The sequence below is a fragment of the Pleuronectes platessa genome, chromosome 9, assembly GCF_947347685.1.
Source record: "Pleuronectes platessa chromosome 9, fPlePla1.1, whole genome shotgun sequence".
Classification (NCBI taxonomy): Eukaryota; Metazoa; Chordata; class Actinopteri; order Pleuronectiformes; family Pleuronectidae; genus Pleuronectes; species Pleuronectes platessa.
The window spans coordinates 25,554,734-25,625,211 of NC_070634.1; the positions used below are offsets into that span (position 1 = coordinate 25,554,734).

The 70,478-nt window shown below is 40.3% G+C and overlaps 7 protein-coding genes and 1 long non-coding RNA gene across 16 annotated transcripts in view; all 8 read right to left on the reverse strand.

Annotated features, from left to right (window-relative positions):
• LOC128448381 (B-cell receptor CD22) overlaps positions 1-15,104 on the reverse strand; it is a 22,345-nt gene extending 7,241 nt beyond the window's left edge. The window contains exons 1-11 of one of the 3 annotated variants that reach the window (XM_053430990.1): positions 15,018-15,103; positions 14,188-14,261; positions 14,052-14,093; positions 12,972-13,259; positions 11,976-12,251; positions 11,260-11,526; positions 9,253-9,540; positions 8,396-8,662; positions 6,333-6,620; positions 5,476-5,742; positions 3,332-3,619 (exon numbers count right to left, since the gene is read on the reverse strand). In XM_053430990.1, coding sequence (XP_053286965.1) covers positions 3,332-3,619; positions 5,476-5,742; positions 6,333-6,620; positions 8,396-8,662; positions 9,253-9,540; positions 11,260-11,526; positions 11,976-12,251; positions 12,972-13,259; positions 14,052-14,093; positions 14,188-14,236 — 2,320 coding nt within the window. In that variant the 5' untranslated portion in view covers positions 14,237-14,261; positions 15,018-15,103. Of the gene's footprint in view, positions 1-790; positions 1,058-1,507; positions 1,784-3,331; positions 3,620-5,475; positions 5,743-6,332; positions 6,621-8,395; positions 8,663-9,252; positions 9,541-11,259; positions 11,527-11,975; positions 12,252-12,971; positions 13,260-14,051; positions 14,094-14,187; positions 14,262-15,017 lie in introns of all 3 variants that reach the window. The other 2 variants (XM_053430991.1, XM_053430992.1) reach the window with 2 other exon arrangements.
• A 96-nt stretch (positions 15,105-15,200) lies between these two features.
• On the reverse strand, positions 15,201-15,791 carry LOC128448719 (interferon-inducible GTPase 1-like). Its single transcript, XM_053431493.1, is given in 4 exon segments — positions 15,201-15,256; positions 15,259-15,411; positions 15,414-15,581; positions 15,584-15,791. Coding segments are annotated over 4 exon segments (585 nt in total).
• Positions 15,792-26,114: 10,323 nt separating this feature from the next.
• LOC128448098 (E3 ubiquitin-protein ligase TRIM35-like) lies at positions 26,115-28,446 on the reverse strand. The gene is made up of 2 exons (XM_053430648.1): positions 28,123-28,446; positions 26,115-28,035 (listed from the first exon to the last, which is right to left on the reverse strand). The coding sequence occupies exon 2, from the start codon at positions 28,016-28,018 to the stop codon at positions 26,636-26,638; it is 1,383 nt and encodes a 460-aa protein (XP_053286623.1). The 5' UTR covers positions 28,019-28,035; positions 28,123-28,446; the 3' UTR covers positions 26,115-26,635.
• Positions 28,447-31,469: 3,023 nt separating this feature from the next.
• LOC128448099 (uncharacterized) lies at positions 31,470-32,273 on the reverse strand. The gene is made up of 2 exons (XR_008339705.1): positions 32,056-32,273; positions 31,470-31,968 (listed from the first exon to the last, which is right to left on the reverse strand). It is a non-coding gene; the product is annotated as an uncharacterized LOC128448099 (long non-coding RNA).
• A 4,387-nt stretch (positions 32,274-36,660) lies between these two features.
• LOC128448058 (zinc-binding protein A33-like) lies at positions 36,661-38,960 on the reverse strand. The gene is made up of 2 exons (XM_053430583.1): positions 38,669-38,960; positions 36,661-38,581 (listed from the first exon to the last, which is right to left on the reverse strand). The coding sequence occupies exon 2, from the start codon at positions 38,562-38,564 to the stop codon at positions 37,176-37,178; it is 1,389 nt and encodes a 462-aa protein (XP_053286558.1). The 5' UTR covers positions 38,565-38,581; positions 38,669-38,960; the 3' UTR covers positions 36,661-37,175.
• A 2,276-nt stretch (positions 38,961-41,236) lies between these two features.
• On the reverse strand, positions 41,237-43,525 carry LOC128448056 (zinc-binding protein A33-like). The gene is made up of 2 exons (XM_053430582.1): positions 43,252-43,525; positions 41,237-43,164 (listed from the first exon to the last, which is right to left on the reverse strand). The coding sequence occupies exon 2, from the start codon at positions 43,145-43,147 to the stop codon at positions 41,759-41,761; it is 1,389 nt and encodes a 462-aa protein (XP_053286557.1). The 5' UTR covers positions 43,148-43,164; positions 43,252-43,525; the 3' UTR covers positions 41,237-41,758.
• A 2,316-nt stretch (positions 43,526-45,841) lies between these two features.
• On the reverse strand, positions 45,842-48,656 carry LOC128447899 (nuclear factor 7, brain). Of its 4 annotated transcripts, none has more exons than XM_053430302.1 (3): positions 48,345-48,656; positions 47,860-48,051; positions 45,842-47,772 (listed from the first exon to the last, which is right to left on the reverse strand). In XM_053430302.1, the coding sequence occupies exon 3, from the start codon at positions 47,753-47,755 to the stop codon at positions 46,364-46,366; it is 1,392 nt and encodes a 463-aa protein (XP_053286277.1). In that variant the 5' UTR covers positions 47,756-47,772; positions 47,860-48,051; positions 48,345-48,656; the 3' UTR covers positions 45,842-46,363. The 4 variants fall into 4 exon arrangements, with proteins under 4 accessions (XP_053286277.1, XP_053286281.1, XP_053286278.1 ...); XM_053430306.1 differs by having other exon boundaries at positions 47,860-48,074; XM_053430303.1 differs by having other exon boundaries at positions 48,313-48,656.
• A 1,956-nt stretch (positions 48,657-50,612) lies between these two features.
• On the reverse strand, positions 50,613-53,420 carry LOC128447927 (E3 ubiquitin-protein ligase TRIM35-like). Of its 4 annotated transcripts, none has more exons than XM_053430364.1 (3): positions 53,110-53,420; positions 52,625-52,816; positions 50,613-52,537 (listed from the first exon to the last, which is right to left on the reverse strand). In XM_053430364.1, exon 3 carries the CDS (start codon positions 52,518-52,520, stop codon positions 51,138-51,140), a length of 1,383 nt encoding a protein of 460 aa, XP_053286339.1. In that variant the 5' UTR covers positions 52,521-52,537; positions 52,625-52,816; positions 53,110-53,420; the 3' UTR covers positions 50,613-51,137. The 4 variants fall into 4 exon arrangements, with proteins under 4 accessions (XP_053286339.1, XP_053286343.1, XP_053286340.1 ...); XM_053430368.1 differs by having other exon boundaries at positions 52,625-52,839; XM_053430365.1 differs by having other exon boundaries at positions 53,078-53,420.
• Between the last annotated feature and the right edge of the window lie 17,058 nt (positions 53,421-70,478).

Genomic DNA, 70,478 nt, shown 5'->3' on the forward strand with positions numbered 1-70,478 from the left:
CTCCAGAGCCGCGGGTTGCCGACCCCTGTGCGGAACCGAATTTGTATGATGTAGTGGACGTTTTAGTGTCTCCTGTGGCAGCGGTGTCCATCCCTTTTAGCTGTCCTCTGGAAACACTTCCGTTGTCGTTTCTTCACTATTTGCAGTGCGTCTGTCTATTTGCAGCGCGTTTGATTATTTGCTGCGCGTTTCTGTAATGTGTTGTGTTGTGTTGTGAACTTGATGAAGATGTTTTCTTACTTTGCTTGTGTTTTGTCCACTTGCATGTGTTTTCTTAAGTAGCTGTTAGTTGAGCTCTCAGGGCCACAGTAAAATAACAGCAAAAGTATGTGATACTATTAGCGCAGCGCGGCGCTTTCGCATCCGGTGTGAACCCGGCGTGATGAGGCCACTGTGACCTTTGACCACTGATATCTAATCACTTCACATCTTTGAGTTCTCATCGAAAGTTGAGTAATTTCTCTAAAAGGCCGTTTTGTAACATGACTTTCAAGAGGCCAAAAGACGTGTTTTATGAGGCCACTGTCAACTTGACCTTTGACCGTTGGCTACCAAACCAAATCAGTTACTAAAAGAGTTAATTATGTGTTTTTGCCAAATGTGAAAGGATTCCCTCAAGACGCTACGTGGACATTGCTTTTACAAGGCAAATATATGCTTTGTTTGAGTTCACAGCTTTGTGAGGACACAAGTCAAACTGAACATTTAACTAAGTTGAAAGAAATTCCCTCAAGACCTTATTATATTATTATTATTATTATATAGTTATAAGACCTTGAAATTCACTCACGTTCAAACAGACGGACGGGATCAGACAAACTGTGACCTGCTTCATTTTGTGCGATGCAGTAGTAAACTCCTGGCTGGTTTGAGTACACTGTGTGGTTTTGATGCTCGGACACATGTTCATCCTTTCCCTCGCCCTGACTCTTCCTGTACCATGAGTAGTGTTGGACTGGGGGAAAGCTGTGACTGAAGCAGCTCAGCATCACGGAGCTCCTCCCGTCAAGCTCCTGATTCTCTGCCGACTCCGTGATGTGTGTGTGTTTTGGAGAAACTAGCCCGGGAAATTCAGGAGAAAAGACAACGCAATTTTGTTAACATCATCAAAGATCAAACATGAATAACACAACAAGTGGAGTGACATTATTGATGCTCTTTAAAGCCAGACTGAAAAGAATGGGAAACTTGATCTCGCACCAGTCAATGGGCATTAAAACAAGATAAGATAAAATAGACTGGCTTTAGATTCACCTGGTGAAACTTTCAATGTTTTCTAAGCAATTTCTCTTTGAAACAAACTACAGCCACTGATTTTAGGTTACTGTTCCTTTTAAACTACAATATTTTTCATCAGCTTTGCTAAACGTTATTTTGAATGACATCACATCTGTCTTCTTTTTTTGGGAACCAGCACGTCTGATCAGTATTTTCTTTATACACAGTAATGTAGAATATATCCTCCTTGTTTATCCATTCACCATCACAAGTGCATCAGTCTACTCACATCTGACTTTAACCTCAGCTGGCTGTGACTTTCCACTTCCAATGTCATTGGTGGCTTCACAGCTGTACAGTCCACTGTCAGAGGGACCGGCTGAATTCACCGTGAAGGTCTGAGTCTGAGTCTGTTGGATGATTTCCTCTCTCCAATCAGTCGTCTTCCTCCAGGTGACAGAGCTCACTGGTGGGTTGGACTCAAAAGAACAGCTCAGGGTCAACGACATATTTTCAACCACATCAAGACTAGGATTGGCTTGAAATGTCACATGTTTGGGACTGTCTGCAGTAACCAACGATATAGAAAACAGAGAACTGTCAGATTTAATCACTGTACAATATACTGGTCTTTATAATATAGAGTGATCCTTAATAATACATGTTTTTTTATTTCATCATGGTCTAATTCATGGTTAATTTGTAGGAAGTGGAGTAATTTATTAGCCTGGATGCCAGACGAATTTAGCCCCGCCCACAACAGATTTGGTCGGGCAGTTCGGTCAGGAGTCGCTCCATTGGGAAAAAATTATGGCCCGACCGGGCCAATCAGATTGTCAGGGCGGGCTTTATACGATGATTGACAGATGATCAACGGTAACGTAATCAGCCACGTCATCACAGTGCCCTCGGGTTGAATTCGTTTTCAACAAACATGCCTGCCGCTGGCGAGCTGAGATGTGTAGATGCTGCCATTGAGTCTGTTTTAGAAGACATCGACAGCGCATTCATTTTGAAAGAGGAACACAGAACGTGGAGGCGACGCCAAAGCACCGTGCTAATCCCTATCGCCCCGGCGCTTGGCTGTTCACAACGGACACTGAAGCGACGCTGAACCGCCGGGCAGCGCTAATAATATCACCCGTTGATCCAGTAGATCGCTGCACGGCTTTGTGCCAGTCACACCGGAGGCTGAAGCACCGCGCTGCGCCAAGGCTGCCTCGCGGTGCTTCAGCCTCCGGTGTGACCGGCACAAAGTTTTAACATGGGAGTGGATGGGAGCCAGCTGTTATTTAAGGCTTGGCGCTGCGCTGAAGCGTCCGGTGTGAACCCAGTAAATAACTCACAATGCGTTGCTTAGCATACGTCACATACTACGTTGCTCTGATTGGTTGTAGGTCTATCCAGTTGAGCGAAGAGGAATTTTACTTCCTGGTCAGTTGAAACACGCCCCATAATTTTTTCCCAATGGAGCGACTCCAGACCGAACTGCCCGACCAAAAATGTTGTGGGCGGGGCTAAATTCGTCTGGCATCCAGGCTAGTAATTTATATAACAGAGAGCACAATAACATGCAAACCTGTGAAAATAATTCATTGCATTACACAATTACACCACAAATTATACTATAAGAAAACGTATAAGTGCTTAAAGACACAAAGCTATAATTTAACAGAATTATACTTTACTCTGGTGGAAGAATTACAAAGATTTAAGTAAAAGTAGAAATGTCGCATTACAAAAATACTCCATTACAAGTACAGGCCCTGAATACATAATGTAAATGAGCAGCACAGTAGTTTAGCAGGAGTATTCATTAAGTGGCAGAGTGGCACCACGTAATATAACTGGATCATTATTATTTATAATTCGTAGATTAAATGACTTTATATAGGGTCGTTTATTGATATTTTCTAAACCATACAGAACTTAATCAAACAGATACATTTACTTTAGGTCATTCATTTCTCAGGTGCTATTGTTTCAACTGTCAGAAGTAATAGTTAATAGAAAAATACATGAGAAAAGATACTTCTGCATCGATAGTTTTATTAAAGGAAGATTTGGTTTGATCTGTTTGGTTGAAAAAAAAAGCCGCAGCTGAAAGACTCTCATTTCACCACCAACTCCTTCTGCTTGCTGTCCTTTACGCCCTCAGTGTTCAGGGCACGGCAGACGTACCAGCCAGCGTCGGCTGAAGTCACAGTAAACTCGTGGGAGAGAGAGTTGATGGGTCGTGAATAATGATAAGTTTCAGTGATTATTAAAGTCTGATGATGTGTGTTGGTCCTGATCAAGATGAGAGTTGACTGTGGGAAACTTTCAGCAGTGCAGCTGACGGTGATGGTCTGACCTTCTGTGACCTCAGACCTCATAGACAGTATAGGTTCAGTTAGCCGGTCTGTAGAGAGGAAGCAGAATCTTCTTTAAAGAAGGCACATTATGATTTTATTGTTTTCTCCTCCCTCTAGTCTGTGTTACATGAGTTTATTGTAAATGTAAAAGTACTGCAAAGCTAAATATCCAACAATCAGTGGTAAAGGGAGCTCCTCTCCTGAAGCTCCTGAACTCCTCTTCATCAGTCCAGCAGATACGATTTATTTTACTAAGACAAAGCTTTTGAAACGAGAGCCCTGAGGCTCTGAAACAGCCTGAACGAGGACATACAGCAGACTGAGTCAAGAGCTGAAAACACACTTTTATCTTACTTCATTCACTGATTTTTACGTAGGTCTTGTTTTCATTCTTTTATAACAGATTTTTTATTTGTTTTAAAATGTATATTCATATTTTGATGTGTTTTTACTTTTTTTTGTTATTTGGGAAGCAGTTTGTAATGTTGTTTTGAGAAGTGATATCTAAATATATCAAGTTATGACAAAAGGCCACTTCAGTCATGTTGAATGAGACGTTCTCAGTTCAAAGAAATGTTGGATAAGTTTAATGAATGAATTAAAATTAAACTTATTACTTTGCTTACACAAGCAAAGTAAGAAAACATCTTCATCAATTTCACAATAATACAACACATTACAGAAACGCGCTGCAAATAGAGAAACGAGCTGCAAATAGAGAAACGCGCTGCAAATAGAGAAACGCGCTGCAAATAGAGAAACGCGCTGCAAATAGAGAAACGCGCTGCAAATAGAGAAACGCGCTGCAAATAGAAACATGCGCTGCAAATAGAGAAACGCGCTGCAAATAGAGAAACGCGCTGCAAATAGAGGGCGACAACACAACGGAAGTGTTTCCAGAGGACACACACATACCCCCCCCACGCCCGCTCCTGGTATTTCATGAGGGCCTGATACGATGATGATTTAAAAAATTAATGTGACGTTCACTCACGTTCATCGTTACGTTCACGTTAATAATATGAAAACTGATTCGCTAAGTTCAGCGATCGCGAAACATATGCACAGCACTGTACAAGGAGCCACTGCAGAGGGGCTGAAGAGCTGCGTTCGGCTCCAGAGCCGCGGGTTGTCGACCCCTGTGCGGAACCGAATTTGTATGATGTAGTGGACGTTTTAGTGTCTCCTGTGGCAGCGGTGTCCATCCCTTTTAGCTGTCCTCTGGAAACACTTCCGTTGTCGTTTCTTCACTATTTGCAGTGCGTCTGTCTATTTGCAGCGCGTTTGATTATTTGCTGCGCGTTTCTGTAATGTGTTGTGTTGTGTTGTGAACTTGATGAAGATGTTTTCTTACTTTGCTTGTGTTTTGTCCACTTGCATGTGTTTTCTTAAGTAGCTGTTAGTTGAGCTCTCAGGGCCACAGTAAAATAACAGCAAAAGTATGTGATACTATTAGCACGGCGCAGCGCTTTCGCGTCCGGTGTGAACCCGGCGTGATGAGGCCACTGTGACCTTTGACCACTGATATCTAATCACTTCACATCTTTGAGTTCTCATCGAAAGTTGAGTAATTTCTCTAAAGGCCGTTTTGTAACATGACTTTCAAGAGGCCAAAAGACGTCTTTTATGAGGCCACTGTGAACTTGACCTTTGACCGTTGGCTACCAAACCAAATCAGTTACTAAAAGAGTTAATTATGTGTTTGTGCCAAATGTGAAAGGATTCCCTCAAGACGCTACGTGGACATTGCTTTTACAAGGCAAATATATGCTTTGTTTGAGTTCACAGCTTTGTGAGGACACAAGTCAAACTGAACATTTAACTAAGTTGAAAGAAATTCCCTCAAGACCTTATTATATTATTATTATTATTGTATAGTTATAAGACCTTGAAATTCACTCACGTTCAAACAGACGGACGGGATCAGACAAACTGTGACCTGCTTCATTTTGTGCGGTGCAGTAGTAAACTCCTGGCTGGTTTGAGTACACTGTGTGGTTTTGATGCTTTGACACAATTTCCATCCTCTCCTCTCCCTGACTCTTCCTGTACCATGAGTAGTGTTGGACTGGGGGAAAGCTGTGACTGAAGCAGCTCAGCATCACGGAGCTCCTCCCGTCAAGCTCCTGATTCTCTGCTGACTCCGTGATGTGTGTGTGTTTTGGAGAAACTAGCCGGGAAATTCAGGAGAAAAGACAACGTCATTTTATTAACATCATCAAAGATCAAACATGAATAACACAACAAGTGGAGTGACATTATTGATGCTCTTTATAAGAAAACGTATAAGTGCTTAAAGACACAAAGCTATAATTTAACAGAATTATACTTTACTCTGGTGGAAGAATGCCAAAGATTTAAGTAAAAGTAGAAATGTCGCATTACAAAAATACTCCATTACTAGTACAGGCCCTGAATTCATAATTTATATAAGCAGCACAGTAGTTCAGCAGGAGTATTCATTAAGTGGCAGAGTGGCACCACGTAATATAACTGGATCATTATTATTTATAATTCGTAGATTAAATGACTTTATATAGGGTCGTTTATTGATATTTTCTAAACCCTACAGAACTTAATCAAACAGATACATTTACTTTAGGTCATTCATTTCTCAGGTGCTATTGTTTCAACTGTCAGAAGTAATAGTTAATAGAAAAATACATGAGAAAAGATACTTCTGCATCGATAGTTTTATTAAAGGAAGATTTGGTTTGATCTGTTTGGTTGAAAAAAAAAAGCTGCAGCTGAAAGACTCACATTTCACCACCAACTCCTTCGGCTTGCTGTCCTTTACGCCCTCAGTGTTCAGGGCACGGCAGACGTACCAGCCAGCGTCGACTGAAGTCACAGTAAACTCGTGGGAGAGAGAGTTGATGGGTCGTGAATAATGATAAGTTTCCTTGATTATTAAAGTCTCATGATGTGTGTTGGTCCTGATCAAGGTGAGAGTTGACTGTGGGAAACTTTCAGCAGTGCAGCTGACGGTGATGGTCTGACCTTCTGTGACCTCAGACCTCATAGACAGTATAGGTTCAGTTAGCCGGTCTGTAGAGAGGAAGCAGAATCTTCTTTAAAGAAGGCACAATATGATTTTATTGTTTTCTCCTCCCTCTAGTCTGTGTTACATGAGTTTATTGTAAATGTAAAAGTACTGCAAAGCTAAATATCCAACAATCAGTGGTAAAAGGAGCTCCTCTCCTGAAGCTCCTGAACTCCTCTTCATCAGTCCAGCAGATACAATTTATTTTACTAAGACAAAGTTTGGGGACAAAGCTTTTGAAACGAGAGCCCTGAGGCTCTGAAACAACCTGAACGAGGACATACAGCAGACTGAGTGAGGAGCTGAACACAGACTTTTATCTTACTTCATTCACTGATTTTTACGTAGGTCTTGTTTTCATTCTTTTATAACAGATTTTTTATTTGTTTTAAAATGTATATTCATATTTTGATGTGTTTTTACTTTTTTTTGTTATTTGGGAAGCAGTTTGTAATGTTGTTTTGAGAAGTGATATCTAAATATATCAAGTTATGACAAAAGGCCACTTCAGTCATGTTGAATGAGACGTTCTCAGTTCAAAGAAATGTTGGATAAGTTTAATGAATGAATTAAAATTAAACTTATTACTTTGCTTACACAAGCAAAGTAAGAAAACATCTTCATCAATTTCACAACACAATACAACACATTACAGAAACGCGCTGCAAATAGAGAAACGAGCTGCAAATAGAGAAACGCGCTGCAAATAGAAACACGCGCTGCAAATAGAGAAACGCGCTGCAAATAGAGGGCGACAACACAACGGAAGTGTTTCCAGAGGACACACACATACCCCCCCAAGCCTGCTCCTGGCATTTCATGAGGGCCTGATACGATGATGATTTAAAAAATTAATGTGACGTTCCCTCACGTTCATTGTTACGTTCACGTTAATAATATGAAAACTGATTCGCTAAGTTCAGCGATCGCGAAACATATGCACAGCACTGTACAAGGAGCCACTGCAGAGGGGCTGAAGATTTGCGTTTGGCTCCAGAGCCGCGGGTTGCCGACCCCTGTGCGGAACCGAATTTGTATGATGTAGTGGACGTTTTAGTGTCTCCTGTGGCAGCGGTGTCCATCCCTTTTAGCTGTCCTCTGGAAACACTTCCGTTGTCGTTTCTTCACTATTTGCAGTGCGTCTGTCTATTTGCAGCGCGTTTGACTATTTGCTACACGTTTCTGTAATGTGTTGTGTTGTGTTGTGAACTTGATGAAGATGTTTTCTTACTTTGCTTGTGTTTTGTCCACTTGCATGTGTTTTCTTAAGTAGCTGTTAGTTGAGCTCTCAGGGCCACAGTAAAATAACAGCAAAAGTATGTGATACTATTAGCGCAGCGCTGCGCTTTCGCGTCCGGTGTGAACCCGGCGTGATGAGGCCACTGTGACCTTTGACCACTGATATCTAATCACTTCACATCTTTGAGTTCTCATCGAAAGTTGAGTAATTTCTCTAAAGGCCGTTTTGTAACATGACTTTCAAGAGGCCAAAAGACGTGTTTTATGACGCCACTGTGAACTTGACCTTTGATCGTTGGCTACCAAACCAAATCAGTTACTAAAAGAGTTAATTATGTGTTTGTGCCAAATGTGAAAGGATTCCCTCAAGACGCTACGTGGACATTGCTTTTACAAGGCAAATATATGCTTTGTTTGAGTTCACAGCTTTGTGAGGACACAAGTCAAACTGAACATTTAACTAAGTTGAAAGAAATTCCCTCAAGACCTTATTATATTATTATTATTATTGTATAGTTATAAGACCTTGAAATTCACTCACGTTCAAACAGACGGACGGGATCAGACAAACTGTGACCTGCTTCATTTTGTGCGGTGCAGTAGTAAACTCCTGGCTGGTTTGAGTACACTGTGTGGTTTTGATGCTTTGACACAATTTCCATCCTCTCCTCTCCCTGACTCTTCCTGTACCATGAGTAGTGTTGGACTGGGGGAAAGCTGTGACTGAAGCAGCTCAGCATCACGGAGCTCCTCCCGTCAAGCTCCTGATTCTCTGCTGACTCCGTGATGTGTGTGTGTTTTGGAGAAACTAGCCGGGAAATTCAGGAGAAAAGACAACGTCATTTTATTAACATCATCAAAGATCAAACATGAATAACACAACAAGTGGAGTGACATTATTGATGCTCTTTATAAGAAAACGTATAAGTGCTTAAAGACACAAAGCTATAATTTAACAGAATTATACTTTACTCTGGTGGAAGAATGCCAAAGATTTAAGTAAAAGTAGAAATGTCGCATTACAAAAATACTCCATTACTAGTACAGGCCCTGAATTCATAATTTATATAAGCAGCACAGTAGTTCAGCAGGAGTATTCATTAAGTGGCAGAGTGGCACCACGTAATATAACTGGATCATTTTTATTTATAATTCATAGATTAAATGACTTTATATAGGGTCGTTTATTGATATTTTCTAAACCCTACAGAACTTAATCAAACAGATACATTTACTTTAGGTCATTCATTTCTCAGGTGCTATTGTTTCAACTGTCAGAAGTAATAGTTAATAGAAAAATACATGAGAAAAGATACTTCTGCATCGATAGTTTTATTAAAGGAAGATTTGGTTTGATCTGTTTGGTTGAAAAAAAAAAGCTGCAGCTGAAAGACTCACATTTCACCACCAACTCCTTCGGCTTGCTGTCCTTTACGCCCTCAGTGTTCAGGGCACGGCAGACGTACCAGCCAGCGTCGACTGAAGTCACAGTAAACTCGTGGGAGAGAGAGTTGATGGGTCGTGAATAATGATAAGTTTCCTTGATTATTAAAGTCTCATGATGTGTGTTGGTCCTGATCAAGGTGAGAGTTGACTGTGGGAAACTTTCAGCAGTGCAGCTGACGGTGATAGTCTGACCTTCTGTGACCTCAGACCTCATAGACAGTATAGGTTCAGTTAGCCGGTCTGTAGAGAGGAAGCAGAATCTTCTTTAAAGAAGGCACAATATGATTTTATTGTTTTCTCCTCCCTCTAGTCTGTGTTACATGAGTTTATTGTAAATGTAAAAGTACTGCAAAGCTAAATATCCAACAATCAGTGGTAAAGGGAGCTCCTCTCCTGAAGCTCCTGAACTCCTCTTCATCAGTCCAGCAGATACAATTTATTTTACTAAGACAAAGTTTGGGGACAAAGCTTTTGAAACGAGAGCCCTGAGGCTCTGAAACAGCCTGAACGAGGACATACAGCAGACTGAGTGAGGAGCTGAACACAGACTTTTATCTTACTTCATTCACTGATTTTTACGTAGGTCTTGTTTTTATTCTTTTATAACAGATTTTTTATTTGTTTTAAAATTTATATTCATATTTTGATGTGTTTTTACTTTTTTTGTTATTTGGGAAGCAGTTTGTAAAGTTGTTTTGAGAAGTGATATCTAAATATATCAAGTTATGACAAAAGGCCACTTCAGTCATGTTGAATGAGACGTTCTTAGTTCAAAGAAATGTTGGATAAGTTTAATGAATGAATTAAAATTAAACTTATTACTTTGCTTACACAAGCAAAGTAAGAAAACATCTTCATCAATTTCACAACACAATACAACACATTACAGAAACGCGCTGCAAATAGAAACACGCGCTGCAAAAAAAGAGAAACGCGCTGCAAATAGAGGGCGACAACACAACGTAAGTGTTTCCAGAGGACACACACATACCCCCCCACGCCCGCTCCTGGTATTTCATGAGGGCCTGATACGATGATGATTTAAAAAATTAATGTGAAGTTCACTCACGTTCATCGTTATGTTCACGTTAATAATATGAAAACTGATTCGCTAAGTTCAGCGATCGCGAAACATATGCACAGCACTGTACAAGGAGCCACTGCAGAGGGGCTGAAGAGCTGCGTTCGGCTCCAGAGCCGCGGGTTGCCGACCCCTGTGCGGAACCGAATTTGTATGATGTAGTGGACGTTTTAGTGTCTCCTGTGGCAGCGGTGTCCATCCCTTTTAGCTGTCCTCTGGAAACACTTCCGTTGTCGTTTCTTCACTATTTGCAGTGCGTCTGTCTATTTGCAGCGCGTTTCTGTAATGTGTTGTGTTGTATTGTGAACTTGATGAAGATGTTTTCTTACTTTGCTTGTGTTTTGTCCACTTGCATGTGTTTTCTTAAGTTGCTGTTATTTGAGCTCTCAGGGCCACAGTAAAATAACAGCAAAAGTATGTGATACTATTAGCGCAGCGCTGCGCTTTACCGTCCGGTGTGAACCCGGCGTGATGAGGCCACTGTGACCTTTGACCACTGATATCTAATCACTTCACATCTTTGAGTTCTCATCGAAAGTTGAGTAATTTCTCTAAAGGCCGTTTTGTAACATGACTTTCAAGAGGCCAAAAGACGTGTTTTATGAGGCCACTGTGAACTTGACCTTTGACCGTTGGCTTCCAAACCAAATCAGTTACTAAAAGAGTTAATTATGTGTTTGTGCCAAATGTGAAAGGATTCCCTCAAGACGCTACGTGGACATTGCTTTTACAAGGCAAATATATGCTTTGTTTGAGTTCACAGCTTTGTGAGGACACAAGTCAAACTGAACATTTAACTAAGTTGAAAGAAATTCCCTCAAGACCTTATTATATTATTATTATTATTATATAGTTATAAGACCTTGAAATTCACTCACGTTCAAACAGACGGACGGGATCAGACAAACTGTGACCTGCTTCATTTTGTGCGATGCAGTAGTAAACTCCTGGCTGGTTTGAGTACACTGTGTGGTTTTGATGCTCGGACACAAGTTCATCCTTTCCCTCGTCCTGACTCTTCCTGTACCATGAGTAGTGTTGGACTGGGGGAAAGCTGTGACTGAAGCAGCTCAGCATCACGGAGCTCCTCCCGTCAAGCTCCTGATTCTCTGCTGACTCCGTGATGTGTGTGTGTTTTGGAGAAACTAGCCCGGGAAATTCAGGAGAAAAGACAACGCAATTTTGTTAACATCATCAAAGATGAAACATGAATAACACAACAAGTGGAGTGACATTATTGATGCTCTTTAAAGCCAGACTGAAAAGAATGGGAAACTTGATCTCGCACCAGTCAATGGGCATTAAAACAATATAAGATAAAATAGACTGGCTTTAGATTCACCTGGTGAAACTTTCAATGTTTTCCAAGCAATTTCTCTTTGAAACAAACTACAGGCACTGATTTTAGGTTACTATTCCTTTTAAACTACTGTTTTTTCATCAGCTTTGCTTAACGTTATTTTGAATGACATCACATCTGTCCTCTTTTTTTGGGAACCAGCACGTCTGATCAGTATTTACTTTATACACAGTAATGTAGAATATATCCTCCTTGTTTATCCATTCACCATCACAAGTGCTTCAGTCTACTCACATCTGACTTTAACCTCAGCTGGCTGTGACTTTCCACTTCCAATGTCATTGGTGGCTTCACAGCTGTACAGTCCACTGTCAGAGGGACCGGCTGAATTCACCGTGAAGGTCTGAGTCTGAGTCTGTTGGATGATTTCCTCTCTCCCATCAGTCGTCTTCCTCCAGGTGACAGAGCTCACTGGTGGGTTGGACTCAACGGAACAGCTCAGGGTCAACGACACATTTTCAACCACATCAAGACCAGGATTGGCTTGAAATGTCACATGTTTGGGACTGTCTGCAGTAACCAAAGATATAGAAAACAGAGAACTGTCAGATTTAATCACTGTACAATATACTGGTCTTTATAATATAGAGTGATCCTTAATAATACATGTTTTTTTATTTCATCAGGGTCTATTTCATGGTTAATTTGTAGGAAGTGGAGTAATTTATATAAGAGAGCACAATAACTTGCAATTCTGTGAAAATAATTCATTGCATTACACAATTACACCACAAATGATACTATAAGAAAACGTATAAGTGCTTAAAGACACAAAGCTATAATTTAACAGAATTATACTTTACTCTGGTGGAAGAATTACAAAGATTTAAGTAAAAGTAGAAATGTCGCATTACAAAAATACTCCATTACTAGTACAGGCCCTGAATACATAATTTATATAAGCAGCACAGTAGTTCAGCAGGAGTATTCATTAAGTGGCAGAGTGGCACCACGTAATATAACTGGATCATTTTTATTTATAATTCATAGATTAAATGACTTTATATAGGGTCGTTTATTGATATTTTCTAAACTCTACAGAACTTAACCAAAAAGACACATTTACTTTAGGTCATTCATTTCACAGGTGCTATTGTTTCAACTGTCAGAAGTAATAGTTAATAGAAAAATTCATGAGAAATGATACTTCTACATCCAAAGTTTTATTAAAGGAAGATTTGGTTTGATCTGTTTGGTTGAAAAAAAAAAAGCTGCAGCTGAAAGACTCACATTTCACCACCAACTTCTTCTGCTTGCTGTCCTTTACGCCCTCAGTGTTCAGGGCACGGCAGACGTACCAGCCAGCGTCGACTGAAGTCACAGTAAACTCGTGGGAGAGAGAGTTGATTGGTCGTGAATAATGATAAGTTTCAGTGATTATTAAAGTCTGATCATATGGGTCGGTCCTGATCAAGGTGAGAGTTGACTGTGGGAAACTTTCAGCAGTGCAGCTGATGGTGATGGTCTGACCTTCTGTGACCTCAGAACTCATAGACAGTTTAGGTTCAGTTGGCGGGTCTGTAGAGAGGAAGCAGAATATTCTTTAAAGAATCATGATTTTATTGTTTTTCCTCCCTCTAGTCTGTGTTACATGAGTTTATTGTAAATGTAAAAGTACTACAAAGCTAAATATCCAACAATCAGTGGTAAAGGGAGCTCCTCTCCTGAAGCTCCTGAACTCCTCTTCATCAGTCCAGCAGATACAATTTATTTTACTAAGACAAAGCTTTTGAAACAAGAGCCCTGAGGCTCTGAAACAGCCTGAACGAGGACATACAGCAGACTGAGTCAAGAGCTGAAAACACACTTTTATCTTACTTCATTCACTGATTTTACGTAGGTCTAGTTTTTATTTGTTTATTTATTATTTTATGACAGGTTTTTGTAGCCAAATTGACTGAGAAACTATGCAGAGTTAAGCTTTTTGTGCCAAACTGCTCAGTCAGTTTGGCACAACTGATCTAGAATAGTTCAAACCATCGACTAAAAGTGAACCCAAATTGTCTAGATCGCCACCTGGTGTCTGACTGCAGCATAAATGTCACCTCATGAATTTTTGTGAACAGGACATGGACTGAACTAAGAAGTCAAAATACACATCAACTAAAATTAACTCAAAGATGGTTTCTGTAGTTTTTATCACTGTTTAATGTTCAAGTGTTCATTTTTCATGTACGTTTGGTTATTAATTATATTTCCACCCAGAGGAGCCTTGGTTGCTCGGGGCAGGAAGGACACATTTGTCCACTAATTGTAATTTTATGTATATTCTGAAATATATTGAAATATTCAGATTTTTAGTGTACATACATTTAACGGTAATTCCAGGGTCACTTGTAGAAACATTTGTTGCTGAAACACAAGTGGAGAAGTCAGTTAATCTTTAATGCAAATGTTGGAAAAAAACAACAACATTATTTTCAAAGTGGAGAAATAAAATCCTTACGTTTTATTAGGACCAGAAAAACCAACCACGTGACTGTCTGAGCCTCCATCTCATGTGGGACTACAACTGGATTTCTGAAACAAGTATAAACTGAAAAGTTGATAAAACATCTTAAGATCACAGAACTACCTCTTTTTACTGTAAAAAATGTGATCAATTTCTTTTTCAGCTTGAATCAGAATTTCCTTCTTCCTCTTTCCATTTATTGTACTGACAGAGTTGTCTTTGTTTGTTCCTCATGTCAAGATGGTTGTGAACTTGTGGTTTGAAAACACATGTCACCTCACCTCTATGCAGAATTTGTCATTTATTAAAGGAAATGAAATGTAATTATTTTAAAATGGAATATTTGGGCCACATGTTTTTGTTAATCCCAGAGTTTATTTTATTTTTTCCTTTAATAACAAAAATATTGTTTGTTTCTGGTTTATTTTATTTCAGATTAGCTACTTGTTCATATCCCTTTTATTCAAAGACACCCAAGAACACATAAAATATGTTGACTGGAATAATAACAGTGTATTTATTACATTTTAATTTGTGAACCTTTAGTCTGTTTAAAAAGTCATATCTGGTTCTTTGGGTTCATCTCAGTCTTCAGGGAACTACGACTTCTGAAAATGATGTTTGAATTTTCATTTGAAAAAAAGGTTTTCAACTGAATCGAAGAAAAAGGGTTTTAAATTATTATACATTTTATTAAGAAAAAATTCATCTTGTTTTTTTCACTGTATATACTGTAAATAAAACTTCTGAAACACTATATTTTACTCTAGTAGATTAAGATTAAGATCATGAGTAGATAAATAATCATAGAAGCTTGTTCTTACCTCAGAGGACCCACTTGTATCAGTCTGTCACACACAGCCTCCCTCCGAGAATGAGACTTTACAGAAGAAGAAAGTGTTCTCACTTTGAAAGGGGATGCAAAAGAAATTTCATCATCCCCTGTAATGCAAGCCAGGAAACAGCACTCACATGCACTTCCTCCCACTTCCTCATTTTCTGAGGAATCACTTCCTGATTTTCTCCAGGGTGGAGGGTCTGACCACGTAGACTTTAGTCTGATCACACCCTGTGACCTCAGTGTTTCCAGACAGGCTTTCCTCTTCTCTTCGAGGCTCTTCTCTGGATCTCCTACAGAAGCTAAGAGAACCCAGTACACCGTTTGTCTCTGCAGTGAGTGGGCTTCCAAGAACACCTGCACACTGTTGGGATGGGCGTATGTGTGAATGCCATGAAGACAGCGTTGTAGCGGACGAATTTAACTCTATCCATGTATCCCTCAGGTTCGAATGTGGAGGTGTCGGGCACAGGCAGCAGGTCCCACAGGTGGAAGTCAGGGTGTTTAGGGTCAGGGTAGCCTGCCACGTCCTCTGAGGCCACGGGGTTGAAGCAGGAGCTGCCCCCTCATCCCCAGGTCCGAGGCCACGGAGGGAGTTGATGAAGGAGTCTTTTCTATCACCGCGGTTTCCCACCACAGCCAAGTTGATCCTACTGATCAAGAGATCTTCCACCGCGTCCCTGACATCTGATAACTTAATGTTGTCTATGGATTCTTTCAGGGTCTCAAGGAAACTCAGGCCTTTGAAAACAACAGCCATTACTGCAAAGACACAGAATGAATTATTAGAAGATTCACAAAAGGTCCTTTGATAAAGAACAGATATGATGGATACTATCTATCATCTAACGACTAATTCCACTAATCTCTCTTTGTCTATTTAGTCTGTATGTTGTTCTGTGACTTTCATATCTCGAGAAGCGTTCATCTTCTCGGCTTCACACGTGACATGTGCATTGTTAAGGGCCCAAGGAAGTGCAGTGTGGAAGTTGTCGAGATTTGAAAACACAACCCGTTCAATAATAAGCTGATAAGCTTTGAAAAAACAGGTGACCAGTGCTCTGCAGCAGAGGCGACTGGGACCCATCAATGGTTCTGTGGACTGAGTCCCACAGTCTGCCTTTAGTTGCCGTGGCACGTTTACAACTGGCTCTGGGAACAATAGATAAAACACTCTACTGTCATTACTACTGTCTTTGCAGTAGTAATGATGAAGTGTTAACTTATTCCTACTGTATTATTCCTGCTGTATTATCCCACCTATAGTGTATTCATATTTTTATATATTTATCTTGCTCTTATTGTATTCATCATTCTTATATCATACCTTACCTCTTAATACTGTTCATATTCCATTTATATTCCATGTATATTTCTAACTGTACTTCATATTTATTTACATATTCCATCTCTGCACTTTAACTGCCATTTTTTTGGCACTTCTGGTTAGATGCAAAACCGCATTTCATTGTGTAAGTTCTACTACTGTGCAATGACAATAAAGTTGAATCTAATCTAATCTAATCTAGAGGAAACATGAATTAAAAAGTTAGATAATAATAATATGTTAATGTTATATTCTTAAGCAGCACTGTTAGTGGAGGAAAGTAAACAAGTAAATATTCTCCAGAATTGTGCTCCATGCAGGTCCGGACCTCTGTATTATTTAAAAATGCATGTATGTGTGCCGTGGGTGAGTGAATCATTGATTTTAGATACGTTTCAATATTTCATCCTTAATGAGCTAATGACATAAAACAAACCCTGTTTGAATGAAGAATGTCTTCTTTCCCGAAATTAAAACCAGGTTTATTTTGCTGGTCGAATTCCAGATTTGAATTACAAATGAATGAATCTATAATCATTCTTGAAATAATCACTCCTCTCTTTTCTCTCTCTCTCTCTCTCTCTCTCTCTCTCTCTCTCTCTCTCTCTCTCTCTCTCTCTCTCTCTCTCTCTCTAGCAAACACTCACACTTCCTCTAAGGACATTTCTTCAGAGAACAGTTGAAATGTATGCAGTGTTAAAGTGCTGGTAAAAGCACATCTACATACCCCCGAGCTCCGCAGCCCACCACATGAATATGGGGTCAGTTACGTCAACAGGGCTCCTCTGATCATCGCACCACCGACTCAAAGATTGGGCTGGAGCCACTGCAGTGACCTTCAGTGCTGAGAAAAAAGCTTTGAGTAGAAAAGTTTTAAATGTGCTTCTTTAAGCCAGAATAACAAAAGAAGACCTTACACTGTATATAAAGAAGAATTATGGGTGTGAAAATGTTAAGTAAATGAGTTAAAACAGAAAACTTACAACCAAGTTGCACTTGAGACGACATCTGGAGTCTTCACAGTAGAGATCGTTTTGTGGAGTCGTGGTTTTGAGATCCCGCCGAATCTGGCACGAGGCGGCTTCGGCTGTCAATCATGTCAATTGACCCCGTTTTCAAATATCTGATTTAAAACCAAATTTATCAGAAACGAGAAAAATGTACTTGTAAAGTGACTTTGTTTAAAGTTTGGCGGAGACCTGTAAAACAGCCAGCCACCAGGGGGCCATCTAGATGATTTGGCTTCAGGTTTGGAAGCCATCTTTGTCAACAGTCTACTTTTAGAGGAAGACAATACGATGGCCACTAGGAAAACCACAAGCTGGTTTTAAGCAGTGGTTAAAACAGTATTTCTGTATATGATAATAAATTTTAAACTGCACAGAGAAGGAGATTGTTCACCTTCTGAATAATTCACTAGGTCAGCTGAGCAGATGGTTTTGCCGTTAAGATGGCGTCATTACCGAGAAGGAGGAGATAACTGAGGCTTTTAAAAAAGTTGTCTCTACTAACAACCTTCGCTGGCATCAGAAAACACAAACAGCCCAATTTCTCCAGCCTCAGTTTCCTTGTGGCGTCGCGGCCACTGGGAAAACCGAGGTCTCGACACAAATTGGGCAGATGCCTCAATAAAAAGCAGGAGAATAAAACCCCAGTGAGGCGGAGGCAGGCGGACACAGGGACTGGTGTTGGTTGGGTCCAGTCGGCCCGGCTGCACGGCCCTGGGGACTTCTGGCTGGTTCTCATTCTCCCTCCACAGCCAACTACATTTGTTGTGGTGGGGTTGTGCAGCTCTGCAGGCCAGTTGTGCGTTTCTGTGGGAACACATCTCAACACGGTTGTTCCACAGAGGCAGCAGCAGACTGTTGCTGACTCACGTCACATTAATAACAATGTTAAACATCATAAACGTGCAGATTTTATTTAATTATCACTGTGAACCACATCCTCACACTTTTAAAGATTTGGATCAACCTCATCACAGCAGAGATTTAATGTCCTTGCATCTGTGCGTTGTGTTGGAGCTTTGTCTCTTTATCCAAATACAAGTGTGTTGTTTTCAGCTGTTTTCTGTTTATACTATGCTCATGTTCAAATGGTGACTCTGGGCTTAAATAACAAGTAATGCAATGGTATCATTTTATTGGTTCTTCCACTGAATGAGAAACTAACCTGTGTTATAAAGTCATTTATTCAGCCTTGCAAATTGAAGCCACTTGAGTTGAATCATAGTATTTACATCCTTGTCTCCATCAAGGAGGTTTGTGTTTTCACCGCTGCCTGTTTGTGTGTTTGTGATCAAAATGACACAAAAACAACCGAACAGATTTCCATGAAACTTGGTGGAAGGGATGTGCTCAGTGTCAGGGGTGTGTGTGTTAAATGTGGTGCATCTTGATTGAATGTATGAGCTCTGAGTGCAATTCTAGTGTAAGAAATATCCTTATTGTTATAAAATTATAATATTTTGTAGTTTATGTTCAATATTTGGGATTGGTGCGAGATAGACTATATCTATTTCTATTGTTCTTTATAATCAATTATGCTATTCTGTAACGTGTGTGCAAACCTGTGTAATAACACATATTATTGTGTGTTGTATTCTATTTCATCTTTATCACCAATTTGTTATCTATATCTATAGAATATATATCTATATAAGAGTATTTCTATTATTGACAGCACTGTATTATTTTCTTAATTGCTTTTTATTAAATGTTTAAAATAAAATAAAAAAATGGTATTTTTAATTTGTGACAAAACACTTTGGCTGTGAGAAATTAATATTTCCCCGACATGAACAGGACTCGACGTTTGCTCGTAGCGTTATGAATCAGCTGAAGTCGCGTCTCCCAGATTTAATCCTCTCTAAAAGGAACTAAATTGAGTTCCTCTTCTCCACCCGAACATTCTAATGCATCAGCGGACGATCTCAGATCAGTCAACTCTCTCACTTTTCAGGGGATGACAGGATTCATCTGTCTCGCTCGACTGGGCCGTTGGATTAAATTGCGGAGCGACTCAGCGGGGGAGTGAGGCTTCCAGATACCTGACAGGGCCTGACTTCAGATGTTATAAAGGACGAGTGAATCTCCTCGTGCCAGCTCCATCACAAAGGGCTGTTGTGCCGCGTTTACCCGAGGACGGTGGAGCTGACCATGTAAAGTCAAACTCTATTGTGTGGATGTTTATATTGTGCCGTGAAAGGTAAAGCAAACTTAGAGACCTTCCTCCTATAGAGTCTTTGTGAGGAAGAGGAGGCTCTTTGTGCTGGAAACCATTTGTGTAACAGCTCAGTGTGTGCGGCTTGTTGGGTTTTCAGGGCTTTTTTGAGTTTTTATAGATGTGAATACAATCTTTGAATTTAAAAGTTTTGTTGTTTTAAAACCCACTTTTCATTTTCCCAGGCAAAACTTATCTTACCCGTGCACCAGATTACAATAACAAATTAGATTTACACTGCTCTGCTTGGAGCGTTAATTCCCATTTGACCTCTCCTCCGAGGCTGTGGTGATGTATTTCCACTGATATTATTTCTTTGAGCTGAAGTTTTTTGCCATATGTCGGAGAAACTGTGGGGATTTTAAAATTGAACAGTTACTTCTGCCTCCTGCCGCCTCGTCTGATTAACGTGTTTACGAGCAATGAACAAACCGACAGATGTTTGGGAAACTTGAGAAAGCCGTGTTCATGTGCGAGTGGTTAAAGTGGCGCAGATGAATCTGTGATTAAGTCACGCTTTGTTGAAATTACACCTTTTGGCGGCGAAGGTAGAAAACACTTTTTAGTTTTGTAAAATGCATTTCTCTCTCTCTCTCTCTCTCTCTCTCTCTCTCTCTCTCTCTCTCTCTCTACCAAACAAACAAACGCTGGCCTCGGTTGTCATTTCCAATCTGATCCAGCGTCGGCTTCTCGTATCAAATTTTCCCCCGACCGATTGTAAACACAATTATTTCTGCTGCGAGGAGAAGACAATAGCCCCCCCCCACGCACCCCCCCCCCCCCCGTCCACTGTGGCTGTTCTGCGAGGCGATGGTAGGCGGTTGGAGTCTGAAGCCAACAGGGTCTGAAGACGTCCACCACAGTTCTTGGCGCTTTGATGCGTCTCCTCTTTCTGCACTGACATTTTTTTTCTTCTTGCTAACAAGGACCATTCCGGGGGTGGGGGTGTGGGGGGGGTGGGGGGGAGGGAGAGTGTTAAGTAAAGATAACTGAGAGGCTTATAGTATTTAACACAGTATTCACAGGGCGATTGTGCTTCACATGGTCGAAGCTTCGGGGGGCAGTGGATAATGTGCGAGCGTGTGATTACTACATGCGTGTTCATACGTCCAGTTCATACATGTAGAAATCAGTTTTGTTTGACACCCTGAGTAATGCGGCTTTAAACCCCCCCCCGACAACACGTCCATAAAAGTGCCTCACGTTCTCCGGCCCGTGATGATGGATATTCTTTCAGTATTAGTCCGTGTCGTCCATAAATCTGATTCTTTTTTCTTCTTCCAGCTCACACTCCAGTCGATAGAAGTTCTCAGCTCGGCTCAGTTGTGTTATTCGCTTCATTTAACGATGCGACATCTCACAAGTAATAAACAAGTGTTTTCTCGGGATATTTTCAGTCAACATATTAATTGAATTACAGCCTGATTATGCACGATGGCCCCCGCAGGTCCCGTGAATGTATCTTGACGAGGAAGTCGTGTTTTCTTTGTCTCTCCACCCGGCGGCTGTGTGTTTATCGGCCCCGTGCAGATCACAGCAGCTTAACCCCTTCACGTCTACTGGGCAAATTTCAAAGGAGTGAACTCACCTATGCAAATTGGCACCGCGGAGCCCCCCCCCCCCCCCCCCCCGGTTGTCATTCTAGACGCTCGTTAGATCAGAAACGACCCGAAGCAAAGGGAGGGACGACGGCGGCTCTTCAGGAGACAAGAGTGTAATTACACAGTGGCGCCTCCATTACCTGTGTTTACATTTCACGCTCTTTATTCTCTTCATGAGGAGGAGAGAGCTGCTGCGGGGGGGTCAGAGATACCGTTTGCTATTCTGGGATGGACGCGGCAGCTCTGCAGCTCGTGGAAATGTCATGCTACCTCTACGGCTCGGAGGAGATGTCAGTCGCTTCCATCGCTCTGGAGTTGAACCTTTATGAAATTGAACGTAATCGACCGCTGTGCTTGTTGGCCAGCTCCTTCTCTGCACTTATATGATGAGCTAAAAACATTACAAAGACTCACATCACCACAAAGGCTCATTTCTAATTTTAGAAACTATGTTAACCGGCTGCTGCATGAGCCGGTTCAACCTGTTGGAAGAGACCTGGGGTAGAAGGAGCTGTTGAAGGAAAGGTTGGATTTACTGCACCTTCCAATCATCATCAGTTAGAGTTTCGGTCATTAAATCAGTGAAAATGTCATATATAATTATAATGTTCTATTTGACAAATTAATTGCTGGAGTCTGGGGACGCTTGTCCAAGGTCAAACAGTGAGTGCCCACTTATCAAAAGTAGTTTATGTAGAGGTAACCAAATGTGATGGCTCCAGGATATTGGCTATTAGATAGAATAACTACAAACTAAAACAGTTTGCATACCTATGATATTCCAAAACATTAATCTTCTCATTTAACTGCAAGAAGGAGAATAAACGTGTCACTCCTCTAACTCCATGTCCCTCCTCCTCTCCGCTCACCTGTTACCATCTTGTGTATGAAGTTAAAACCATTGCAATCAACACAAACCAGTTGACTCACGTCGAAGCTCCCCTCTGGTGCCTGCTGTCGTGAAGTCAGTGTTGTTCTCAAGCTGCACACACAAGTGTCTCAGAACCGAATACGTGAGTTCAGACGGACTATCACACGAGTGGGTTAAGATTCCTCTCACTGACATCTTCTGTTCTTCCACGGTGGGATTCAGAAAGCCGTGTCCTTGCTGAACAATGGGAGTGGAATATTGAGTTTGGCCCCATTACAAATTCAACCCCCCCCCCCCACCTCTCTTCTTTTTTTTTTTACTACTATAGATAATGCTCATTGATCTGTGAAATTATGAGCTCCCATTAGAAAGGCACTGCCACATAACTCAGAGCGTCTGAACCCTCAATCACTCAGCTGAAAATCCTGAAGCCAAAACCGGTAATTTACATCACAATGCAGCACATTGATTTAGATGGAGAGGTGCGTTAAGAGATTCTTAACAACCGCAGACGCCCTCAGGTCTGTTATGGGTATTGTTATGATTAAAAAATGCCAAGGAAATCTGATCTCAGGAGGCCGGCACATACCGGCAATCGTCTCACGCCAATCAATCCGTGCCTCTCTGAGAATGAAATCTTAAATGTTTATTGACGGACGCGGTGGATCAAAGGAGGACCTCTTCCATTTATAATGTGACGCCGGTGCCGGGAATGTGAGCTGCATAGAGCGGCGGCTGAGTTGAATGGAAAATGTTCATCATCCACTCGTCTTTGAATACAGATGTTATCAAAGCAACTCAATACTCGCCTCTCGGCCGCAGCGTGCATGAGAGGAAGAAAAAATGATTCAATTAATCTCAGAATCTGAAAATATCAGAGAGAACTGACAGATCTGTGAGAGTCTATTGATGTTTGACATGTAGAGAAGTGAGCGGCATAATTGAACAGGGTCTGATTGGCAGAGCTGCACTGCGTCACGAGCAGAAACCCGGAGTCTCCTTGAACCTCGGCCGGCTCACTTACGTCCCGATAAGTGCCGCGATTGATCCAGAGTTCATTTCCTCGCCGTCGCCGCCTTCCAGCGAATCCTCGATAATTGCTGCAGGGGTTCAATGTTGTACTTGGACAACATCCAGTCAGTTTGCTCCAGATAATCCGCCGCGCCTTGCATTTTTAATTTGACCCCTGTAGCATTTTGTCGGTGCCTCGCATTAAACCCTGTTCGCTTTTATCGACGCACAAATTAAAAGCATTGATTAGTGGTGGAGGTCAAAGGGGGACGACAAATTGCTTTTTTCCGAAAACACCTCATCGCTCCGCACTAATAAGGTTTTTTATCCTCATCATTAGCAAAATGAAGATGGAAATCGATGGAATTTACATGCACAGCCTTTTGCTGACACACACACACACACACACACACACACACACACACACACACACAGCTGAAAAGAAACAACAATTTTATGAAATCAGGACACAGAAAATTCCCCCTCATAATAAAATCATCTCAAGGAAACATTGCCAGTCGGTTCCGGTGTAATAAAATGTTGTGCAGGCGAACGGGTGCTGCAGCGAGATGTGGGTCACACTGAGGAGTTTGTGCAGCCTGTGCAGACGGCCCTTTGATAAATGAAAGTCAACTGAGTCGTGGCAGACCGCCGGAATGAATAGGAGAGCAAACACCATTAGAGTCAGAAGAGGCAGAGCACGCCGGCCTCAATAAATACACAAAACATAGAGGTGTAGTGTTTGAGGCAGATTTTACTCAACACTTGTACTGGAAAGACAGAAAGACAGAAAGAAAGCAGGGTAGTTACATTTCTGATAACATTGGTTTTAAGAAGTAAATACAAATTACAGCTGCTGTTAATGTGCTGAGTTTTCTTGGTATTTGGTCGTAGAGGAATTAAGAGTTGAATTAAAGGTTTTCAGTCTGCAGCACATTCATTCCAGTCGTATCAACGTTTCAGTCAAAAACAGAAACGTCAGCTTCACGCTGGTGCTACAGAAACCGTTATATGATTTCTGGGGGCCATCGTTTGAAGATCTTTCAGTCGGGCGCTCGTGATAACAACAAACCAGTTGTCGTGCAGTTTGTGTCTGCACCACATTTCATCGGGATTCGATCAACAGCTGCTGAGTCATTTTGATAACGAGGGAAAAACATCAACATCATTGTCCTCGGTCCTTTTCCAGTGGAAATCAAGATTTTAAAATGTTCACATGATGCATTTGTGCCTTTTTATACGATAGAAGTCAGTAACAAGCCAGTTTAAATGAAACTGATTAAGACAGGTAAGATTTGTGATGTCACAAAACAAACTAACCAATCCTATCAACTTGTGGGTGGGACTCCTCACCTGCAGGTGATGCTGTGGGGGTGGGTCAGGAAATAAGGAGGGAAGGTAAAGAGTAAGATTTGGGTAAATTTAAGGCCACATGACCAACCTGTCGATATGTTTCATGTTTTATCCTCTGGTGACCATGAACAATTGAAACCAGTGGAGATATTTGACTCAGACTAAAGTGGTGGAGACAACTCATTCCCCTCAGTTAAAGAAAAGAGAAAAAGGTGAATAATAAATTATACAAGCATCATAATATATTGATTATCGTTACAATATTGTTGTCAACGGTCTTTACAAGTTAGTAAAGAATCATTCTGTTAAACTACATCTGTGTTTTCTGGTAGATTTTGTGAGAAAGTTCTTTGCTCGACAAAAGTTGAGTTTCACACATTACAGATGTGTCTGTCTTCCCTCATATTTCATGGATTTTCTTGGATTCATGCCATCGTGCAGAAAAGACAACATCTGTCGCTGGATCTGCTTCTGGTCAAACACGCACACATGCACACAGACACACACACACACACACACACACACAAACACACACACACTCACACAGTTTGTGCCGGGGTGTACTAATGAATCTTCAAGCTGAATTAGACGCTGGAGCTGTTCACAAATCCCCCTCAAGTCTGGGAAATTTGCTGATTTAAGCTTTTGGGGGAAAATAAATAAATAAAAACTGACACAGAGATAACTCTAAATTGGTTTCCTCTTCTTAGATCTGCAAGGAATTCCAAATATCTCCTCTGCTTGCTTTGCAGTAATGTCATGCAATTGATTTCTCCTCCATCTTGTTAGATTAGATAGATAATTGAACTGGTTTTAAAACAGACGTTCCTCAATATCTCTGTCTGGATCTAATCTGAATTACATAAGAGTTTCAAACTGCAGCCAATATAGGTTTGGATGTGTAGTTATCCAGTTGTAATAAGTTTTAAGAAAAGGTCTAAACATGTAAGTGTCCCCATGCCTTGAGATTTGTATGCACCTCCTCAAATTACATTTTTTATATATATCATATATTTTTGTCACATTATTTTTTATCTGTTTACTAGTTGGCATGCAGCAGGGTCTAGGAGTTTACAGTGACCTGTATGTGGCAGTGCAAACATTGTGTTTCTCGGGAGAGTAGTAGGTACAAATTACTAAAACATTATAAACTAAATCATCATCATAGACGAGGCCAACATTATTCTGTAACTTTTAAATGTGAGTTATGTGAATGCAGTGGACTCTCCACAGAGAGATTGTTTTGTTCATATTGGAACACATCTTCGAAGTAACGAAGTAAGTTGTGTGTTTCTTGGTTGCCCTTTTAAGACAAATATTTACAGCACATTTTTTACACACAAAAATAGAACGCAAGTGTCAGATACCTCTGATAATGTGAGAACTGGCTGTTCTACTGATGGATCATATAGTGATGTTGAGACTGAGTCAGTGACAGAAAGTGATGATGGTGTTTTTGAAAATGTGCTCGAACTGATTGAGCGAAAAATAGCCCTAAAATTATTAAAATTTAAGAAAATATTTCCTATTCCAGCAAAAGGCGTAGATGAGTTATTGGAAGAGTTGCATTTTTTTCTTAAGTTCAGCTAGTATATATATCTCTCAATTTAAAAACCTGAAACTATCTGAGTGTTAAATCCTACTTAATGATAGATAATATTATATTTACATTACAACTTAAAAAAGGTCAGAACTCTGTTTCTGTTTCATAGTTTTTAGTATTTTGATCACAATATTAAATCACATCACTAGGCTGCTGTTGAATAAATACTTTTACAAACAGGATAATTTTGGCTTCATCACATCAAACAGACAAATGTTCATATATGTTAGATTATTTCACATGTGAACAGACTTTATGTGATTAAACATGAATTATGTCTCATGTGTGAGTTTTAATAAAGTTTGTTGAATGTGAACAATGATCAGCTGTTATTGATGAACGTGTTTTTATGTGGATCTTCATCAGTTTGCTCGACTTCATGGATCCACACAAAATCTAAATGATAGAAAACATTTTCCATGGAAATGAAAAACAAACCAAAGATAAAGATCAGAAAATAATGAAATATTTTACACACGTGGAGAAGTTCACAGTAGAAATAAAAGGACAGAGAAGTAAAAGGAGAAATAAACAAAGCTTTAGGATAACGAGTTTAACTTTTAAATTCAGTAGATTTCTCTCCAAGAAATAAAAATAATGAATAAAATCTTTATCTCTAACGGCTCTGATCCAGCGTCACAGAGACATTCACAGGTAACAGCTTCAAGGGACCTGTAATGCCAAAGTATGGAATCATCTTCTGAGTGAAAGTGTGCCTGAAGGTGTGAATGTGTTTGTTAGTATCAAGATCAGAATATGACAGTTCTCCTCTGTTCCAGTCCAGTTTCACTCTGATCCTCTGGATCTTCTGCAAAGAGAGATAAGATGACCCTGATGGTGACTGTGCTAAGTATTTACCTTCATATAACACTATTCTCCAGTATCCAGACTGTTTGTTTCCCTTCCTCTGGACAGACTCTGCTGACACTCCCAGGAACCAGCCTATACTGTCTCCAACCAGGACGTCCCAGCTGTGAGTCCCTGAGTTAAAACCCTCAGATCCCAGGACTGAGACGTGTTTATCAAACCTCTCTGGATTGTCAGGAAGCTTCTGTCTCTCTCCTCGTTTCACACTGGCCAGATCCTCATACAGGACGAGCCCTGGATTAGCAGAGTTTGGGTCCAGAACCACAGGACTGTAGGAGACCACATCCTTCATCTTGTTCCAGATGTTGAAGCTCAGGTTGCCCAGATGTTTGGCCTCGTCTATCAGAGCTCCTGAGGCCAGCTGTTGATCATCCAGCAGGGGGCGCTGCTGGACTCGTTCCACTGCAGCCTTGTAGTTGAGCAGGAACGAGACGTCTTCAGCTCTCAGCTCGTCCTCTGTGGTTCTGATTGTGTCTGAAAGAGTCGTTATGTATCTGCTCAGTGACTCAATCTTCTTCTTCATCATCTGACTCTTCTGCTCCTCTTCCTTCCTCAGTGCAGCCATCCTCGCCTCCTCTTCCTTCTCCAGAAACTGATGAAGCTTTTTAAACTGCTCCTTGATCTTCGTCTCTGTGAGTCCGGCCTGGACCTTAATGTGTTCTGCTGTTTGTTCAAACTCTACTTTAACACGTTCAAAACACTGTAACTTCTTCTTCAAGGGCTCCAGAGTTTCCTGAAGCTGCTTCTTCTGTTGTGGTGCAGCTTCATCGATGGGTCTGAATCTGTGGCCGGTGTGTTTTTCTGAATCACTGCAGACGAGACACACTGGCTGCTGATGGTCCAGACAGAAGAGTCTGAGTTTCTCTGAGTGCAGACTGCAGAGAGCAGGTGAAGAGCACTGATCTCTCTCCTGTAAGAAGGTCTCACACAGGTTCTTCAACACCAGGTTAAAAGGTGGTTCATCCTTTGAAGATCTTCTCTTACAAAGTGGACACTCTTTTACTACTTTGTCTTTCCACCAGCTCTTCACACAGTCTTTACAGAAGCTGTGGCTACATGACAGAACAACAGGATCTCTGAAGACTTCTTGGCAGACAGCACAGCAGAGATCCTCTTCTAATCTTGAAGCCATTGAGTCTCCAGGTGAAGCTGAAAACAGACAGTCAGTCAGTCACAGCTCCATGAACTTCACTGAGGTTCACTTCCTCTCTGAGTCGAGGTGTTTGTTAAACTCACGGTCAGTGTGTGGAGCGTCGGCAGGTTGTAGTTTCACTCTTCTCTCCTGTAGCTGGACTCACTCAGGACGTTTGGTCTGGTCTGGTTCAGTCTGGTTTGGAAGGTGAATGTGATCGTCTGGTTTTCAGCCTGCGTCTCTTCAGGGAGGAACAGATGCTTCCTGGTTTCTCAGGTGTGTCAGGAGACGATTGTAAAAAGTAATTCAAGCCTTGGATTTGATAACTGATCAAAAGTCATTTGGCAGCAACAAGCTCACACCGACAAGAGACTTGATTGTAAAATAGCTGCTTGAATATGATCGTTATCTGCTGAGTGTTCAAAGTTCAGAAGAAGTTCAACAAAAGTTAACAGTAACAGGAAGTGCAGGGGGGTGTGGGGGGGGGGGAATGCTCAGAGAAGAGAGTCAGTATTTGTAAAATCGCCCAAATTTGCATATAGGAACATATAAAAATGTTAATAAACAACTTAATTAAAGGGGAACAAAGTTTGAATGCAGTGATGTCTCCACAGAGAGAGATTTTTTTGTTCATATTGGAATTCATCTTCGAATTACCAAGACTGTTAGTTGTGTGTTTCTTGGTGGCCCTTTCAAGACAAATATTTACAGCACATTTTATACACAGTAAAAGAGAAAGCATCATCATTTAAATATTTTAGTGTGTGTACACTTAAAGATTTAAAATCCAGTGTAGTTGCATTTGTGTCACCATTGCAAGTGTCAGATACCTCTGATAATGTGAGAGCTGGCTGTTCTGCTGATGGATCATATGGTGATGTTGAGACTGAGTCAGTGACAGAAAGTGATGATGGTGTTGTTGAAAACTTTCCCAAACTAATCGAGCGAAAAATAGCCGCAATATTATTAAAATTGGAAAAGATATTTCCTATCCAGCAAAAGGCGTAGATGAGTTATTGGAGAGAGTTACAAACTTTCCCAAAAGTTTAACCACAGGGTTAGAAACACACACAGAATTGGCAAGTTCTTCAATAACAGCCTGACCAATATGGAGGTTATGGCTTTTGAACATTTCTGTAACTATACGCATTGTGACAGGCACACTAGCTGAACTTAACAAAAAACTCTTCCAATAACTCATCTACGCCTTTGGCTGGAATAGGAAATATATTTTCCAATTTTAATAATTTTACGGCTATTTTTCACTCAATTAGTTGGAGCACGTTTTCAACAACACCATCATCTCTTTCTGTCACTGACTCAGTTACAACATCACCATATGATCCATCAGTAGAACACCCAGCTCTCACATTATCAGAGGTATCTGACACTTGCAATGGGGACACAAATGCAACTACACTGGATTTTTAAATCTTTTAGTGTGTGTGGATGATGAGTTCTATTTTTGTGTGTATAAAATGTGCTGTAAATATTTGTCTTGAAAGGGCAACCAAGAAAAACACAACTAAAAGTCTTGTTACTTTTAAGATGTGTTCTAATATGGACAAAACAATCTCTCTCTGTGGAGAGGTCACTGCTTTCAATCTTTATTCCTTTTGGTATTAAATTGTTTATCAACATTGTTATATGTTCCTATATGCAAATTTGGGCGATTTTACAAATACTGACTCTCTTCTCTGAGCAATACAATCTGAAGTTCCCTTACGTTGTTATAACCCATCCAAACCTCTTTATAAAGATGTTTTAAAGACAAATTAAGATAAGACAACATAAATTAAGATAAGATAGGATTGATTTTATTAATCCCAAAGGAAAATCTTTAAGTTCTTTTCAACCACCAGAACATTTTAAATGGTTTCATTCCACAAAACTTCAGATTATGTCCAGTCATGATCATTTTAAATCCATCTATTACTAAACTGATTGCAGTTAGAACAGTAAAAGCACTGAATCGTTTTGAATGGATCATAAAATAAATTGTAACTTCAGTGATTGTATTAAAATTGTTTTAAGAAATTGGATTTGTGGTTCAAATGTCTGAGTTTAATGAGAAATATAAACAATTTTACACTGAAATTGATGGTAACTGATATTATTGAATTAATATACAGCAGTCTAAGTTCACTTAGTTAGTTTATGTGTTTATACTTTTATTATTTTCATAATAAATGTTTTTCTTAAACACAAATGTTGTCTTCATTAAAGTTTTCAAACCTCTGAACTCCATATCCTTCTTCTTTGCTAACTGCTAACGTAGTTATTTTGGTTGAAGTTAATAATTTAATTATTCATCAAAGTTAAAAATTTGAAGTTAATATTTTATAGACTTAGTCAATAATTTGTCTCTTTTCCTTCTTTTGCAGGCTGGTGCCCCGAGGTAGCTTTATGTAAACTATAGTTATTATTTAATATTAATATTAAATATGTTTCTGACAGCAACAATTATTGAATGCCCAAAGTCACAACATATAATGGTGTCACACGTAAGGTATAATAATCACGACAAAATGTACAATCTTTTGATGATGTCATACTCTTTACTGCACTCACACACAATTTAACGAGCAAACTTGAGCTGATTTGAATTTATAAAACCCTATTTTCATTTTCTGACATTGTGTATATTTGTTTGCACTTTGCTTGTGTCTCTGTAATAAGACAGACCCCCCCCCCCCCTCCCTTCCTGTTAAAATTTAACTTTCACTTTCACTCAAGCAGAACTGCCTCTGAACTTTGAACACTGATCAGAGCACGATCATATTCAAGCAACTATCTTACAGCCAAGTCTCTTGTCGGTGTCAGCTTGTTGCTGCCATATTACTTTTGACCAGCTATCAAATCCAAGAATTACTTTTTAGAATCGTGTCCTGACACACCAGAGAAACCAAGAAGCATCTGTTAATAAAAAAAATGGTAAAAACCATGAAACAGAAACTGAGTTCTGACCTTTTTTAAATTGAGATGCAAATATCAAGCCAATAATGATTGTGTCTGTCAAATTGTTTTCATTCATTCCTCAACAACAAAACAACAGAGGTTTAGTTCAGCTTCAACATTTAAATTCCTCCTAAATGATATAGGTGCATCGACTCCTGTTGGGGGTGTGTGTGTGTGTGTGGGGGGGGGGGGGGGGGGGGGGGGGTAATTTCACACATCACACTTTTACCTCATTGTAATGTTTCTGGTCTCTCATCGTTTGGTTAAAGAGCAAACTAAGCATCAGCTTGTAGGTAGCATTAGCAGCGCTAGCATTAGCCTTGTTAGCTAGCATTACTCACTAGCCACAATTCTTGAGGCAGTTAAACTGAAGGTCATGGCCGACACGCATTTCAACAAATTATAGAGTACATGCTGAATTAGTGACGTTCTCAGTGTTTCCTTTGATTGAAGTGAGCGCGACGGAGAACATCGATTCAAAACACAAGGACCAAGCTTCACTTGTTTTTATTGGATTCAAACAACGTGTAGGTGAGAAAAACGTCCATGAACCAACTTCAAGTTCAGCTCATGTTCCTCTGGCTCTCGTTGGTTTTATTCATTTCTGTTTTACACCATCGAGTTTTAAATTTCCCTCTTTCAAAACACAACTGCCTCATTTCCGCTGCTTCTTCTTCGCAGAGAATCCAGGTTGGAGGCTGCTGATGGTCCAGACAGAAGAGTCTGAGTTTCTCTGAGTGCAGAGAGCATGTGATGATCTCTGATCTCTCTCCTGTAAGAAGGTCTCACACAGGTTCTTCAACACCAGGTTACAAGGTGGTTCAATCATTGAAGATCTTCTCTTACAAAGTGGACACTCTTTTACTACTTTGTCTTTCCATCAGCTCTTCACACAGTCTTTACAGAAGCTGTGGCTACATGACAGAAGACATCATGGGATCAGGGAAATAGATCCTCTTCTAATCTTGAAGCCATTGAGTCTCCAGGTGAAGCTGAAAACAGACAGTCAGTCAATCACAGCTCCACGAACTTCACTGAGGTTCACTTCCTCTCTGAGTCGAGGTGTTTGTTAAACTCACGGTCAGTGTGTGGAGCGTCGGCAGGTTGTAGTTTCACTCTTCTCTCCTGTAGCTGGACTCACTCAGGACGTCTGGTCTGGTCTGGTTCAGTCTGGTTTGGAAGGTGAATGTGATCGTCTGGTTTTCAGCCTGCGTCTCTTCAGGGAGGAACAGATGCTTCCTGGTTTCTCAGGTGTGTCAGGAGAGGGAGGAGCTTGAGATGCTGAATGACAAAACCAGTAAAAACTGAAACATATGTACAAGCACCTCTGCTGCCATTAAAAACTCTGCACTCACCTTATGGACTGCACTCTAACTCTTTAACTCTTAACTGTGCCACATCCTTATTCTCACACTGCACATATCTTTACCGTCTTTAATCCGTATACATTAGTTTAATTACATTCATATATTTCAATATTTTGAAATTCCTCACACTTAACCCTTGTGTGGTGTTCATGTTTTGGTCACCGAGCCAATGTTCGTGGGTCTGGTGGACCCACCGCATTATTCGGTCTTTCAATCAATACAGCTACAACAATATACGTAAAAATACTTAACAGATGTTAACTTTATCCCAATAACAAGCAATATAAACAGCATATATGGTTAATATTTGTCATTTACCCCTGTTAAATCACATTCATGAATAAAAGTGCTTTTCGTTTTTTGTGATAAAATGCAATTAAACAAAGAAACATCAATTACAATCAAGATATGATTGGAAAAAACGAATATGAAACAAGGTTTTTCATCAGTATTGACGTTTATTTATTGAACTTAATTAGAAATTGAACACACTCATGTCAGTGTACACACGAGCCCCAATGAACAGATACAGTATCTAGAAATGATTTTTGAAGAGAGAAAATCTTTTGAAGACAATGAAGGGAAGAGTTTAGAGAATATGAAGATCATGTTTCTGTCAATTCAGAGTCTGACATTGAGTTTGGGTTAGAAGAGGATGAGATTGACCATCAACCAGCTACGTAAAAAGTTAATCTGCAGCCAGTCCCAAATCCAGGCCAGGCCATCAGCAGCCAACATATGAATTACAAAAAATTATGACAAGTTAAAGGTCTTTTTTGCACTTTAGCCCCCCCGCATGGCTACCAATGTAATAAGGTGCAATCAGGGCCGACACGGATAGCAGTGACTCATGTGCAGGACATCAAGCCTTCTTACGAACTTTTCATTACGAAAATCATTCTGGATGCACTAATTTGGAGGGACAGCTTGTTTTCGTAGAAAGCTAGAATGAGATGGACCAAACCCATTTATTTGCATACTTTGGGGTTATTATCCTTCTGGAGTTTTCAAATCCATATGGGAATCAACAGAATCCTGGTGGGATGCAGTAACTGGCAGAGAACTTTTACGTAAATGTGCAGGAATGTGGGAGCAGAGGTGATTGAAATGTAACATTTAACACTTTACGTAGTCCTGGGTCCAGACCCGAACATCACATATGTAATATAAATGTGTAGGGGGGGTGTAAAGTGTAAAGTCACTGAATATATGTTCTTTTAAATGTTAATCACAGAAAATGAGCCAAGGCCAATGAGTCTCAGGATGAAAAAAATATTTATCGCATAATTTTTCTTTTAGCAAACATTGAAAACGGGTCCCTGAGACATGAACACCATACAAGGGTTAAGAAAAACATTTACTTTAAAATAATAAAAGTATAAACACACAAACTAACTAAGTGAACTTAGACTGCTGTATAATAATTTAATAATATCAGTTACCATTAATTTCAGGGTCAAATTGTTCATATTTCTCATTAAACTCAGACATATGAACCACAAATCCAATTTCTTAAAAGAATTTCAATACAATCACTGTAGAAGCTACTTATTTTATGATTCAGTGCTTTTAATGTTCTAACTGCAATCAGTTTAGTAATAGATTGATTTAAAATGATCATGACCGGACATAATCTGAAGTTTTGTGGAATGAAACCATTTTAATTGTTCTGGTGGTTGGAAAGAACTTAAAGATTTTCCTTTGGAATAAATAAAGTCAATCTCATCTTATTTTAATTTATGTTGTGTTATCTTAAGTTATCTTTAAAACATCTTTATAAAGAGGTTTGGTGGGGTTATAAAAACATGACAAAACTTCAGATTTTATTGCTCAGAGAAGAGAGTCAGTATTTGTAAAATCACCCAAATGTGCATATAGGAACATATAACAATGTTAATAAACAACTTAATACGTTTGATAGCAGTGACCTCTCAACAGAGAGAGATGTTTTTTTTTCATATTGGAACACATCTTCAAAGTAACAAGACTGTTAGTTGTGTTTTTCTTGGTTGCCCTTTCAAGACAAATATTTACAGCACATTTTATACACACAAAAAGAGAAAGCATCATCCACACACACTAAAAGATTTAAAATCCAGTGTAGCTGCATTTGTGTCTCCATTGCAAGTGTCAGATACCTCTGATAATGTGAGAGCTGGCTGTTCTGCTGATGGATCATATGGTGATGTTGAAACTGAGTCAGTGACAGAAAGTGATGATGGTGTTGTTGAAAATGTGCTCGAACTAATTGAGCGAAAAATAGCCGTAAAATTATTAAAATTGGAAAATATATTTCCTATTCCAACAAAAGGTGTAGATGAGTTATTGGAAGAGTTGCATTTTTTTGTTAAGTTCAGCTAGTGTGCCTGTCACAATGTGTATAGTTACAGAAATGTTCAAAAGCCATAACCTCCATATTGGTCAGGCTGTTATTGAAGAACTTGCCAATTCTGTGGGTGTTTCTAACCCTGTGACTAAACGTTTGGGAAAGTTTGGCCCTCTTGCCACTTCTTATTAAAGAAAGCAACACGCTTAATATTAGGGTTCTAGAGCCTATTGAATATTTATTTGTAGACCAAAAGAGGTAATTTCAATACATCCCTTTATTACAGTCAGTGCATGAAATACTTAGTTACAGTAAATTACTGGATAGTGCAGTTCTAGTGGAACTCTTTTGAGCCCCTCACCGAAACTGAAATCCCAATGTCGAGAAGGACTGAGAGAGCACATATTTACCTGCTTGATGTGTTTAATTCACAGCAGACATTAAGGGTGATAAATATGATAAACAAAAACATAAAATCCTCCACAACTGAAAGGCAATGTGCTTTGTCCTTCTTTTTCTTTCCAGGGGCAGGTTCACACCGAGGTGTGAAGTTGAAGCACCCTTCTTTGTCTCCAGAACAAAGAAGACATGTGGTCTCAGGCTTTGTCTTCACATGTAGGCCCAACTATTGTTCACAACTATTAGGTCCCAGCATTTAAATAAGTAATAATTCCTGAATAAATGTGTATAAATATATATATCTCAATTTAACCCTTGATACACAAGCTATGCAAACCCCTTCTAAGGCACAACATGGGTCAATAATGACCCGTATTGACCTACAATGTTATTTCATGCACGGCTGAGTGTTTCTTTGCTATATTTTTGGAAATCAATTTACTTCATCATTTAATATTCAAAGTTTTCATTAAATATCTTGTTTTTGACTACCACAAATTATTATTTTCATTTTATCTTTCTCAATTTATGAACTAAAATATTTTTTGTATTTTTACATCAAGTTTACACACGGGTCAAAAATGACCCAGGTATGCAAGTGTGAATTTGATAGGAACCTTTCATTTGTAAATGTTTGTAGTTAAGAACATTTACAAAACACACTTAAATATATTTTAAGTGTGTTTACTGACTCTGAACGTTTAGTGTGGACAATTTTTCAGATGCCACACTTGTCAGAACTAAATGTCAGAACTAAATCATGTTGACTTAGCCATCATTAGCTAGAATTGACCTAGCTTACATAAGCTAACACTAGCTAGCTAAAAGAGAATATGTTAACAGCTAGCTCATAATATTGGACATATTTCTCTTTCGCACAAATAGAGGGAAATAATGTTCAGTTATCTTTTCACAAGATATCACATTTTGTATTAGATTAAACAATTGTAAAATAAGACTTACATGAATCAGATGTGCAAAAGCAGCCCTGTTTATTTCTGACAAGTAGTTCTGACAAGTGTGGCATGTTAAAAGTTGTCCAAAGTTCCTAACTGAAAACATTCACATCTTGGTCATTTTTGACCCGTGTGTAAACTTGATGTAGGAATACAAAAACTATTTTACTTAAAAAATGAAGACAGATAAAATGAAAATAATGATTTGTGGTAATCAAAAACAAGATATTTTAATGAATACTTTATAATATTAAATGATAAAATAAATAGATTTAAAAAGATTTAGCAAAGAGGCACAGCCGTGCATGAAATAACATGTGAAATGAATACGGGTCATTTTTGACCCATGTTGTGCCTTAAAAGGGTAGTGATACAAAAATGATTTTAATTTAAAAAGGACAAATGAAAATAAGAATTTGTGATGTACAAAAACAAGTTAATTGAGGAATTCCTGGAATTCTGAATGATGAAATACATTTATTGCAAAGATATTTACAATTAAAACTCCATCGGGTCACTTTTGACCCATGTTGTGTATAGAAGGGTTACAAACCTGAAACTATCTGAGTGTTAAATCCTACTTAATGACAGATAATGTTATATTTACATCTCAACTTAGAAAAGGTCAGAACTCTGTTTCTGTTTCATAGTTTTTATTAATTTAATCACAACATTAAATGTCTGTTGTTGAATAAACACTTTTACAGACAGAATCATTTTGGCTTCATCACATCAAACAGACAAATGTTCATACATGTTGGATTATTTCACATGTGAACAGACTTTGTGTGATTAAACATGAATCATGTCTCATGTGTGAGTTTTAATAAAGGTTGTTGAATGTGAACAATGATCAGTTGTTATTGATAAATATGTTTTTATGTGGATCTTCATCAGTTTGCTCAACCTCATGGATCAACACAAAATCTAAATGATAGAAAACATTTTCCATGGAAATTAAAAAACAAAAAACAAAGATAAAGATCAGACAATAATGAAATATTTTTACACACGTGGAAAAGTTGACAGTAGAAATAAAAAGGAGTGAGAATTAAAGGAGAAATAAACAAAGCTTTAGAATAAAGAGTTTAATATTTAAATTCAGCAGATTTCTCTTGAAGAAATAAACACGATGAATGAAATCTTTATCTCTAACGGCTCTGATCCAGCGTCACAGAGATATTCACAGGTAACAGCTTCAGTGGGTGATGATGATCTCTAGTGCCAAAGAATGGAAACATCTTCTGAGTGAAAGTGTGTTTGAAGGTGTGAATGTGTTTGTTAGTATCAAGATCAGAGAACGACAGTTGTCCTCTTTTCCAGTCCAGTTTCACTCTGGTCCTCTGGATCTTCTGCACAGAGAGAACATATGATCCTGATGGTGACTCTGCATAGTATTTACCTTCATAGAACCTTATTCTCCATGTTCCAGACAGTTTGTTTCCCTTCCTCTGGACAGACTCTGCTGACACACCAAGTACCCAGCTTGTACTGACACCAACCAGGGTGTCCCAGCTGTGAGTCCCTGAGTTAAAACCCTCAGATCCCAGGACTAAGGCGTAATGATCAAACCTCTCTGGATTGTCAGGAAGCTTCTGTCTCTCTCCTCGTTTCACACTGTTCAGATCTTCAGACAGGATGAGTTCTGGATTAACAGAGTTTGGGTCCAGAACCACAGGAAAGTAGGAGACCACGTCCTTCATCTTGTTCCAGATATTGAAGCTCAGGTTGCCCAGATGTTTGGCCTCGTCTATCAGAGCTCCTGAGTCCAGCTTTGGATCTTCCAGCAGGGGGCGCTGCTGGACTCGTTCCACTGCAGCCTTGTAGTTGAGCAGGAACGAGACGTCTTCAGCTCTCAGCTCGTCCTCTGTGGTTCTGATTGTGTCTGAAAGAGCTGTTATGTCTCTGCTGAGAGACTCAATCTTCTCCTTCATCATCCGACTCTTCTGCTCCTCTTCCTTCCTCAGTGCAGCCATCCTCGCCTCCTCTTCCTCCTCCAGAAACTGATGAAGCTTTTTAAACTGCTCCTTGATCTTCGTCTCTGTGAGTCCGGCCTGGACCTTAATGTGTTCTGCTGTTTGTTCAAACTCTACTTTAACACGTTCAAAACTCTGTAACTTCTTCTTCAAGGGCTCCAGAGTTTCCTGAAGCTGCTTCTTGTGTTCTTGTGCAGCTTCATCGATGGGTCTGAATCTGTGGTCGAAGTGTTTCTCTGAATCTCTGCAGACGAGACACACTGGCTGCTGATGGTCCAGGCAGAAGAGTCTGAGTCTCTCTGAGTGCAGACTGCAGAGAGCAGGTGAAGAGCTCTGATCTCTCTCCTGTAAGAAGGTCTCACACAGGTTCTTCAACACCAGGTTCGGTGGTATATCCTTTGAATGTCTTCTCTTACAAAGTGGACACTCTTTTACTTCTTTGTCTTTCCACCAGCTCTTCACACAGTCTTTACAGAAGCTGTGGCTACATGACAGAATGACAGGATCTCTGAAGACATCACGGCAGACTACACAGCAGAGATCCTCTTCTAATCTGGAAGCCATTGAGTCTCCAGGTGAAGCTGAAAACAGACAGTCAGTCAGTCACAGCTCCATGAACTTCACTGAGGTTCACTTCCTCTCTGAGTCGAGGTGTTTGTTAAACTCACGGTCAGTGTGTGGAGCGTCGGCAGGTTGTAGTTTCACTCTTCTCTCCTGTAGCTGGACTCACTCAGGACGTTTGGTCCAGTTTGGTTTAGTTTGGTTTGGAAGGTGAATGTGATCGTCTGGTTTTCAGCCTGCGTCTCTTCAGGGAGGAACAGAAGTTTCCTGGTTTCTCAGGTGTGTCAGGAGAGGGAGGAGCTTGAGATGCTGAATGACAAAACCAGTAAAACTTGAAACAATTGTACAAGCAGCTCTGCTGCCAGTGAAAACTCTGCACCTCCCTTATGGACTGCACTCCAACTCTTTAACTCTTAACTGTGCCTGATTCATCTGCCTCTGCATTATCACGGTTCATGTGCAATACATTCACTGTACACATTCTCACACTGCACATATCTTTACTGTCTTTACACTGTATACATTAGTTTAATTACATTCATATATTTCTATATTTTTTTAATTCCTCACACTTAAGTATTACATGTATACTGCTGATGTCTTTTTTTACTCTTGCTGCTGTAATACTACAAATGTCCCCTTGTGGGACTAATAAAGGATCATCTTATCTTATCTTATCTTAAATCCACGACTTTTCAGATAATTTAAAATCAAAACGATGCAACTTCATTGAGTTTGACTTGGAATGGGGAGAATGTTTCCTCTTTCATTCCCACACTCTGTTCTTGCTTAGAGTAACATTAATACCACTAAGGCGTTTCCAAACTAAAACGCTCTCTGTGATCACAGGTGTTTTGTCTCTGCATCAGTTTTAATCTCCGTCCAACACGTCCAACACGCCTGCAGAGATCATGTGACCACTCACATGCACTGGACATGCACGTCCCCCTGGACACAGGTTGTTGGAATAACATCTGTCAACAACAATTACAATTCAAGTGTCCATTTTCTTTTTCATGATTCAAGGACCCTGGTGTTTCCTTCACTTCTGTTTGAGTTACAATGCAGAAGAGGTGTTATACCATCACTGCAGAGAGGGGGCGCTACAGCAGTCAACTGGAGTCTCGGTGAAGAAGAAGCAGCGGAAATGAGGCAGTTGTGTTTTGAAAGAGGGAAATTTAAGACTCGATGGTGTAAAACAGAAATTAATAAAACCAACTAAAGCCAGAGAAACATGAGCTGAACGGAGCCGAACTTAAAGAAGGTTCATGGACGTTTTCTCACTTACACGTTTGAATCCGATAAAACCAAGTGAAACTTGTTCCTTGTGTTTTGAATCGATGTTCTCGGTCGCGTTCACTTCACTTAAATCTCTGTCTCAAACAAACACCAGTGTTACATCTGTAGATCATTGTTATTTGTGAATAATCATTTATTTTCACTCTCGTTCTATTAATTAACCTCGTAAACTTTTGTTTTAGAGTTTTATTATTAATGTCCCATTTAGCTTCAGTAAAGAAAAGCTCCACAGTCTCTGGGCTACATTGAGGATAATGAATTATATGAAGTATATGACAGTATTATGTTGACTCTAATGTACTGTGTGTGTACTTGTTTTGTTATACATGTATTTGTGTTTTTCTACTATCAACCTGCAGATGAAAACTAGCCTGCATCATTAAATCTGACCCATTATATGATGGACTCCACTACACTTGTTGATTTATATGCATTTTCCTATTTAAAATCATGAATACGAAAATGCAGCAGTTTGTGTGAGTGAAGCTGCTGAACTGAAGTTAATCCAACCGCTGCAGCAAACAGACACCAAAGATGAACTTTGAATTTCATCAATTAAAGATTACAAAGAAAAAATAAACTGTAATTCTATGTTCAAAAGACGTCGTAGAGACAAAGGTGAGAGTTTCAGTAACACAAAGCATGGAACATGGTAAAGTTCAAATTTCCGTTTTTGTTTTTGTATTATCATCGTTTGTGTGAATAAGGAAACAAGAATGATATCTCCCATCTCCCTGTAGTCATCAAGAGTCAATTCATATATAGATATATAATGGTTTGTCAAAAGATTGCTTACCCTCCCATGTTAACTGCAGGTCAAACGTATGGTTAACATCTAACACTAAATATATAGAAAATAATATCAGTGATACTTGTAATTGTGTTGAATTAATCATACTTGAACACTTGGCCTGTTTGTAAATGAAACATGGAGAACGTCACTAATTCAGCATGTACTTTATAATTTGTTGAATTGTGTGTCGGCCATGAACTTCAGTTTAACGGCTTCAAGAATGGTGGCTAGTGGGTAATGTTAGCTAACAAGGCTAATGCTAACGTAGCTAATGCTAGCGCGGCTAATGCTACCTAGCAAACGGATGCTTAGTTTTCTCTTTAACCAAACGATGTGAGACCAGAAACATTACAATGAGGTAAAAGTGTGATTCTGTGTGAAAAGTAATAACACTTAACTGAGACTCCACCACAGAGTCATGATGTCATCACGTTGTTTGACTGAATTTACGCTGAATGTGGATCTCCAGTATTTCTACTGACCCTCTGTTGTTTTGTTGTTGAGAAATGAATGAAAATACTTCTACAGACACAATAATTTTAGCTTCATATTTACTTCCAGCTTAAAAAAGGTCAGAACTCTGTTTCTGTTTAATAGCTTTTATTAATTTAATCACAATATTAAATCACATCACTAGGCTGATGTTGAAAAAACACTGTACAGATAGAATCATTTTGGCTTCATCACATCAAACAGATAAATGTTCATATATGTTGAATTATTTTACATGTGAAAAGACTTTATGTGATTAAACATGAATTATGTCTAATGTGAGTTTTAATGAAGTTTGTTGAATGTGAACAATGATCAGCTGTTATTGATAAATTAGTTTTTTTATGTGGATCTTCATCAGTTTGCTCGACTTCATGGATCCACACAAAATCTAAATGATAGAAAATATATTCCATGGAAATTTAAAAACAAACCAAAGATAAAGATCAGAAAATAATGAAATCTTTTACACACGTGGAGAAGTTCACAGTAGAAATACAAATTATTGAGGAGTAAAAGGAGAAACAAACAAAGCTTTAGAAATAACGAGTTAATATTTATATTCAGCAGATTTCTCTTGAAGAAATAAACACGATGAATAAAATCTTTATCCCTAACTGCTCTGATCCAGAGTCACAGAGACATTCACAGGTAACAGCTTCAGTGGGTGATGATGATCTTCATTGTTAAAGATTGGAAACATCTTCTGAGTGAAAGTGTGTTTGAAGGTGTGAATGTGTTTGTTAGTATCAGGATCAGAGAACGACAGTTGTCCTCTGTTCCAGTCCAGTTTCACTCTGATCCTCTGGATCTTCTGCACAGAGAGATCATATGATTCTGTAGGTGACTCTGCTAAGTATTTACCTTCATATAACCATATTTTCCATGTTCCTGACTGTTCGTCTCCCTTCCTCTGGACAGACTCTGCCGACACTCCCAGGAACCAGTGTGTACCGTCTCCAACCAGGACGTCCCAGCTGTGAGTCCCTGAGTTAAAACCCTCAGATCCCAGGACTAAGGCGTACTCATCAAACCTCTCTGGATTGTCAGGAAGCTTCTGTTTCTTTCCTCGTCTCAAACTGCTCAGATCTTCAGACAGGACGAGCCCTGGATTAGCAGAGTTTGGGTTCAGAACCACAGGACTGTAGGAGACCAGGTCCTTCATCTTGCTCCAGATGTTGAAGCTCAGGTTGCCCAGATGTTTGGCCTTGTCTATCAGAGCTCCTGAGGCCAGCTGTGGATCATCCAGCAGGGGGCGCTGCTGGACTCGTTCCACTGCAGCCTTGTAGTTGAGCAGGAACGAGACGTCTTCAGCTCTCAGCTCGTCCTCTGTTGTTCTGATTGTGTCTGAAAGAGTCGTTATGTATCTGCTCAGTGACTCAATCTTCTCCTTCATCATCCGACTCTTCTGCTCCTCTTCCTCCCTCAGTGCAGCCATCCTGGCCTCCTCTTCCTTCTCCAGAAACCGATGAAGATTTTTAAACCGTGCCTTGATCTGCGTCTCTGTGCGTCCGGCCTGGACCTTAATGTGTTCTGCTGTTTGTTCAAACTCTACTTTAACACGTTCAAAACTCTGTAACTTCTTCTTCAAGGGCTCCAGAGTTTCCTGAAGCTGCTTCTTGTGTTGTGGTGCAGCTTCATCGATGGGTCTGAATCTGTGGCCGGTGTGTTTTTCTGAATCTCTGCAGACGAGACACACTGGCTGCTGATGGTCCAGACAGAAGAGTCTGAGTTTCTCTGAGTGCAGACTGCAGAGAGCATGTGATGATCTCTGATCTCTCTCCCATAAGAAGGTCTCACACAGGTTCTTTAACACCAGGTTAGGTGGTTCCATCTTTGAAGATCTTCTCTTACAAAGTGGACACTCTTTTACTTCTTTGTCTTTCCACCAGCTCTTCACACAGTCTTTACAGAAGCTGTGGCTACATGACAGAATGACAGGATCTCTGAAGACATCTTGGCAGACAGCACAGCAGAGATCCTCTTCTAATCTGGAAGCCATTGAGTCTCCAGGTGAAGCTGAAAACAGACAGTCAGTGAGTCACAGCTCCACGAACTTCACTGAGGTTTACTTCCTGTCTGAGTCGAGGTGTTTGTTAAACTCACGGTCAGTGTGTGGAGCGTCGGCAGGTTGTAGTTTGACTCTTCTCTCCTGTAGCTGGACTCACTCAGGACATTTGGTTCAGTCTGGTTTGGAAGGTGAATGTGATCGTCTGGTTTTCAGCCTGCGTCTCTTCAGGGAGGAACAGATGTTTCCTGGTTTCTCAGGTGTGTCAGGAGAGGGAGGAGCTTGAGATGCTGAATGACAAAACCTGTAAAACTTGAAACAATTGTACAAGCAGCTCTGCTGCCAGTGAAAACTCTGCACCTCCCTTATGGACTGCACTCTAACTCTTTAACTCTTAACTGTGCCTGATTCATCTGCCTCTGCAATATCATGGTTCATTTGCAATACATTCACTGTACACATTCTCACACTGCACATATCTTTACTGTCTTTACACTGTATACATTAGTTTAATTACATTCATATATTTCTATATTTTTTAATTCCTCACACTTAAGTATTACATGTATACTGCTGATGTATTTTTTTACTCTTGCTGCTGTAATACTACAAATGTCCCCTTGTGGGACTAATAAAGGATCATCTCATCTTATCTTATCTTATCTTATCTTAAATCCACGACGTTTCAGATAATTTAAAATCAAAACGATGCAACTTCACTGAGTTTGACTTGGAATGGGGAGAATGTTTCCTCTTTCATTCCCACACTCTGTTCTTGCTTAGAGTAACATTAATACCACTAAGGCGTTTCCAAACTAAAACGCTCTCTGTGATCACAGGTGTTTTGTCTCTGCATCAGTTTTAATCTCCGTCCAACACGTCCAACACGCCTGCAGAGATCATGTGACCACTCACATGCACTGGACATGCACGTCCCCCTGGACACAGGTTGTTGGAATAACATCTGTCAACAACAATTACAATTCAAGTGTCCATTTTCTTTTTCATGATTCAAGGACCCTGGTGTTTCCTTCACTTCTGTTTGAGTTACAATGCAGAAGAGGTGTTATCCCATCACTGCAGAGAGGGGGCGCTACAGCAGTCAACTGGAGTCTCGGTGAAGAAGAAGCAGTGGAAATGAGGCAGTTGTGTTTTGAAAGAGGGAAATTTAAGACTCGATGGTGTAAAACAGAAATTATTAAAACCAACTAAAGCCAGAGGAACTTGAGCTGAACGGAGCCGAACTTAAAGAAGGTTCATGGACGTTTTCTCACTTACACGTTTGAATCCGATAAAACCAAGTGAAACTTGTTCCTTGTGTTTTGAATCGATGTTCTCGGTCGCGTTCAATTCACTTAAATCTCTGTCTCAAACAACACCAGTGTTACATCTGTAGATCATTGTTATTTGTGAATAATCATTTATTTTCACTCTCGTTCTATTAATTAACCTCGTAAACTTTTATTTTAGAGTTTTATTATTAATGTCACATTTAGCTTCAGTAAAGAAAAGCTCCAAAGTCTCTGGGCTACATTGATGATGATGAATTATATGAAGTATATGACAGTATTATGTTGATTCTAATGTACTGTGTGTGTACTTGTTTTGTTATACATGTATTTGTGTTTTTCTACTATCAACCTGCAGATGAAAACTACCCTGCATCATTAAATCTGACCCATTATATGATGGACTCCACTACACTTGTTGATTTATATGCATTTTCCTATTTAAAATCATGAATACGAAAATGCAGCAGTTTGTGTGAGTGAAGCTGCTGAACTGAAGTTAATCCAACCGCTGCAGCAAACAGACACCAAAGATGAACTTTGAATTTCATCAATTAAAGATTACAAAGAAAAAATTCACTGTAATTCTATGTTCAAAAGACGTCGTAGAGACAAAGGTGAGAGCTTCAGTAACACAAAGCATGGAACATGGTAAAGTTCAAATTTTCGTTTTTGTTTTTGTATTATCATTGTTTGTGTGAATAAGGAAACAAGAATGAAATCTCCCATCTCCCTGTAGTCATCAAGAGTTAATTCATATATATATATATATATATATATATATAAATATATATAAATGTTTTTCAAAAGATTACTTACCCTCCCATGTTAACTGCAGGTCAAACGTATGGTTAACTTTTAACACTAAATATATAGAAAATAATATCAGTGATACTTGTGATTGTGTTTTATTAATCATACTTGAACACTTGGCCTGTTTGTAAAGGAAACATGGAGAACCTCACTTATTCAGCAAGTACTTTATAATTTGTTGAATTGTGTGTCGGCCATGACCTTCAGTTTAACGGCTTCAAGAATGGTGGCTAGTGTGTAATGTTAGCTAACAAGGCTAATGCTAACGTAGCTAATGCTAGCGCGGCTAATGCTACCTAGCAAACGGATGCTTAGTTTGCTCTTTAACCAAACGATGTGAGACCAGAAACATTACAATGAGGTAAAAGTGTGATTCTGTGTGAAAAGTAAAAACACTTAACTGAGACTCCACCACAGAGTCATGATGTCATCACGTTGTTTGACTGAATTTACCCTGAATGTGGATCTCCAGTATTTCTACTGAGCCTCTGTTGTTTTGTTGTTGAGAAATGAATGAAAATACTTTTACAGACACAATCATTTTAGCTTCATATTAACTTCCAGCTTAAAAACGTTCAGAACTCTGTTTCTGTTTAATAGCTTTTATTAATTTAATCACAATATTAAATCACACCACTAGGCTGATGTTGAAAAAACACTTTTACAGAGAGAATAATTTTGGCTTCATCACATCAAACAGACAAATGTTCATATATGTTGGATTATTTCATATGTGAACAGACTTTATGTGATTAAACATGAATTATGTCTCATGTGTGAGTTTTAATAAAGTTTGTTGAATGTGAACAATGATCAGCTGTTATAGATAAATTAGTTTTTAAGTGGATCTTTATCAGTTTGCTCGACTTCATGGATCCACACAAAATCCAAATGATAGAAAACATTTTCAATGGAAATGAAATACAAACCAAAGATAAATACCAGAAAATAATGAAATATTTTTACACACGTGGAAAAGTTGACAGTAGAAATAAAAGGAGTGAGTATTAAAAAGAGAAATAAACAAAGCTTTAGAATAAACAAGTTTAATAATTAATTTCAGCAGATTTCTCTTGAAGAAATAAACATGATGAATGAAATCTTTATCTTAACGGCTCTGATCCAGCGTCACAGAGACATTCACAGGTAACAGCTTCAGTGGGTTATGATAATCTGCAATGTGAAAGATGGGAAACATCTTCTGGGTGAAAGTGTGTGTGAAGGTGTGAATGTGTTTGTTAGTATCAGGATCAGAGAACGATAGTTCTCCTCTGTTCCAGTCCAGTTTCACTCTGATCCTCTGGATCTTATGCAAAGAGAGAACAGATGATCCTGATGGTGACTCTGCTGTGTATTTACCTTCATAGAGCCATATGCTCCATGTTCCAGACAGTTTGACCCCCTTCCTCTGGAGAGACTCTGCCGACACTCCCAGGAACCAGTGTGTACCGTCTCCAACCAGGACGTCCCAGCTGTGAGTCCCTGAGTTAAAACCCTCAGATCCAAGGACTAAGGCGTAATGATCAAACCTCTCTGAATTGTCAGGAAGCTTCTGTCTGTCTCCTCGTCTCAAACTGGTCAGATCTTCAGACAGGACGAGTACTGGATGAGCAGAGTTTGGATCCAGAACCACAGGACTGTAGGAGACCACGTCCTTCATCTTGTTCCAGATTTTGAAGCTCAGGTTGCCCAGATGTTTTGCCTTGTCTATCAGAGCTCCTGAGGCCAGCTGTGGATCATCCAGCAGGGGGCGCTGCTGGACTCGTTCCACTGCAGCCTTGTAGTTGAGCAGGAACGAGACGTCTTCAGCTCTCAGCTCGTCCTCTGTTGTTCTGATTGTGTCTGAAAGAGACCGTATGTCTCTGCTCAGAGACTCAATCTTCTTCTTCATCATCTGACTCTTCTGCTCCTCTTCCTCCCTCAGTGCAGCCATCCTGGCCTCTTCTTCCTGCTTCAGAAACCTATGAAGCTTTTTAAACTGCTCCTTGATCTGTGTCTCTGTGCGTCCGGCCTGGACCTTAATGTGTTCTGCTGTTTGTTCAAACTCTACTTTAACGCGTTCAAAACTCTGTAACTTCTTCTTCAAGGGCTCCAGAGTTTCCTGAAGCTGCTTCCTGTGTTGTTGTGCAGCTTCATCGATGGGTCTGAATCTGTGGTCTGTGTGTTTTTCTGAATCTCTGCAGATGACACACACTGGCTGCTGATGGTCCAGACAGAAGAGTCTGAGTCTCTCTGAGTGCAGACTGCAGAGAGCATGTGAAGAGCTCTGATCTCTCTCCTGTAAGAAGCTCTCACACAGGTTCTTCAACACCAGGTTAAAAGGTGGTTCATTCTTTGAAGATCTTCTCTTACAAAGTGGACACTCTTTTACTACTTTGTCTTTCCACCAATTCTTCACACATTCTTTACAGAAGCTGTGGCTACATGACAGAACAACAGGATCTCTGAAGACATCTTGGCAGACGGAACAGCAGAGATCCTCTTCTAATCTGGAAGCCATTGAGTCTCCAGGTGAAGCTGAAAACAGACAGTTAATCAGTCACAGCTCCACGAACTTCACTGAGGTTCACTTCCTCTCTGAGTCGAGGTGTTTGTTAAACTCACGGTCAGTGTGTGGAGCGTCGGCAGGTTGTAGTTTGACTCTTTTCTCCTGTAGCTGGACTCACTCAGGACATTTGGTCCAGTTTGGTTTGGAAGGTGAATGTGATCGTCTGGTTTTCAGCCTGCGTCTCTTCAGGGAGGAACAGATGTTTCCTGGTTTCTCAGGTGTGTCAGGAGAGGGAGGAGCTTGAGATGCTGGATGATAAAACCAAATAAACCTGAAACAAATGTACAAGCAGCTCTGCTGACAGTTAAAACTCTGCACCCCCCTCATGGACTGCACTCTAACACTCTAAGTCTTAACTGTGCCAGATTCATATGCCTCTGCAAAATCAACGGTTCATGTGCAATACATTCACTGTACACATTCTCACACTGCACATGTCTTTACTGTCTTTACACTGTATACATTAGTTTAATTTAATTCATATATTTCTATATTTTATAATTCCTCACACTTAAGTAGTCTCTCCTGTAGCTGAACTCACTCAGGACGTTTGGTCTGGTTTGGTTCAGTCTGGTTTGGAAGGTGAATGTGATCGTCTGGTCTTCAGCCTGCGTCTCCTCAGGGAGGAACAGATGCTTCCTGGTTTCTCTGGTGTGTCAGGACACGATTGTAAAAAGTAATTCAAGCCTTGGATTTGATAACTGGTCAAAAGTCATTTGGCAGCAACGAGCTCACACCGACAAGAGACTTGGTTGTAAGATAGCTGCTTGAATATGATCGTGATCTGCTGAGTGTTCAAAGTTCAGGGTAGTTCTGTTAGTGTCAAAGTGAAAGTAAAATATTATCAGGAAGTGCGGGGGAGGGGGGGGGGGGGGGGGGGGAGTCTGTGACGTGCTAAAGTCTTATTAAAGAGACAGAAGCAAAGTGCAAAGAATGGACACAATGTCAGAAAATGAAAATAGAGTATTATAATTTCAAATCAGCTCAAATTTGCTCGTTAAATTGTGTGTGAGTGCAGTAAAAAGTATGACATCATCAAATGATTGTACATTTTGTAGTGATTTGTATACCTTGCGTGTGACACCATTATAAAGTGTGACTTTGGGAATTCAATAATTGTGGCTGTCAGAAACATATTTAATATTAATATTAAATAACAACTTAAATTTAAATTAAAGCTACGTCGGGCACCAGCCTTCAAAGGAAGGAAAAGAGACAAATTATGGATTAAGTCATGAAAATATTAACTACAAATGTTTAACTTTGATGAATAATTCAATTATTAACATTAACCAAAATAACCACGCCAGTAGTTAGCAAAGATGAAGGATATGGAGTTCAGAGAATGGAAAACTACCCACTTATGCAACATTAATGAAGACAATATTTGTATTTAAGAAAAACATTTATTATGAAAACAATGAAAGTATAAACACACAAATTAACTACGTGAACTTTGTCTGCTGTATATTAATTTAATAATATCAGCTACCATCAATTTCAGGGTCAAAATTGTTCATATTTCTCATTAAACTCAGACATTTGAACCACAAATCCAATTTCTTAAAAGAATTTTAATACAATCACTATAGAAGCAATTTATTTTATGATTCAGTGCTTTTACGGTTCTAACTGCATTCAGTTTATTAATCGATTGATTTAAAAATTATCATGACCGGACATAATCTGAAGTTTAGTGGAATTAAACCATTTTAATTGTTCTGGTGGTTGGAAAGAACTTAAAGATTTTCCTTTGAGATTAATAAAGTCAATCACATCTTATCTTAACTTATGTTGTCTTATCTTAATTTATCTTTAAAACATCTTTATAAAGAGGTTTTGTTGGGTTATAACAACGTGACAGAACTTCAGATTTTATTGCTCAAAGAAGAGAGTCAGTATTTGTAAAATCTCCCAAATTTGCATATGGGAACATATAACAAGTTTAATGAACAACTTAATTAAAAAGTAATAAAGTTTGAATGCAGTAACCCTTCCACAGAGAGATATTTTTTTGTTCATATTGGAACACAACTTTGAAGTAACAAGACTGTAAAGTTTGTACAGTAAAGTTTGTACTGTAAAGTTTGTACAAGTTGTACAGTTGTGTGTTGGTTAGTTGCCCTTTCAAGACAAATATTTACAGCACATTTTTAGACACAAAAAGAGAAAGCATCATCCACACACACTAAAAGATTTAAAATCCAGTGTAGCTGCATTTGTGTCCCCATTGCTGTGTCAGATACCTCTGATAATGTGAGAGCTGGCTGTTCTGCTGATGGATCATATGTTGATGTTGAAACTGAGTCAGTGACAGAAAGTGATGATGGTGTTGTTGAAAACGTGCCCGAACTAATTGAGCTGAAAATAGCCGTAATATTATTTAAATTGGAAAATATATTTTCTATTACAGCAAAAGGCGTAGATGAGTTATTGGAAGAGTTGTATTTCTTTTGTTAAGTTCAGCTAGTGTGCCTGTCACAAAGCGTATAGCTACAGAAATGTTCAAAAGCCATAACCTCCATATTGGTCAGGCTGTTATTGAAGAACTTGCCAATTCTGTGTGTGTTTCTAACCCTGTGGTTAAACTTTCAGGTAATTTCATTACATCCCTTTATTACAGTCTTCACATGTAGGCCCAACTATCGTTCACAACTATTAGGTCCCAGCATTTAAATAATTCATAATTCATAAATAAACGTGCATGTATTTTTTTATTTAAAAACCTGAAGCTATCTGAGTGTTAAATTCTACTGAATGACAGATAATGTTATATTTACATCACAACTTAATAAAGGTCAGAACTCTGTTTATGTTTCATAGTTTTTATTATTTTGATCACAATATTAAATCACATCACTAGTCTGCTGTTGAATAAACACTATACAGACAGAATCATTTTTGGCTTCATCACATCAAACAGACAAATGTTCATACATGTTGGATTATTTCACATGTGAACAGACTTTATGTGATTAAACATGAATCAGGTCTCATGTGTGAGTTTTAATAAAGTTTGTTGAATGTGAACAATGATCAGCTGTTATTGATAAATGAGTTTTTAAGTGGATCTTCATCAGTTTGTTCGACTTCATGGATCAACACAAAATCTAAATGATAGAAAACCTTTTCCATGGAAATTAAAAAACAAACCAAAGACAAAGATCAGAAAATAATAAAATATTTTTACACACGTGGAAAAGTCGACAGTAGAAATAAAAATTAGTGAGAAGTAAATGGAAAAATAAACAAAGCTTTAGAAATAACGAGTTTAATATTTAAATTCAGCAGATTTCTCTTGAAGAAATAAACATGATGAATGAAATCTTTATCTCTAACGGCTCTGATCCAGAATCACAGAGACATTCACAGGTAACAGCTTCAAGTGATCTCTAGTGTAAAAGTATGGAAACATCTTCTGGGTGAAAGTGTGTTTGAAGTTGTGAATGTGTTTGTTAGTATCAGGATCAGAGAAAGACAGTTCTCCTCTGTTCCAGTCCAGTTTCACTCTGATCCTCTGGATCTTCTGCACAGAGAGAACAGATGATCCTGATGGTGACTCTGCTAAGTATTTACCTTCATCGAACCATATTCTCCATGTTCCAGACAGTTTGACCCCCTTCCTCTGGACAGACTCTGCTGACACTCCCAGGAACCAGCGTATACTGTCTCCAACCAGGACGTCCCAGCTGTGAGTCCCTGAGTTAAAACCCTCAGATCCAAGGACTGAGGGGTAAGTATCAAACCTCTCTGGATTGTCAGGAAGCTTCTGTCTCTCTTCTTGTCTCAAACTGGTCAGATCTTCAGACAGGACGAGCCATGGACCAGCAGAGTTTGGGTCCAGAACCACTGGACTGTAGGAGACCAGGTCCTTCATCTTGTTCCAGATGTTGAAGCTCAGGTTGCCCAGATGTTTGGCCTCGTCTATCAGAGCTCCTGAGGCCAGCTGTGGATCATCCAGCAGGGGGCGCTGCTGGACTCGTTCCACTGCAGCCTTGTAGTTGAGCAGGAACGAGACGTCTTCAGCTCTCAGCTCGTCCTCTGTGGTTCTGATTGTGTCTGAAAGAGTCGTTATGTATCTGCTCAGTGACTCAATCTTCTCCTTCATCATCCGACTCTTCTGCTCCTCTTCCTCCCTCAGTGCAGCCATCCTGGCCTCCTCTTCCTCCTCCAGAAACTGATGAAGCTTTTTAAACTGCTCCTTGATCTGCGTCTCTGTGAGTCCGGCCTGGACCTTAATGTGTTCTGCTGTTTGTTCAAACTCTACTTTAACACGTTTAAAACTCTGTAACTTCTTCTTCAAGGGCTCCAGAGTTTCCTGAAGCTGCTTCTTCTGTTGTGGTGCAGCTTCATCGATGGGTCTGGATCTGTGGTCGAAGTGTTTCTCTGAATCTCTGCAGATGACACACACTGGCTGCTGATGGTCCAGACAGAAGAGTCTGAGTTTCTCTGAGTGCAGACTGCAGAGAGCATTTGAAGAGCTCTGATCTCTCTCCTGTAAGAAGGTCTCACACAGGTTCTTCAACACCAGGTTAAAAGGTGGTAATAACATTGAAGATCTTCTCTTACAAAGTGGACACTCTTTTACTACTTTGTCTTTCCACCAGCTCTTCACACAGTCTTTACAGAAGCTGTGGCTACATGACAGAACAACAGGATCTCTGAAGACATCTTGGCAGACGGAACAGCAGAGATCCTCTTCTAATCTGGAAGCCATTGAGTCTCCAGGTGAAGCTGAAAACAGACAGTCAGTCAGTCACAGCTCCACGAACTTCACTGAGGTTTACTTCCTGTCTGAGTCGAGGTGTTTGTTAAACTCACGGTCAGTGTGTGGAGCGTCGGCAGGTTGTAGTTTGACTCTTTTCTCCTGTAGCTGGACTCACTCAGGACGTTTGGTCCAGTTTGGTTTGGAAGGTGAATGTGATCGTCTGGTTTTCAGCCTGCCTCTCTTCAGGGAGGAACAGATGCTTCCTGGTTTCTCAGGTGTGTCAGGAGAGGGAGGAGCTTGAGATGCTGGATGATAAAACCAAATAAACCTGAAACAAATGTACAAGCAGCTCTGCTGACAGTTAAAACTCTGCACCCCCCTCATGGACTGCACTCTAACACTCTAACTCTTAACTGTGCCAGATTCATATGCCTCTGCAAAATCAACGATTCATGTGCAATAAATTCACTGTACACATTCTCACACTGCACATATCATTACTGTCTTTACACTGTATACATTAGTTTAATTTAGTTCATATATTTCTATATTTTATAATTCCTCACACTTAAGTAGTCTCTCTTGTAGCTGAACTCACTCAGGACGTTTGGTCTGGTTTGGTTCAGTCTGGTTTGGAAGGTGAATGTGATCGTCTGGTCTTCAGCCTGCGTCTCCTCAGGGAGGAACAGCTGCTTCCTGGTTTCTCTGGTGTGTCAGGACACGATTGTAAAAAGTAATTCAAGCCTTGGATTTGATAACTGGTCAAAAGTCATTTGGCAGCAACGAGCTCACACCGACAAGAGACTTGGTTGTAAGATAGCTGCTTGAATATGATCGTGATCTGCTGAGTGTTCAATCTTCAGGGTAGTTCTGTTAGTGTCAAAGTGAAAGTAAAATATTATCAGGAAGTGCGGGGGAGGGGGGGGGGGGGGGAGTCTGTGACGTTCTGAAGTCTTATTAAAGAGACAGAAGCAAAGTGCAAACAATGGACACAATGTCAGAAAATGAAAATAGAGTTCTATAATTTCAAATCAGCTCAAGTTTGCTCGTTAAATTGTGTGTGAGTGCAGTAAAAAGTATGACATCATCAAAAGATTGTACATTTTGTCGTGATTATTATACCTTACGTGTGACACCATTATATGGTGTGACTTTGGGCATTCAATAATTGTGGCTGTCAGAAACATATTGATGAAGTCTCATGAAAATATTAACTACAAATTTTGAACTTTGATGAATAATTAAATTTTAAACTTTAACCCAAATTACCAGGTCAGTAGTTAGCAAAGAAGAAGGATATGGAGTTCAGATGTTGGAAAACTTCACATTTATGCAACATTAATGAAGACAACATTTGTGTTTAAGAAAAACATTTATTATGAAAATAATAAAAGTATAAACACACAAACTAACTTAAACTGCTGTACATTAATACAATAATATCAGTTACCATCAATTTCAGGGTCAAATTGTTCATTTGAATATTTGAACCACAAATCCAATTTCTTAAAAGAATTTTAATACAATCACTGTAGAAGCAATTTGTTTTATGATTCATTCAAAATGATTCAGTGCTGTTACAGTTCTAACTGCAGTCAGTTTAGTAATAGATTGATTTAAAAATGATCATGACCGGTGATAATCTGAAGTTTTGTGGAATGAAACCATTTTAATTTATCTGGTGGTTGGAAAGAACTTAAAGATTTTCCTTTGGGATTAATAAAGTCAATCTTATCTAATATTTATAGAGGTTTTTCTGGGTTTTAACAACATTATAGAATTTTTGGTTTTATTACTCAGAGAAGACAGTCAGTATTTGTAAAATCGAACAAATTTGCTTATAGGAACATAGAACAATGTTAATGAGTAACTTAAATTAAAAAGTAATAAAGTTTACCTGGTCGACTCAGGTTTGATCCTCTGCAGTGATGGCAGGTTTGGATCCAGCTCTCTTCTACATGTCTTCTCTGGTCTATCTCCTATCTTGTTTATATTCTGTCCCATCATTGAAGATTATAGCCCCCAAAAATGTATTTAAACAAATGAGTCAAATAATTCTCAAAGTATTATCAGGCGGTTAGTCCGACAGAGAGGAGCGATCTTCTTCTCTGATGAATCCTCAGAACCAGATTCAGCTTTGTGTATTCTCCAGCAAATCTGGGATTTTTGTTATTTACAGGTTTTATGTAATATTTGCGGCATGAGCTCGAAAAGCACAAAATGTACCAAAAAAATAAAGCAGAAAATCCCCCATATTGTGTCTCTGCCACCTGTTTCATTCAGAGCAGCAGCTCCAGGATTTATATTCAAAATCACATCGTTTATATGTCAAAATTAAACAACGTGCGAATGTGTAAAATGTCAGTAATTTAGCTTAAGGCCTCTAAACCCTGCTCTGTCCTTCACTCACTTTGACTCAAGCAATGTCATCATTAATAATACACAGACTGAATAATCCCAGGCTCCTCTTCATTAATATTTGATGCAGGCTTTGGAGCAGCAGCGGGCTTTTCCTAACCTTTCACTCCTCTGCAGCAAAGCATCAATTACTGCAGATGAAAGGGACGAACGTGGACGTCTCGTTAACTCTTCTTCATGTGCTGTCTGTCGCAGGGACGGGACACAGAAGTTGATTTGTACCAGGCAGCGGAGAGGGGTTTGCACGTCAGTCGCTGTTTAATGGTTTCAGGTTAAATCTCCAGTCGTGACAGTTCTCGTCTGATCAAGGGAAAGAAAACCCCAGATACATGAAACAAAGAAAACACAAAAATTCTTTAACTCTTTCAGTCGGTTCCACTTTAGTCCGAACAGAAGAGCCGCTCTCGCTTCAGCTCGAACTGGACCACGCTTTGGATTTAAAAAGTCGTCCATGATCTCTGAGCGTCTTCACCTCCACTGACCGGATGTTTGAATGATGAAGACGTTCGTGTTGATTACTGGACCTGAAGTGGGAGGGGCTGCGTAGTGAGAAAATTAACAAGATTAACCAATAAGATTTAATCATTTTCTACTACTGTTCACTAACATCATCAGATATCAACATCAAGCCCACATGGGTGATGACGACAAAATGAACATATGTCAAACAAAGAAACTAAAAACCAATCGGATCGTATGGAAACAATGAAGCAAAGACTTGAAGCTCAGTTCAGACTCTCAGGTGTGAAATCGTTGAACTCAGATTAGACTCAGATTTCTGTTGGATACGTGTAGAACAGAGTCGTGGTAAAGTGAGTTGAAGACACAAGGTCGGACTTACTCAGCCTTACAGTATAATTACACTGCCACAGTGTTCAGCTTCTTTTTAATACTTGACAGTTTATATTAATATCATCAGGTGCGTTTAATGTAATCATTACAAAACTGACATTTATGTATATTTTCTATTGGCTCCTTTGTGCGTTACACACTAAACACCGGCCCTTTATATCTCTTCAAACAACGATTTAACTTTTCGAGGTCAAAGCCAGACTTCTGTGTTCTACATGAAATGTGCAGAGTTTCTCATGAGAAAAACAGTTTGACTTTTCTCCAAGTGTAAAAAGATGGAATAAAAAAAACTGCCAGAACCTTCCTCTCTTTGAACTGCTCCACAGACGGATGGTGATCTATTCACTCTGCACATGAATGGCTCTGTGTGGGTTTCTGTGTGTGTGTGTGTGTGTGTGTGTGTGTGCGTGTGAGATTTGCAGATGTAATATTTGTGTTTGGAGCAGGTTGTGCTGGTCTGGCAGTCTTTGTTGTGTGTATGTGTGTGTTTGTGTGTGTGATCTAAATGCATAAATGCGTGTGTATTTGTGTGTGTGTGTGTGTGTTGAAACTGCACACTGTTGTTAGGGATTCTGCTGAATCCTAAATTGCTGTTCAGAACCACTGGGTCACATTTGATTCAAACAGCATCTTTCTGTCCAAATAAATAAAAAAATACATCAAATGATTCATATTTATTTCCTTTGTTTTTGCATTTTATTGCAGTGGAGAACATCAGGTTCCTGCTGAGACTCTAATGTAAATGCTTAATGTTAATATCTGGCATTGCACTTACGTTATTTCTCAGATGTAAATGTTAAATGTTAAAGCTCTTTATATTTATTTATTTTACCCCCCCGCAGCTTCTGATGACTTCCTGCTTGTGGCGTCCACTGGGTCAGGAATCCAGTGGAGACTCTGAAACTGGACTTGACTGGTCAAATGTACTTTTTCTACCTTTTTAACCAGCAGCTTCAAATTGAGTTTAATGGTTCATCGACTGTGAATGGAGAGAATGTTTCCTCTGTCGTTCCCAGTCCTCACCCTGAACCTCTGTTTCTCATGTAATGTTGGTGAGTGGGTTGGATCTCCTATGAGAGGAATTCTGTTCAACTGTCAGAATCAGGTCCAGCAGGTTGAAGAGTGACGCTGATCAGTTAGAGTGGGGGTTGGTGAGTCTAGAGAAACTAGCAGGAGAAGCCTCTTTGCAACCGAAACATCTCAAACCCACGATCAACCCTTTCTTTAAAGCTACGCCTCCAAAACACATTAACAAGCGTTGCCCGACAAACTGCTAGAAGCCGACGCTCGCTAGCTTCTGACTATCGACTCTGCTTCAGCGTATGTGTCTCTGGCTTGTGACGACTCGGGTCAACGGCAGCAAGATCACGACCACAGCTACGCCAGGACGTGAAGAGGATTTCAACAAATTACATAAAGTATCACATTTTCAGCGATTAAACATTAAACTCCTTGTAGACGAATGTCGCGAATACGCCTCAAACCCCATTCCTGTCTTAATGCCGCCGAGGTGACGATTTTGCCTGATGGTGCAAATACTACACATACCAAGGAAGGTATTGTAAGCACTCTGCCACCATCTAGTGGTCGGAGTGGGAAATACATACTAGCCCCTTGGGACTGTGTAGCAAAGTTATTTTGAGGTATTAAGCTTTATTTTAAATACTGTGATGATGGAAAAGCAATGACAGAAAACGTATGTTGTTATTCAATTTCAATTAAAAGTAGCATCAATATAATAATCTACATACCAAAATTAGGTAAATTAAGGTTATGCCCCATTATGCCTATTGTCGCTAATTTGCCTCATACCAAAATTTATATCTATTGTATATGCTATATTGACATTACCAATCTCCACTTAATTTAGCATCTTTATTTTGTTCATATAATTGGAAATTATTTCAGGCGATAAGGGGTTAAAACATGAAGAATTCTAAACAGGTGGATTTGTAACAGCGTGTGGACGATGCAGTCAAGAGACTCGGTTGCTGCTGCTCAGTAAAAATTATGTAGTGTTGGTTTAATGCCTCCTCAGCTTCACTGGTAGACGCCACTGGAACACTAGAGCTGGCCATTGTTATTCCTTCAGTATCTGTGGTACTTACAAGCCTTGAATTAGCTATGAGGTAAAAAAAAAGGGACGTATATGGATGAGAGGAATGACCTTGAAGCTGACTTCAGCAGCAGGATCAAAGTCTCCCTTGTTCACTTTCTTCAGAGCCGGAGATCTGTCTGAAGGTTTTTTTTTGCATAATCACCGAGCGCCGAACTACCGCAGGTCAGGTGGGATCCTCACAACATCGCCGGGTTGTAAAGGTGCCGCCGCCTCGTCCGCCCCCCCCCCCCCTCCATGGCTGAAATGATAAAACAATTGATAAGGTCGTCTGGGAGTGTTTAGTCACTGCTCAACACCTTTAGGAGGCTGGAGAAATAGAAGTGTCTTGCAGAGGCACGGCAGCGTGTCGGAGTGCACCAGCAGTCAAAGGGAGCTCAGGCGAGACAAGCTGTAAGTGGATTCTCCACCTGATGTCCACATCAGTTTCATCTGACTGATTTCTGTCTGCACTGGTCCCAGTCGACAGGCTGAGGAGGGGACGGGGCCACTCGCTCATCGACGCCAGATGGCCGAGGCCCGTTCGTACTTGGCAAAGTCTTTCCTTGGTGTTTCACTTCCCGGTGATTCATCGACTGTCAGCGCTCTCGCGTCTCGGGTTCTAAAGTGTGACTTCTCAGATTCAGCTTCAAGTTGGCACCATCACTGGTGATACTGGGAATTTGGCATTTATAACTTCTTTAAAGTTTCAGTGTGTAGGATTTAGATGAGAGGGTCTATTGGCAGAAATGTAATATAAAATAATCTTAGTGATGTTTGACAAATTGTTGTTTTATTTAGCCTAAAATGGGCCCTTTATGTTGAAATACTTTATATTTAATACTTTATATTTACATCAGGAGCGTCCTGTCTACGGAGGCTGCCATGTTTTTGAAAGCAGCCCAAACTGGACAAACTAAACCTTTTTTTTTGCCGAGTTTTAATGACAAACGACGTGACCACAGGTTATTTTTTATGTTTTGAAGGGGATGGTGAGCTGAGGGGTATTCAGCTGCAATATGCATCTTCACCACTAGATGTCTCTAAATTCTAGACACTGTACCTTTAACTCTCTTTTGAGTTTGTGAAGAAGCGATCGATGCTGAGACACAGAGAGAACCTGTGAGGAAACCCTTGAATCCAGGTTGCAGCAGTGGAAAAAGAAACTGGTAAAGCATCACTGTCTCTGCAGGGTTCAGTGACTGCTGCGCTCGGAGTAACCTGTCGTTCCATCTCCCCTCTCCTGTCGGCTCGAGGTGACAAGTTTGTATTGATCAATTTTACATGGCGTGTCAGCCAGGAAAGTGGAATGCCAGGAGTGTAGTTTGGGTTTTCACAAGGGGGGGAGATTGAATATAAATTTCTAAATTGCCTTGTGTGCTTTTCAACTCCTTCCTGTCACTCAGCCTGTGTTATGCTTTGCCCCGGTGGATCCCAGTCTCTCCTTCCTGTCTCTGCAGGAGATAGTTAGGACCCGAGCACAGACCAGTGTGATGAACGTGCTGGAAACAGCTCGGCTCCTTCCTCTTCCTGCTTTTCTTCCTCTTCTTAACAGAAACGAATCTCATCTAACAAGGTAGAAAATGTCCATGTTTTCAGCGTCTTGTGCTTTGGTGTGACAAAACGTCCTGATAGCACCCCCGACAAATATTCAAACATATTATATTAACCCTGAATGTGTAAGATGTATTGTACTTGTACTAACAGCAATGAGACAAGAAGTTGTATTAACTCAAAGATACATCATCCAGTCGGCCTCTGACTTTACGTTTCTTCATAACACGTAAACATTCCAATATTCAGTTTTATAGTCTTATCGCCACCTACTGGAAATAACATGTTATATACTGTGATGTGCTGCTTGACCCCATTCTACACAGATTTGGTCAGAAATTAAGACTCTGATGATACTTTACTGTGAATTTGACAGTGAACATAATTGTTTTGCAAAAAAATTTAAACTGTGAATTAAATTGACAGTACAGATGATTCTCTGACTAGTTTCGATGTAAGTAATGAGCAGGTTAAAGTAAACTTTTAATCAATAACACGTTTGTAATAACTCATATTTGTTAATTGACTAACTAACCAAGCCCAGCATATAGAACATACTTTATTACAGATGACCTGTGCAGTTGAAAACTACATTTCTCCACCTGCATGTGATCGACTTTCAATAAAATGTGTTAGACCAATTTCTGATAATAAACAATCATATAAATCATAATGATATTTTCATAACGTATGCGGCACTGAGAGCAGAATCAACAACGTGTCCGAGCTTATTAAGGATTTAGCCCCGGGCCTCGTTTGATGTTATATTTTCGGTTCCCATCCCCGGAGTGGAGGGTTGCTGATGGCAGCAGCTACAGTAGGAGATGGAGGAGGAGGAGGAGGAGGAGGAGGGAGGTGCAGGGTTCTCATCAGCGAGCTGCCATGACGAGCTGCCACAGCTGTCAGGCGCTATGAGAGATCTTTTGCCGAGGTAAGGCAAACTCCTGCTCGTTCAGTTCTAATAGGACTGTCAGGCCCTCTGAACTGGGAGGGAACGGAGTGAGCCTGGAGCCGAGAGCTTTCTGCAACACCGCGGCACCAAGGCTACCTCGTGGCACACGCAACCAAAGCCCCTCATTGAGACACACGGGCCAATGCAGCTCATGACAGGCTTCACTGTGATGCCTCTGCTGGGGCTGTGGCAGCTGCACTGGAGTCTAAAATAACCCAGAGGCCAGAAGTGAGTCTCCCACTACGAAACTTGTAAGAACTCGATGTATAACATTCTCACTTTTCACTTCTCACTTCCCTGATCCCCGTGTGTTGCTTGTTATCTCCTTAGCTTCTCCGGGCGGAAACCAGAGTCGCTGATCGTTATTCGGTTTGTTAATTCAGACGACTCAAAGTCTCAAAACTTCAAAATCCATTTATGATACCGAGCATCACTAACGTTTTTGAGCTGTATCCAGTCGAGTTAAGAAAACAAACAAATCTAGTCGCAAGGAACAAAGGATTCACATGACAAATTCATCTAAAGCAGTTATTTGAATTCATGCAGGGAACATTCGGTGAAGAGCGACCGACAGGACATGATGGATTCTCAGAGCAGGATGTGAAGAGAACAGATGACCTTTAGTCCAAGGTCGTGCCTCGTTGCTTCATCGTACTCTATCCAAATAGCTTCACATTGGCAGCAGCACAGGGATCCCTTCACCTTGGAGTTTAGTGAAATGTGTTTCATAGGTGTTTGTTTATTTGTTTTGCTCAGTGTTTGTGGCCTGAGATGCAAAAAAAACACCGTTGAGCACCCATGGTTGAATTTGCTTCTCAGCTCAGCTCCGTTCCTGTGAGCAAACCCCTTGAATACAAACCCCCGGAGGGAACAGGTGAGAGGTGGAGCTGACCTTCACCTTAATGGGAACAGTAAACGTGCTGGGAAGGTTGTGGAATTCTCATTATTTGGTGTTTAGGCACAACTTCTGCATGGGTAGGTTTGGAAAATGTCAGATTGGGTTCTTCTCTAAAGCTGGTCGACCTTTGTAAGGTCACGTGATCTGTCTCACATGAGAAATAAACAACCTCCTGCCAAAAATCCTGCTTTGTCAACTATGAAACATATGAAACTTCACAATAAGCAGATCGATTTGAAAGTAATGGTTTCGGTCCAATCCAGTGTATACTCTGCTCTTAAACTGTTTATACTTAAACTTAAATATATATATATATATATATATAATAATCAAGCAACTATAGGTGTTGACAGAACAACCAACGTTTGAAGGACTATGACATTCAACTATTTGAAAAAATAAAACTTAGTTTTAAAGAAATAAAACATGCTTATGTAACTGCACTTTGTTTTTGTTTTACCTCCTCTCACAATTCTGGCTGTGACAAATGTCCTTTTTCATCTTAAAGCTCCTTTTCTTTGACAAATTGAATATCCGACAGAAACAAAAGCGACTTGCTTGATGTTATTCTGTGACATTTTCTTGTCTTCATAACGCTTTGAATTTGTGCACAGATGAGAGAAGTCCGACATTCTCGTTGTCACAATAACCTGCCTCTCTTTTGTAATCACAGGGCACTCGCGGCTGTTCTAACCCGAGGATGACATTTACAAGCATCAATCCTGAAAACAAATTTTTCCAGCTAGAAATGCAATCCCCCATTATCACAACCACTTATTCGTCTCTTCAGTGCTCTTCTCAGGAATGAGAAGAGCACTTTCACTTGTCCATTATCACAAGTTCGGCATTTTTTTGTAATAGCCGAAGAAAAATAAACCAGGAAACATCAAAAAGTGACTTTGAAAAGCTTCACTTGAATCCGTGGAGCTGGCGGTTGGAGTCATTACCAGGACGTTACTGTGTAAATCCGAGTGAGCGGCCACTCCCCCACTGGGCTCAGCTTCTACCGCCGGCTGCATGAAGTGGCGAGTCACGCATCATCACCTCCACGCATGCAAAGAGCTGGATTAGCCGAGCAGCGGGAGAGGAGTCGTGTGTACAATTTCACTTTCATGCCTCTAGAATGAAACCTTGCACCCAACTGGCTTTAGATTGCAAACTCGTTCTCCAGTTCAGCCCGAGTGACTTTCAATTCAGGAGGTGCATTATTGATCCGAACGGGGAACAAGGCCCGTTTCCTCAAAGTTCAGGTCTTTACCAATTATCTCACTTATCAGCCAGTTTCCGCTCTGTGATGGACCGCCCCACCCCCCCACCCCCCCCCCCCCACACACACACACACACATTAAAACACCTTACAGTTAAATACAGCAAATGGTGTGTCAGGCCGAAACAAGGGGAAACACAAACACCCTGTGCAGAGCTAATTTTGCGACAGCTTAGCCCACGCAACAGTGAAATTGAGAGAGAGGATTAAATTAGTTTACTTGCAGACGCTACTGTACATCTAATCCCAAAGTTGTGTACCGCGGGCTCAACCTTCCAGAAAATGATTTGACACAACACATTACCGAGGGGCCGGTTGGAGCTGGATGCTGGTGCACACATGCCACAGCCAATCAGGCCTCTGCACAGTGCGGCATGTTCACGGTGTGTGTGTGTGTGTGTGTGTGTGTGTGTGTGTGTGTGTGTGTGTGTGTGTGTGTCTGCGGACAGAAGAAATGTGCTCCGAGTGGTTACATCAGGTTTCTGTGGATTTATTCCAGGTCCGGCTGATAATGTCAACCTGTTTACTCAGGGCATGCTAATTCACACGGGGGGGGGGGACTTTCTGCCTCTGTGCAGTCGGGGAAACGCTCCCACGTCAAACACAATCATATTTATTTGTCCCATGTTTACAGCGCTTAGCCTGAATCCAGGCTTCTGTTACTGAGGAATATCACGACATGAAGCGCACACTTAAGTATATGTGACTCTAAACAAAGCTGTGAAGGCATCGAACAAAACAAACAACAGCAGAACACGATCAGCCGCGGAACAGGAGATCCAAAGCAGCTTTGCAGGAGATTAGGAGCCGGTCCAAGTCACCACACGGAGCGGGGAACCCTCAACCGGGAGACGCATGTGGTAATTACCTTTCAGCCTGGCGCCGTCGTGTGGGTGGTGACACGAGGTGGGAGGAGTGTGGGAGGATAAATGTGTAATAGGCCGATAAACCGAGATCTAAACTGGTATCATTATTTAACACCTAAATGCCTCATTTGCTCTTTTATTCTCTTTAAACTGTTGTGGTTTGTATATTTAAACATATTAATGCTATTTTTTTAGTTTAATAAATGCCTGTCACCACGTTTAGCATGTCTTTGTGACATAACAAGAAAAATGACCAATCAAAATCTGTAATAATTAACCGCATACCCAGAGGTGAGGGTATCATGGAGCTGCAGGAGCTGTGTGTGTGTGTCTGTGTGGGTTTGTGCTGATATATTCAGTTTGGTGCAATTTGGCTATAAATAAATGTTTTCCTTCATAATATAGATTTGTATTCATGTATGTTTCTCCTGTTATTTGCATGCAAAATAGGTCTACCATCCAGCGGACAAAATGAAAACACAACCCACGCCAGGACTTCAGAAGTAGCCCAATTTCACAGGAGAATCTGGCAAACCCCCTCGCCTGTGCCGAGCGGAGCAGTCGGGGAAACATCACAGTGTGTTTGGAACTGTTCTCAAAAACCGAAATGAATTGGAGGCAAAGTGTGAGCACACACTTGTCATCCGAATCCCTCCCACACGGGAATAAACCACCAACGTTGTGACAAACAGTGTTTGCCGGGAAGCCGCAGCCTCCAAAGTCTGGATCTTCACCAACACGCCAGCATGACGAGCCGGTTCCAGCGAGCTTCTTGGCGGCGTATGAAGCAGTTAACAAAGTTAGTGTTTGCACATGTGTTGTGAAGGGGAATTCTTTAAACGAGCGCCGCGAGAGCAGGAGAAATCAAACACTCGTCCTCAAAGGGAATCTCTCTTTTTACCCCTCTGCCAAGTCCCGCCCCTTCTAATTCAGCGCTCTCACTCCGTGGTTCAAATGGCGTTCAATCAAAGACTCACGCTGCCAAAAGCGTCTTCCTAATGTTTATATTAGCTTATGTCGGGAAATCTGAGCCGTGGTTTTGGAGTACAGCTCCGGCCGAAGGAAAATGTCGGGACGTGGCAGCAGATGAGAGAACGGAGCCGCTCCTCAAACAGGAAGGAATCGTTAAACGGACGAGGGAGTGTTTCGCTAATCTTTAAATCTCTGCTGACGTGTTCGGCGTGAGGACGTGTCCACATTAATTCGGCTTCATAATACATCATATAATATAATCCCTCTCCGATATTCATGCATAAATGTTCCTACTCTCCCTCGGACCGACTGCTAAGCTCCTGTTCCTGGTGGTGAATCTGCAGCTGCCTCATTTGTATTGAGCAGAGAACAGGTTGGTAAAGCCTCCGGAGAAACAGCAGCTGTACCCGACATCTGCCCCACGCCGCATTCCCCACGCCGCATTCCCAGCATGCATCTGAAAAACAACAGTTTCTCCAGGAACATAAAAAACCTGAATTGGAGCGGGAGTTCCCATTTACCCACCTGTCAGTCATCTTTTATAACCCTCGTAGGGATTGGTCGTGATTGCTGCTGCACCATGCTGCTTTCCGGACCTCGTGTGTTTTCAGTGTATCGGTAGTTAGCTGTGTTAAACCACGGCAGCGAGGTGAGAGAGCTCATCCCCGGTGACGTCCTGTGTGCTGCTGGTTCCTCGAGCTGCTCTTATTCCCTCCCACACCGAAAACAGAGGATATTGGCCCTGACTAAGGAGAAGTCCCCGGAGCTGAGCTGCTCCTTTTCCGCTGGAGAAGGTCAGAAACTGAAAAAATGGATTTCACCAACTTTACAATCGAGCATTAGAAGCTGTGGATGTGGGGAGGGGGGGCATCACAATTGTGCATCACAATTGAAACCTTTTTAAAACCATGTTATCCGTGTAGTGAGAGTCTAACATCATGAGTCTCTGAAGAGCAACTAGAAGGCCTTTTCTTTTAAAGCACTTCCAACCTCATCGTGACCCATTGACCGGTCAGATTGACATGCATGTTTTTAAATGATAGATACTCTTGCCAGTAATCAGGGAAAACATCAGGCTTGTGTTGGGTTTGGACTAAAAAAAACAGTCTTGGTTAGTTTTTCCTCAGGCTCAGACAGAAAGTGACGTTATTGGTCCACCATGTGCTGCAGGAACAGCTTTGGCACAGGTCCTGGACCTGTACTGGAGGGATGGAGAACATTCATCCAGGAGATGCTCCCTCATTTGATATTTACATGATGATGAGATTTGACCTGAAAGGTGATAGAAGGGCTGAGATCTGCTGACTGAAGGACGCAGCATATGATTGACCTCCTGTGGACCCTCCTTCAAAGTCACCTCCATCTTCTCCTGTTGGCCTGTTACCGCACATGCCAGAGAGCATGATGGGATGCTAATTGCTAACCTGTAGCGTGCAGTGCACCTGCGTGGAGGCGTCTGGCTCTGCTGGGCTTCTGACCCCACGTTTGTTCGGATGTTTCCTTTGATTTGTCACCGCTTGTTTCTCAAAGGATCCAAATGTGGTAATAAATGTTACATGAGTAGTTTCACAGCGACACCAGGAGAGAGAAGAGTTTTATCTCCGTGCACGAGTTCACATCAGAGGAAAAACAACAACACAAGGAGAATCTCAGGCCAGAAGGAATCGGTCTTCACCTTTTAGCTGGATTATATCAAGTAGGCTTATCACAATCAAATTAGCATATGTAATAATAATAATATGCTTTATTTGTATAGCACCTTTCATACAAAGTGCTTTTCTATAGGTGTCAAGTAAAAACATGTTAAAATGTAATTCAAAATAAGTAGAGAACAGATTTTAAGAAACATAAGAACCGTTAAAGCAATAATTAAAAGAAAAGGAAAAAAAATATGATAATTCACCTAAAAAATGCCTGCACAGAAAACCTCTGTCTGTGAGTGAACTGACAGACTCATGTTGTCAGTGCTGGTTCCCGTTAGCTCCGATGACACTTGTCAATTTGCACTGAACACAGAGCACAGCCGAGGCTGATTGGAATCTCATTATAGGTTCGGTCATAAACCAAAGTGTTGGACAAATTATAATCCTGCCGATGACTGTGTGAGACGACCACAGTGATAAAAAGTCATTTCCTTTGGGGACGATGTTTGTATTTCATGGCAACGCATCAAGTGATCGATGATTTATTTCAGTCTGGACCAACAGGAGCCAAAAAATACTGACACACCACTCAAATTTGATTAATACTAGAGAGCCTAGAAGATATATAATGTAACAATTCTTTATTAAAATGGACATTTTGTTTGATTTGTGTACTTACAGTGTCCAAAAATGTTTCCAACAATGTTCTTACTCTAAGGAATCCACAGTTTTATTCAAGGTAACAGGACTTTTCACTCCGGGGCAAACACGTCGGATAAAGGAAAAAGACACTTCACCACAGGTAATGGATCTTGATAATATCCAGGAGATATTCCCTCATTTCATATTTACATGATGGCATTTGAGAGGGTTGACCTGATAGGTGTTAGATGGGGCTGAGATCTGGGGACTGACTATTTGACAAATAGTTAAATTTCCCAAAAAATCATATAGAATAACTACTTCCAGTGAGATTCCAGGGAGAACAGAGACCTGATGATGATCCAGTAGAATTGAATCGTGCCTCGTGTGTATTTTGGCCTCACACTCTGCAAACACTCTTCAACGGCAGCAGGTAAAAACAACAACAAGCGATTCCCCCTCGAGAGCTCGACAGTCGCATTCATCGAGGATAATTAGAAACAGTTCTTCAAACAACAGCGTGTGTTGTGTTATTTAATAGAAACATCAATTGACACGTACGAGTTCAACAGCTGCTGGATGTTCACGAGTATTATGTGTAACGATGATTTCTGTCTTTTCACTTCCAGTCTGAGGTTCATATCATCACCAGCGGGTTTGAGTTTTTCTCTCCAACCACGGATCAGAACTCAATCAAAGCTTCTGCCAGAGGAGTTCATGGAACTAGTTCATAAAGTAAAAACAAAAAAAAACAAAGTGTTGCAGCAGTGAAATCTGTCACATTGTTGTAGCGGCACAAATATGAGCGCAGGCACTTAACTGGATTTCCATTTTGCATTTTTATGAGTATTTCAAGCTCCACAGCAGCAAAAAAGATCTGTGGCTAAAAAAACTAATGAGTCGTCCTGGGTAACATATCTGCAGCCGTCCCTTCCTGCACCAGCTGCTCCAGGTTATTAATATGTAAGGAAACCTGCTCATGGTAAGACCTGATCACCATCCTGTCCAAAACCCAAGACACAGAGAAAGTAGTTGCAGGAGTTTTTTGGTCCATTGAGTGTTTTCATTCATATTTACTTTTTCCATTTCTATCTATTTATTCACATGGATTCAATACATATTAATTTTCTAGTTTGCCCACTGCAGCTATTTCTGCCGCACTCTAAATAAAAGCATAAATAAATAAGAATAACTTTCTCTCCTTCCCAATCACCTGTTCCTGGATCCCGCCCTCGGTGATGAGCCTCATGATCCCCGTCAGCTTCCACCGACCCCCGAGAGAAGCTCGTCTGAATAGTGCATCAGATTTAGAGCCATTATGTTACGAGAGCCGGTAAACGAGTCGGGTCATGAATTAGCGAAGCTGGAGCACGGAGTGAACAGGATGAAAACCTGGATACGCTCAGCGGAAGGTCAACAGGTTTTCTGAGGTGTCGAGCAAAACATAACAAATGCAGCGTTGTGCTCGGCGAGCTGAGGATCGAGAGGCTTTTTACAGACTTCACGAAATGATCATCGGAGAAGAGGTCGAATCAGGTTAAAAGACTCATTATAAGCATTAATTCACTTCTTTAATTCCTGTGATTCACATATATTTCTTCCTGTTGTGATCGTGGAGCCTGGAAGGTTAACACAGTACTCACGCCTCGCCACCGAGAGGCTGAGCTTGGCCGGCTCTCCCCCTGAATGGCAGCGTTGCATGATGGGAGGTGGGTGCCTGGCGGAGTGCACCGGAGGGGAAGAGAGACAATATACCTGTCTCCGCTGACTGCTCTCTGCTGCCGCTTAAAACCCTGAAGATGAACAGGTGCCGAGCTGCGGTGGGTGGCTCAGGAGCAAATCTGGGCAACTATCAAGGGGACGGACACAAAAAATAAATAAAACCCTGATGCATGCTGGGGCGACTTTGCATTCACACAGTGCTCCCCGGAGTTTTCATTATTTTTATGGTATATTTATTCCGGGCCAGTTTTTTATCTCGGCACCACTGTTGCCTTTGTTTCCATTTCCACTCCGCCTCAAACTAGTTCTGTGTCTGATCGACCCGTTTCATTTTAAAACCCCATAAAAGCCGGTGTCATGGCCGCTGTGGCTGCGACCCCGTCATACATCCCCCCCCCCCCCCCCCCCCCCGCTCCCACTCTGGAGCCACTATCATCGTCTCCTTCGTGAATATTGTTTATTATATAGACCTGGATGAAGAAGAGTGGAAGTATAAGAAGAAAGAAAACTCTCCTGCAGCTTCTGAAGTTTGCAGGGAAGTATTAGTGTCACGTGACAATATACAACTTTAAAACCCCACAAAGGTTGATTGGCCACTTTATCACCTTCTTGCATATCTTGAGATTAGATACATAAACCACGTACAGACACAAATAATCATTCTATGATATAGTTGTGAGAAATATTAGTTACCAAACACTAACGGAATAAAGATCACGTCCATAAAAACACAGGAATTGATTCACACATTTTTTTTTTTATCTACTCAAAGATGAAGAAATACTGGATATAAAAAAATACCTCCTGTTGAGACAAGCTGTTCATCATCATCATTAACATAATGTAGTAATAATGAAGAAATGTGCTGACTCATTTTCAAACTGAATTATTAGCCACATCAAAGTTTTTATAGGATTTTTTTTTTTTTGCTCCTTTTGGTCGTGAATGTAGTTTTACTTCTGTTCCTGGAAAAAGAAAGATGGCGTCCAAGTTGTGTGTCTGATTGTTCGTCAGAGAATCGATGAGACACAACACGAGTCCAGTTTAAATCTTTACACAAATCCAACGTGTCTGCAGAGATTCAGTGAAACTGCCTCAGACTTTATGTGCCTACAAACCCAAATAATGGAAAATACAATATGTGGAATAAAAAATATTTTTACTGGGACATTCAACTATATTTTAAAGTGATGAGTTTTAAAGTATTGAAGTCTAAATGAAATGCAATTCAACGAAATGTGTCTTGTATTTGCTGATTGTGTTACATCTTCAGAACTGTATCTATTATTACCTTCACATTTAACAAGTCAATTTCTAAAGGCCCCAAGGAAGTGAAGTGTCCAATTTTGTGCAGATTTGAACATGTGACAATGTCAATATTACTGAACTTTGACTTATTTATTATTTATTTAGAAGAATCCCCATTAGCTCTACCCTAAGACAGAGCTACTTTGAGTGGGGTCCACATTGAAGACATACATACAGATATCAAACATTTTAAAACAAACATTAAATACCAATATCAAACATTTAAAACAAACGTTACATTTATAAACATATGTTACATTATAGATATCAAAAGTTAATATACATAAAAATAGTGATCATATAATATTAAAGGTATCAAAAATAAATGTAGTGGTTATGCAATATTACCTTTGTCATGATATAAAACACTGATATATACAATTCCATAGAAGCGAAAACTGCAAACCATGTAAGAGAATACTACTCTTTTATGTACAGTACCTCACCATCTAGTGTCACAAGTATGACACAGACCACAGACCTCTGGCATGTTTACGAGAGCAGTAATGATTCTCCAGTTGTGGGTCAAGCAGGTGAAGCAGCTCCAGGTTCTGCAGCAGCTCTTCACTTCCTGCAGGTCACTGTCACAGTCCCAGAGAGAAAACTGCAACCAGCATCACCACAGGTCAAACACACTTAGGTCTAGAACAGGCACTGCATACATTTTGTTGTGATGATGACCCTGCAAACATTTATATAATCTCCTACTTATGCAGACACGTCTCCTCTTGTGTACGTGTGTGCAGGGCTCTTCCACGTCTCCACATCCCCACGCTGT

Bases quoted from the DNA above. Each gene is read 5' to 3' on its own strand.
- LOC128448056 (XM_053430582.1), bottom strand. From the start codon at position 43,147: ATGGCTTCCAGATTAGAAGAGGATCTCTGCTGTGCTGTCTGCCAAGAT.
- LOC128448098 (XM_053430648.1), bottom strand. From the start codon at position 28,018: ATGGCTTCAAGATTAGAAGAGGATCTCTGCTGTGCTGTCTGCCAAGAA.
- LOC128448058 (XM_053430583.1), bottom strand. From the start codon at position 38,564: ATGGCTTCCAGATTAGAAGAGGATCTCTGCTGTGTAGTCTGCCGTGAT.
- LOC128447927 (XM_053430364.1), bottom strand. From the start codon at position 52,520: ATGGCTTCCAGATTAGAAGAGGATCTCTGCTGTTCCGTCTGCCAAGAT.
- LOC128447899 (XM_053430302.1), bottom strand. From the start codon at position 47,755: ATGGCTTCCAGATTAGAAGAGGATCTCTGCTGTTCCGTCTGCCAAGAT.